General features: G+C 34.8%; 2 protein-coding genes and 1 long non-coding RNA gene across 5 annotated transcripts in view; 1 reads left to right on the top strand and 2 right to left on the bottom strand.

The window, feature by feature from the left end:
- LOC145018186 (uncharacterized) overlaps window positions 1-1,301 on the bottom strand; it is a 3,011-nt gene extending 1,710 nt beyond the window's left edge. Inside the window, exons 1-3 of one of the 3 annotated variants that reach the window (XR_013666934.1) lie at window positions 925-1,301; window positions 309-794; window positions 1-200 (exon numbers count right to left, since the gene is read on the bottom strand). The exon at window positions 1-200 is cut by the window's left edge and continues 1,184 nt beyond it. This is a non-coding gene — a long non-coding RNA (uncharacterized LOC145018186). The remainder of the gene's footprint in view (window positions 201-308; window positions 795-924) is intronic. The other 2 variants (XR_013666890.1, XR_013666916.1) reach the window with 2 other exon arrangements.
- Window positions 1,302-24,778: 23,477 nt separating this feature from the next.
- LOC145002927 (uncharacterized) lies at window positions 24,779-27,757 on the top strand. The gene is made up of 4 exons (XM_078962107.1): window positions 24,779-24,862; window positions 25,374-25,532; window positions 25,639-25,734; window positions 27,161-27,757. The coding sequence occupies exons 1-4, from the start codon at window positions 24,779-24,781 to the stop codon at window positions 27,755-27,757; spliced, it is 936 nt and encodes a 311-aa protein (XP_078818233.1).
- Window positions 27,758-64,170: 36,413 nt separating this feature from the next.
- On the bottom strand, window positions 64,171-66,081 carry AOS (allene oxide synthase). Its single transcript, XM_078976036.1, has one exon. The coding sequence runs from the start codon at window positions 66,025-66,027 to the stop codon at window positions 64,429-64,431; it is 1,599 nt and encodes a 532-aa protein (XP_078832162.1). The 5' UTR covers window positions 66,028-66,081; the 3' UTR covers window positions 64,171-64,428.
- Window positions 66,082-72,089: the final 6,008 nt, after the last annotated feature.

Here is a 72,089-nt window from a genome sequence, read left to right as displayed (position 1 = left end):
CACACACTCTCTCTCTCTCTCACACACGGGCAGAAACACCCACTGCGGAGCTGCACATCGTTCTTGGAAAATAACGGCGACACAACAGAGGAAGAAAGGTGGCGAAGAGCTGAGCGGGAATAGCGACGACAACAGCCTTAGCGTCCGACGGTGGCTTCCTCTTCAACGGGGGCGACGCAACGAGTGTAACCTTTTATAACCTAATGTACTTTATATGTTCAATTAATATTGTGTAATTACTTATAATAAATAAAATGCCCTTAATTGATTAAAAATATAAGTTTGGAAGAATAACATGGAGCAGCTACCTGCTAGTTGTACCCATTCGAACAACAGATGCATTTATACTGCCGAAAGCAGTTCTTAGACAAGGAAAGTGCACTTGGATGTTGTGTCCGTCATAGTCAAGAAAAAATAAAGTTCATTAGAAATCAATATTGCGTAATTACTTTTGAGAGGAGTAAGTGACGAAAAGAGATGAGTAGGGTTCCGAATTGGGGATAAAAGGGTGCCAGCGACAGCGTTTTGATGAGAAAAGCGTATGGTTGTGGCGTTTGAGAAGCAGGCGGCGCCCCAGAGACTACTGCGAGTCTTTGACCGTCAAGAGTACTAATCTGCCCTATTTTACAAAATTAATTCAACGAATCTTTTATTTTTTGGGTCAACAGAAGCATGCACTCGCTAGCATTCCCATTTGGATCCTGATAGTCTGGAATGATGGATCCACCGACAACAACATTCCCTCCTCGATTTCATGGCATCTCACTGATTGACGCATAAGCCACTTGAGTATGCTTCGCAAGGCATGCACAAATGGTGGGTACAACTTCAAAATTCAGATATGGAAGATGCGGTGGAAGCCAATTTACAGTTTTCGTTGAAAATAAAGAGGAAAAAATTAGAAAAAAGAGAAATTTTTTTTACCGGAGGAGCTAAGCTTTCCCAAATAATCGAAGCCATAGAACCCGAACCAGGAACTGTGAATGGAGGTGTATATGTGTTGATTATTAATGGTGGAGACAGTCGTAAGCAACAAAGGCGATGACGGTAGTGAAGGGCAAAAGCAAACGATGCAGAGCAGGAGAGGTAGGTTGGGGAAAATGGTGGCTGAATTGGGGATATGGGGTGAAGGAAAATGTCGGTGACAAAAGCAAAGGCCGATGAGAAGCAAATTCGAGGTGGAGCGCTTATCTAAAGAATCGAGAAGCATTGAATGGAGTTGGTGATGAAAGGTAGATTATTTGAGGCAGTGGACAAGTGAAATTAACCAAAGTCATGTAAAGTAACCAACCCAAGGAACAATACTCTGTTCAGGTATATATATATATATATATATATATATATATATATATATATATATATATATATATATATATATATATATATATATATATATATAAAAGACTAAAAAACCACTATATTTTGTCATTTTTTTCTATTTAATCACTTAATTTTCATTTTGTGCTAAAAAATCACCCACAAATTGTTTTTTGTTGGAAATTATTAAAAATTTATAACATCCGTTTTTGAAATGTTTATAATTCCGGATAGCAACCATAATTTGATAGAGTAAATGCCTTGGGCTTTAAGGTAATAAAGTTTAAACCATATTGGATTTTGATAATGTTGGTTTAATGATTTAAGCCATTGAATTGTGTTTTAGAGCAAAATGTAATAAAATGATGTATTTTTATATAAAAACATTTAAAATTGGATACATTAATATAAGTTTTGGTAGAACATAAAGAATTTATTTTTATAATACACATAATTATTGTTTTTCAATAATAAAGTCATATCATATTAAAAATCATTCGTTCTAATTCATCATTATCACCAACAATTTAGAATAATAATTGTAAACTCCTTTCATCAAAATTAATTATAAAAAACTCCATCGATGTTATTTACAAATAAGTGATAAAAACTAACATAATATATACATAACATAAAATACATGATGAATAATGTTCTCTTGTATACAAAATATATATATTTTTAACATATAAAAAAGAGACAACATAAAGATACATACATATTAACAAAGTTAATTTCTCTAACTTATAAATAGCTTAATGGTTGATTTACCAAAACCTCATGAGAAATAATTATCAATCACACTTCATCATCTTGTGATTATTAAAAGATACATAACACATACACTTAAAAAATGATCTCAAGTATACATTTACAAACATACGTAAATTTGAATATTTATCTAAAACTTTACATGTACCCAATTTGAGTTTACATGAATTTATATTTGGAAAAGTTGGAATTGTTTTCTTACATTCATGGAACCACTCTGTAACATCCCAAAAATTAAGACCAAAAATTTCTTTTAATAAAACATTACTTTAAACCAAAACATCATTCCAAAACATGATCTGAGTATAAGTTTTCAAAACACACGTTTATTATCAGAGTAACATTCCCAGGCTGACTACACTATGGTGTGTGTCATGCGATCACCCCGAGCTCCTCCCTCCGCTACCGGAAGTACCTAAAAACAAAACTGAAACCCGTAAGCACAAAGCTTAGTGAGTTCCCCAATTTACCACATACCATACAAAATCACACACTGCCCATACTGGGCCACGCCCGCTACCATGGGCCTCGCCCTCTACTCCGGGCCTCGCCCGCTATAACGGCCCCGCCGCTCCAGGCCCCACCTGGCTTCGAGCCCCGCTCGGATACAGATCTGTTTCACTTAGGCCTCGCCTGTCATCGGGCCTCGCCCACTAACATATAATAGTACATGAACGTATCGCATAACATTACATAAGCTAAACATATACTAACAATTCTTGCTCTAAGGCCTCGCCTATCTCGGGGACCGCCCGAGTCCTACTACTGATGAGTCATGGAATCTCGTCCATACTCCTGCTGATAGTGAGGTACGGGTCCAGCCCACTCTCACTCCTTTCCTAACTTGGGCCTCGCCCCTACTCTGCTGCTACTGAGATGTGGAACACCATCCACACTCTGCTATTGGTGAGATACGGGTCCTCGCCCTCACTCACCTCCCTACCAAGCACATACAAGTATCACACAGGCAACAAGTATAGACTATCACATAAACCGCTCCTTGGGCACCCGCCCTCTGTCATTGGACCTCGTCCAAATAGCATACTAGCATACTGTGCCTAGGGCTAACCCCCAGGTCTTCTACTCATAACTACATGGGCCGGCATTGTGGCCGTAGACCCATTCATACAAAGGGAAACTCACCTGATACTGCTGAACTGCTGCTGCTAACCCCTTTGACCGCTACCTGACCGCTAACTCCGCACTGCTGCTCCGCTAGCTCCCCGAGCTACCAATAACAACCTCATACTTAGTCTAACTGACCTCCAAAGGTCAACCAAGTCAACTCTGGTCAAAGTCCATGTCCTGGTCAAAGTCAACCTCCCAGGTCAACCCTACTCGCCGAGTCACCCTACTGACTCGCCGAGTTCATAAATCCAGAGTCCTTCCACTCGCGACTCTACTCGCCGAGTCAGCCCCTAACTCGCCGAGTCTACTGATTCCCGATTCCTATCTTGTCCAACTCACTGAGTTCTGGCTCGACTCGCTGACTCGAGTCTTAACTCGAAGGGTTTGGGACCACTCGATCTGACTCGCCGAGTCTAAGAACAAACTCGCCGAGCACACGGCAATCTTCATCCAACTCGCCGAGTTGTTCTTCCAACTCGCCGAGTTCATGCCTATCTTCATCCGACTCGACGAGCTGTCCATCCCACTCGTCGAGTTCCTCCTCATCTTCAAGCTACTCGCCGAGTCCACTCGAAGGACTCGTCGAGTCCACTAAGATCCACTTACATGCAGAGGACTTCCGAGTCATGCATGAGCTCCAAACTGTAGATCTACCCTCCCCAAGCCTATTTCCCACGTAAAGTTGCAAACTTTACGTGTAGAGAGGGAGATCTAGGCAAAATACACCCATAGCTAGGGTTTAGGACCAAGAGGCTCCAATTTCCACCCAATGGCTGATACTTTCTGGGATTCCATACCAAAACAAGCATGGATCTGAGGTAGCAACCTCAGATCTGGACCTCAAGCTCAAGATTGGTCTTAAACATGGCTTAAAAGCCCCAAAACTCATAACCAAGGAAAATCTGGAGGAGAGAAACGAATTGATACCTTCCAATGCTCTGAAATGCTTCCCAAACTTCAGATCCAAAGCCACTCCCTGATGCTTCAAAGATTCCCACTCCTTCTTCTTCCTTAAACCCACCCAAAAATGGCTAAAAGCTTGAATGAGCACAATGGGGGCTTAAGGTGCGGCGTTCTGGGTGTGAGAGGCTGCAAAGGAGCCCTAGGAAGAAGATTGAGATGCTTAAATAGGCTCCAAGCCCCGGATTTATGGTTTTCCTCGCACAGACCAGACTCGCCGAGTCCACTTGGCCGACTCGTCGAGTTGGTCACTTTCTTATCGACCCGGATCCCGCTCCGACTCGCCGAGTCCTTCCTTGGACTCATCGAGTCCCTCTTAAATTTAGGGTTTCCTTTACTTTCTTGGCTTTCAAAATCGTGGGTGTTACAACTCTCCCCCACTTAAACTGAACTTCGTCCTCGAAGTTTACCATGACCCACCGCCTACGATCTACCTCCAATACCCCACACCAGCCACCTACCTGCGTTGGTCTTCCACCAATACTGCACTGAACCCACAGAGGTTCTCCACTTCTTCCTTGCGCAAATCCCTTGCCTTCCCAAGGCAAAGCCTCATAACTGACTTTTCCTTTGACACCGAGAAGGTCCTATCCTTCACTAACTCCAACACCTCCCTGCTATTCCCAGAACGGGTCATCATCGTCAGCACTCACTGACACTCCTTCCTGCCAACACTTGGTGTCGAGCACCCCTCGACTCAACTAACTGAACCCCAACATACGCTGCATACTCGCACTGCCACCGACTGGCAATTCAACTATTCCCCGACTGACTTTCTGATAAACCGGGACCGCCCTGGTCCCTACCCACCTATCAATGACTGGATTACCGGTTCCCTCCGGTAGCTAGTCGCAACACCATCCCTAGTCGCTCTCAGCGACTTCCAAAGAAACCTCGACCATCTATAACTGCTCATTCCATCCTGCCATCCAGGCACTACAAACCTGGGATCCCCGACCCCCTAACTTGACACTAAGATCCCGACCAGGTCCCACCCGCGCTGCTAAAACTCACGGGCCTCGCCCACGGGTCTCACCCAACCTTACTACTGAGCAACCCGGCTCCCAGGTCTCATCTACACTGCCAGTCTCATACGGGCCTCACCCACGGGTCTCACCCAACTATATCCTGGAGCAGCCTCTCCCAAGGCCTCACCTCTCTGGAGCTATACGGGCAACTTCCTATCATTCTCACCCACTACACAATCTGGATCCCTGCCTGATCACTAGGAGATAAGGGCCTCGCCCCGACTCCGCTAACGAAGCTACTAAAGAATGCTACGGCTTACCCGTAGCCTTACAACACCCCTACCACTGACTGCTAATTTGAAGGCACCACATGCCATCGGCTTTTCAAGATCCTTAATCCGACTCCCGCGAGTCCTTCACGCGATCCCCAACCCGAAATCTCAACCATAACTAACCAATACCATCACACGCGCTAGCTGATGTGGAGTTTCTTAAACTCCCAACCCTGAAATCCTCAATCCATCAAACGCTAAACTACTTCTCTTCCCTCTCGGAGGTCACGTACTTATTCTGGGTGCGTGTGCTCCTCTCTGGGCACACCCGGAGGATTCTCCCCCACTTCGATCCTGCTTATCCCTTGTTGCACAATACTCAAGAAATCCCGATCTTTGCTATCATTCCATACCCCATCGATTTAGGAACCCAAGCCCGCCATAGCTAGGGATTTAGCCAATCCATCACATCACTGCACCACTCCGAACTAGCAAAACGTACCAAATCCCTCGTCAGCATGCTACAGTTACTGCATCCTTCGAAACCTTCTTCAATAGAGCACATCCCTTAACTACCATACAAATATCCAAGGTATGCAGATGGCATATAACTCGATCACAATCAACCAATCAAAATAAAATACTCATACCGATAATGATGCAGAACCATAACAATGAAATCATGCACAAAATAAAAGAACTGGGAATGGAAATTGCATACCTGCAACGTCCGGCGATGCTCGCGTCTCCAAGGTCGTCATCTGAAAAGCCCTGCTCCCTGCTGCAGGTGCCTCTACCCGGCCCTGACGGCCATCCGTGATCCTCAAGGTTGCAGGAGCGGGTGCCATTGCCCGTCCTGCCGAAGACAAACTGGGGCACTGAGCCTTCTTGTGACCTCGCTGGTTGCAATGAAAACATATCATGTCAAATCCCTGCGCGGCGGTAACAGTACAATCCCTGCTAAAATGACCAGTCCGACCGCACTTGAAGCAGCCAGACTCACCACCGCTACCGCTCCTGCACGCGCCCCCGTGCGCCCTGCCACACTTTCCGCACCGTCTGCGGTCCTGATGATCCCTCGATCTCGAATCCGATCCCTTGGGCCTTTTGCCCAAACCCGCAGCCACCTGAACCTCATCCGGCTTCCTCTTCCGGATCTGCTCCAAATCAATTTCCCTCTCTCTAGCCCGAGAAATCATATCTTCCAGCGTCTTACAACTGGACCTGCTCACGAACTCCCTGATGTCGTCCCTCAACATCTCATGGTACCGAGCCTTCTTCATCTCCTCATCCGCTACATACTGCGGTACAAGAAGAGCCATCTCCCTGAACTTGGCGGTGATCTCCGCCACAGTCTCAGTAGTCTGCGTCAAATCCTGAAACTCTCGTGCCAGCTGCTGCACCTCAATAATCGGCGAAAACTCCGCCCTGAACCTGGCCGAGAAATCGCTCCAAGTCATCGTGTCCAACGTGGCATCATCCCCCAAAGCATGACCAATCTCCTCCCACCAATCCCTCGCTCTGTCCTTCAGAAGACAGGAGGCGAGTCTAACCTTGTCCCCCTCGGGACACGTGCTCGAACGAAAAGTGTTGGCAACATCAGCCAACCATCTGCTGCTAGCAATGGGGTCCCTAGCCCCATGATAATCTGGTGCCCCACAGGCTCTGAACTCTCGAAATGTCAAGGTACGCGCTCCCACCAATGCCATCATCTCAGTACGGAAGGCTCCCAGCCTCTCCTCCAAGATCTCCAGTATGCCCTCCTTGACCGTGCCAAAGATCACAGGAGTCTGAGCTAGAATACTGCGCGTAACCTCATCTGATATCAACTCTCTCATCCGCTCCTCGAGCTGCTCGGCCCCTGAACCCGAGCCTGATCCCTCTCCGGCGCCTGATCCGCCCGTTGGTCTCTCTCGCAATGTCACCATGCTGAAAATACACCACAACCATTATCAGAACACTCATCACTGATACCAGACCAAACACACCCCTACCAGGTTCCCGGTCTTGTCTCTGCCCTTCCCGAATCGAGTACGGATCCTCTGCTTTCAGTAGTACGGGCCCATACTACCTTCCACATCTATCCGTACTTTCCTCAGGAATTGCTTTGACTCCACCAGGTCCCTCATCCACTAATACTGCTCCCAGCACTATCTCATCCTAGGCTTACCCTAGGGAAACCTCTGACACTACTCAAACCAGTCCTCAGCTGCTGAAGGCTTCCTCGCGATGCCAATTAGCCACCATCTGGATACCATCACATGTGACGAGGCTCAGATAATCCTTCAAGTATAAAACTCGTTCCTACAACGGTTGGACTCAAACAAGAGCTGCGCAATAGGACCAAATTCAACACTCTGAGATTATTCAACCCTGATCACATGTGGCGTGTCGTATCCACCTAATGGCTAACTCCCATCACTCGGAATCCCACAATGCGCAAGGCAAGCAACATTCGGTCAAGGGAAAATCTAACTGTAACATACTCGAGCAATCATATCCACATAGCAAGAACCTGAACTAGCATGCAACACAAACTCATAAACTCCGGCATAACCTAAACAGGCTATCCTACTACTGTCTAATCAGCACTATCATGCAGCTCAAAAGCATAAATAACAGGCACATAAGGCATCATCCCTAGATCCTTAGTCCTATTCTAGCATGCTGTTCTACCAACGGATAATCATAACATAAACTTGTATGGGTACTTTGGGGTACTTACTTGAGCTCGGTTGATTGCATGCACCACACCTCTTTTCTCTTTTCAAAGTTCTTTTCTTTCTGGATTCTTTTTGCTTTTCTAAAACTGTTTTTCATTCTCAAAATTCTTTTTATAAAACTGTCTTTTCTCATTTTGAAAACTTCTCATCCGACCCCTCAGTTTGAGTTCAGGCACACCCGAGAGTATGCCTGAATCCCTCAAACCAAGGCTCTGATACCAATTTGTAACATCCCAAAAATTAAGACCAAAAATTTCTTTTAATAAAACATTACTTTAAACCAAAACATCATTCCAAAACATGATCTGAGTATAAGTTTTCAAAACACACGTTTATTATCAGAGTAACATTCCCAGGCTGACTACACTATGGTGTGTGCCATGCGATCACCCCGAGCTCCTCCCTCCGCTACCGGAAGTACCTAAAAACAAAACTGAAACCCGTAAGCACAAAGCTTAGTGAGTTCCCCAATTTACCACATACCATACAAAATCACACACTGCCCATACTGGGCCACGCCCGCTACCATGGGCCTCGCCCTCTACTCCGGGCCTCGCCCGCTATAACGGCCCCGCCGCTCCAGGCCCCACCTGGCTTCGAGCCCCGCTCGGATACAGATCTGTTTCACTTAGGCCTCGCCTGTCATCGGGCCTCGCCCACTAACATATAATAGTACATGAACGTATCGCATAACATTACATAAGCTAAACATATACTAACAATTCTTTCTCTAAGGCCTCGCCTATCTCGGGGCCCGCCCGAGTCCTACTACTGATGAGTCATGGAATCTCGTCCATACTCCTGCTGATAGTGAGGTACGGGTCCAGCCCACTCTCACTCCTTTCCTAACTTGGGCCTCGCCCCTACTCTGCTGCTACTGAGATGTGGAACACCATCCACACTCTGCTATTGGTGAGATACGGGTCCTCGCCCTCACTCACCTCCCTACCAAGCACATACAAGTATCACACAGGCAACAAGTATAGACTATCACATAAACCGCTCCTTGGGCACCCGCCCTCTGTCATTGGACCTCGTCCAAATAGCATACTAGCATACTGTGCCTAGGGCTAACCCCCAGGTCTTCTACTCATAACTACATGGGCCGGCATTGTGGCCGTAGACCCATTCATACAAAGGGAAACTCACCTGATACTGCTGAACTGCTGCTGCTAACCCCTTTGACCGCTACCTGACCGCTAACTCCGCACTGCTGCTCCGCTAGCTCCCCGAGCTACCAATAACAACCTCATACTTAGTCTAACTGACCTCCAAAGGTCAACCAAGTCAACTCTGGTCAAAGTCCATGTCCTGGTCAAAGTCAACCTCCCAGGTCAACCCTACTCGCCGAGTCACCCTACTGACTCGCCGAGTTCATAAATCCAGAGTCCTTCCACTCGCGACTCTACTCGCCGAGTCAGCCCCTGACTCGCCGAGTCTACTGATTCCCGATTCTTATCCTGTCCAACTCACTGAGTTCTGGCTCGACTCGCTGACTCGAGTCTTAACTCGAAGGGTTTGGGACCACTCGATCTGACTCGCCGAGTCTAAGAACAAACTCGCCGAGCACACGACAATCTTCATCCAACTCGCCGAGTTGTTCTTCCAACTCGCCGAGTTCATGCCTATCTTCATCCGACTCGACGAGCTGTCCATCCCACTCGTCGAGTTCCTCCTCATCTTCAAGCTACTCGCCGAGTCCACTCGAAGGACTCGTCGAGTCCACTAAGATCCACTTACATGCAGAGGACTTCCGAGTCATGCATGAGCTCCAAACTGTAGATCTACCCTCCCCAAGCCTATTTCCCACGTAAAGTTGCAAACTTTACGTGTAGAGAGGGAGATCTAGGCAAAATACACCCATAGCTAGGGTTTAGGACCAAGAGGCTCCAATTTCCACCCAATGGCTGATACTTTCTGGGATTCCATACCAAAACAAGCATGGATCTGAGGTAGCAACCTCAGATCTGGACCTCAAGCTCAAGATTGGTCTTAAACATGGCTTAAAAGCCCCAAAACTCATAACCAAGGAAAATCTGGAGGAGAGAAACGAATTGATACCTTCCAATGCTCTGAAATGCTTCCCAAACTTCAGATCCAAAGCCACTCCCTGATGCTTCAAAGATTCCCACTCCTTCTTCTTCCTTAAACCCACCCAAAAATGGCTAAAAGCTTGAATGAGCACAATGGGGGCTTAAGGTGCGGCGTTCTGGGTGTGAGAGGCTGCAAAGGAGCCCTAGGAAGAAGATTGAGATGCTTAAATAGGCTCCAAGCCCCGGATTTATGGTTTTCCTCTCACAGACCAGACTCGCCGAGTCCACTTGGCCGACTCGTCGAGTTGGTCACTTTCTTATCGACCCGGATCCCGCTCCGACTCGCCGAGTCCTTCCTTGGACTCGTCGAGTCCCTCTTAAATTTAGGGTTTCCTTTACTTTCTTGGCTTTCAAAATCCTGGGTGTTACACACTCATATAACTCTTCAAACCTTACAAATATAATCAATCATTTTGAATTGACATACATGCAATATATAAATTTCTTATATAGCCTATATATTTTATTTAACTCATTAATTAAATAGTATGATTTGAAGAGTTTTAAGAATTACAAATCATAATATTTCAATTAATCATAAATTAATTTGTATAAGTTAAATAATATTGGAAGTTTCAAATGCATGAGTTTCAAGAAAAAATATATATATATATATATATATATATATATATATATATATATATATATATGTATATATATTTATATATATATATATATAGGGAAAGGTTATTTGGAAAACAAAAAAAACCCTAAAAATCATAAAAATGCATAAAAAAAATACCTAGAGATCACAAAACTTTTTTTTGACATTTTTAAGAAAAAATCGTAGCTTTTTAAAGAAAATCGCTGAAAAAAAATTTGAAAAAAAAACATTTTTCAAAAAAAATTCAAAAAAAAGTCTTGTGATTTCTAAGTATTTATTTTATGTATTTTTATGATTTTTAGGGTTTTTTGTTTTCCATAGAACCTAAACCTCTCTCTCTCTCTCTCTCTCTCTCTCTATATATATATATATATATATATATATATATATATATATATATATATATATATATATATATATATATATATATATATATATATATATATATATATATATGCCATGATCAACCTACTTATGAATTATGTAGAAACATATAATGAATGCATGTTGGTGGTGTTGCATATACAACATTCTTAGTCGCCTTAATTTAATTGTTGCTGCCAACACGTGAGAGATTACCATGAGACCAATTTATGTTGATTGATTTCGATTTTGTATAACAAATCTACGTATAGTGACACCATCTACAAATACACAACACAAACAACATATCTTCTCGCTTTATAAAAAAAATATCAATTTCGCATATACCCAATGGTTAAAGAGATAAGATATTAGTCAAGTAAAGATTTAGGTAGTGAGGTCTACATTTTCACGTTAGCTTCACTAGGAAGTACGAAATAAGTGACTACTTTAAGGATTTTTTCGAAAATAATGATCCTTTATTAAAAATATTATTATTATTATTATTTTATTTTTTCTATTTCCCAAAGAACACATTAGAGATTTAATATTAAATTATACTTAATAAAACTACCCCTAAAAGGGTTCGATGCATCTCTATATAATACTCGTAAGAGCAATAGAGCACCACCCACTCAGTAGCCATGTCAAGAGCATCTTCCATAAAACAACACCACTCTCTCACTCAGTCTAAAAACGCCATAGCTACTAACGATTTACAAGAAGACGTATTCATAGAAGACGAAGATGAAGAGGAAGATACTGCTGGTGGTGGTGTGACCAGGCGCCTTTACTTGAAGCCCACACATGCCACCGGCACTCTCAGCAAACAGGTGGTCCTCCGCCGTATCCGCCACCGTAAGCGCATGAATATGGTGAGATCCACCGTCAACTCTCTTTTCGCTTCCATCTCTGCCGCCACTCCGACTCCTACCTCCACCTCCAGCAAGATCAAATGGATCGACGACCCTTTCACTGCCCCCTAGCTAGCTAGCTAAGCGTTAACGTACTTTCACGATGGTGTTTTGTTGAACGGATAACGTAGAAACGAAACCGACCAAGATTAAATTTTAAACCGGATATTGGTTTAAGAGAAACATATATTATAGTTTAATATCTCTATCTTCTTTTTCTGTTGTATAAGAAATTAAACTCATTGATTCTTCAAATAACGAACCTCTTTGATATGGGAAGTTTTTTTAGTGCTTACTTTACAAAAGTAGATGACAAAGAGATAACGACAATATTAATTTATCTTAAACATAATTTTTTGTTTTTATACTTAAATTATTTACCGTACAAATATTTGTCACATATAGTATTTAGGGGATATTCGACTAATTATGTGTTTTGGATAATTTCTATTGTTGAAAATATATTTTTCGAAATAAATGTTTGAAGAGATTGAATGTTATAAGTTTTATTGAAAGCTATTTTATGTAGTTTTTAATTTTGAAGCTTTTTGTTTAATCTAAAAGTTAAACGCTCGTATCGTCAAACGAATCTTTTTCTTTTTAACTAACGTTTTTTTTAAAACAAGAAGCTAGAAGTTCCTAAATACTGTGTGCCGAACAAGCCCGAAATAGAAACAAAAATAATTAGTTGTTCAAGTTCAATTTTTATAGTGACGATGCACACTTATTTAAATATAAATTCATAAAATATATTTCCTTAAATGGCTATTTTAATATTATGTTTTGTAGAATAAATATACGTTTTTTATATTGTTTCCCTTAATATTTTGGGTTAATTGTGCAATTATGAAACAAAGTCTCATATATATATATATATATATATATATATATATATATATATATATATATATATATATATATATATATATATATATATATATATATATATATATATATATATATATATATATATATATATATATATATATATATAAGCAAACAAGGTTGTTTTTTTAACGAACGATGCCGACCATTATTTATTCTGGAACAAACAGTACGAGAATATTAGTTTTTAAGCAACGAATGTTTTGGGGTCGACAACATCATACCGTCTTGTGATCACATGTCATCAACGTATCACGTATATATATATATATATATATATATATATATATATATATATATATATATATATATATATATATATATATATATATATATATATATCATTTTTGTGCAATCGATTTGGATTATTCATTAACAAATATAACGAGTTAAACAAGTTACAGAAAAGAAAATATAAAACAAAATGAACTTATTTATGAATACGCATTTAACTATGATTTTTATATGTTAAAATTCTTCATTCTTTATGGCAATGGCCCCTTCAAAATTAAATATACATTACAAGTTTCTGTTCTATGCAAAGTGAATAGCCCTTCGGGTTTTTATTAGTTTGAAAAGGCATTATAGCTTTGTTTTTTAAAACATTTGCTTATAAATCGTTTTTTTAACGGTTAAAATAAGAAAAATGACTTTTGAAGGTAACTAACTGTTGTATTTGTTTTCGTTTGGTATTTTTCCTCTTTTTGTACTCAATATATCACTTGTTGTTTGTGTTAACATAACTCTTTTGACCGACTTTTGACCTATGATAATCGGTCAAAGGGTTATGCTGAACACAAACAACAAGTTCGATGGTATATTAAGCAGAAGAAGAAAAAAAATGACCAAATGAGAACAAACTCAACACTTGGTTACCTTCTTGAGTCATTTTTCATGAAAAGTTAAATAAAATTAAAGTTTCAAAATTATTAAGGACTGCAACCTTCTTTGGTGATAACGTATATGAAGAGCGTTTCGGAGGGGTAACTTTATTAAAACATGGTCTATACTATACTTATTGTGGCTAGCTGTCAACACCTCTTTGCAAAAAGATATTATTGCATATGACAGATATATTTATCAGCATAAACGTTTACCTCATTGTATATTATGATGATGTGTCTGCAAAAGTTGCATGATATTGTACATTTTGATGTTGTATCTTATCCCATTAATTCGATATTAAAGCTAAGTAAACTAAAAAATCACAACACTTGTGATTCCACTCGTTTGTAGACTTGTCTAGAATCCATGATACGATAAATCATTTAATTGAAAATGTAAATATAGTCATGAAATGCACCTGCTTATGTGAGATTCTCATAATAAATATTCAAGTGCATTACAAAGTTGTACATGTATAAATAATGTTTTTTCGTGGGTTATATTTTGAAGAGAAGAAAGAATTAATCTCTTAAAGTCATTAATATCAGCAGGAGATGACGTGAGATTTACTCTAAATGAGTAAAAGGGGAAATTAATCAGGATGGTAACCAACTGTTATATTTGTTGTTATTTGATCCTTTTTTTACTCAATATACAATCGAATTTGTTGTTTGTGTTCACCATAACTTTTTTAACCGGCTTTTAACCTGTAAAAGGCAGTCAAAAAAGTTATGGTAAACACAAACAAAAAATTTGATAATATATTGAATATAAAAAAAATGATCAAATAATACAAACAAACATAATAGTTACCTTAAAAGTCATTTTCCCGCCAAAATATATTAACAAAAGGAAAAAAAGCACCAAAGCTGGAAACCCCAAATGTATAAAGTAACAAAGATGAAACAAAAATAAATAAATAAAAATAAAAATAAAAATAATATCATTAGTATTACTTTTCTATTTCAAATGTTTTACGTCATCCAATTTCTAAAACATATAAATCATTTAATTTAGTCGCTATAATACTTAAAATATAATATAATAAATATATTCTAAATTTCTAAAACCATTAATTTTTATGGAATAAGTATCTGATTAAAAATTAAAACATTTACATTGATATAATATCATTAGGCTAAGCGGAGTGGCACTCGCCAAAGCCACCCGCTTAGTTCACCATTGACGTAGAACACCACCCCCTAGCTCTCGCTAGGGGGCACGCCAAAGCATAGTCGTCATCCTTATAGCGTGAAGAAAGGGAAAGAAGTGAAGGTTTTGATTGGATGAAATAGTTTGTTTGTGATTGCGATTTCTTTATGATATAATCAATTTTAAAAAACAAAAAAAATATAAAAATCAAAAGAAATCCATCAAGAAAAACTTCATCTTATTGAAGTCAGCGATTTCTTTATGATATAATCAATTTTCAACTTATGATTTCACTCCTATAACAATAAAAAAAAAAAAAAAAACTAAAAACCATAGAAATTTTACTGCTCAAACGCCCGCTAATCAACGAACCACCACAGTATATTAGTTCTCAATCTACTTCCCATGATTGATTTCACCTTATCTGTTTTTTCTTTTGTTGTTTGCGGCTGAGAGAATGGAAAAGAAAAAAGTGTTTTTTGCTTTTGCTTTACTTTTGGGAGCGAGAAGAAGAGAATATATATATATATATATATATATATATATATATATATATATATATATATATATATATATATATATATATATATAGGGTAAAGTGAATATACCTAACAACCTTATATAAGCTTAGGTACCTAACCACATGATACTACGTAATTTTGTATCATATTTGCATTGTAATCACCCAAAGTTCTTAGAATTCAACCTCATAACTTGATTGCTTCCAAAATCTTTGGACTTTCACCATTATCTTCCTTCAAATGACGTTTTTCTATCGGAGACCCCCTGGTGGGCTTCATATACTACCGTTACAAATCAAATGGTGTAGGAAGAATATAATGGTGAATGTCTGAAAATCTTGGAAATAAATCAAGGTAAAGGTTGAAGTTTAAGAACCTTAGACGATTGCAATGGAAATATAATGCAAAACAATGTAGTATAATGTGGTTAGGTACCTAAGCTTATATAAGGTTGTTAGGTATATTCACTTTACCCATATATATATATATATATATATATATATATATATATATATATATATATATATATATATATATATATATATATATATATATATATATATATATATTAAATTAATTTCATTGATGTCGTACTGTTTGTATGAGACTATTGGAAAAAAAAAAAAAGTCAAGAAATTGACTCATTTACATTGACTTTTTTGGGAAAACAAAAAAGTAACATGTTCTTACCCATTTCATTTTTATTTGTTTTTTTATTCTAATCGTCTTTTAATTCCAATTGTTTCACATTTTAATATTCAATTGTTATCTAGCTTTTGTTGAATATATCTTTTTAATTGTTAAATTTAAGATATGTCTAAATGTGCAGTCTTAAAACTGCAAATTATCAAAAAAAAACCAAAAATAAATCATTATTTATTGTCATATAGTGCAATTGGAATTAAAAATATCGATTCATAAACTGCAATATATTTTTTTTACTCGTATCTTTTGTCAAAATAATTATTCTACAAACTTTATTTGTGATTTGTTATCTTATTTTGTGATTATTGCTTTTTTGGAACAAAATCTTATTTGATTGATCCAAATAAAATAAAAAATTATGTGTATTAAAAAATATAATTTAATTAAATTAAAAAAATAAAGTGTTAAGAGTGTTATCATTCTCTTACGAATGCTAAAAATTAGATGCTAAGAAAAAAAATAATGTGACATTCAAGAAGATGATATGGTAAAGTGTTAGGAGTGTTACCATTTCTAGCTTTAGTATTTAAAATGTGTTACCTCATCCAATTATAGCTACATATCTACAGTATCAAAGATTTTTCAAAGTGGACAAAAACTTTTTAATTTTTAACAAATGTCTTAATTAATTATAATTAATGATTACTCGATAATAAATTAACATGAATATAACTAATGTAATTTAAATTAAATAAACTACTAAAATATATAATGATAAAAATATAAAACATGTAAATTTTTAGGTCAATATCGAATCCTCATCAACTATCCACTGACCAAAAAACCTTTTAAGAATAAGGGTAAACAATAATATGTGTCATGTACTTCTATTGGAATTTGGAAATACATTTTATGAAACCCATATTACTGTTGAGGTTGAAGGAAAAAAAACGTGTTTGCTCGTGACATGGATCCCATATATATGGCGTATTGTTACGATCTTTCTTTATTTTTATACCATTTTTGATTTTTGGATGAAAACTGTCTAAACAAACTTCAATTTTGCACTAGCTAAACCTCTTGTTTACTTGTTTGCTTTGAAACGTCGAAGCTTTTTACTAGAAAATGTTTTGTTTATTCGAATTTTTGTAGATCATATTTGATAAAGTTAATAATTTCATATGTCACATATGAAAAGTTAAGAAGTTCGTAGAATCAGCGTAGATCTATGAAATTCTTTACTTACTCTATATTTATGTATTTACTTTATTTTTATAGATTAAAAGTATTATATATATATATATATATATATATATATATATATATATATATATATATATATATATATATATCGGCGGTCGACTGACGATAAACGATTAAACAAAATCGCTCGACGGCAGCTCGGTAGTCGATTGGCGATAAGCAATTAAACAAAATCGGCGGGGATTAATCGGTTACCCTAAATTATTAATAAAATTAATTTAAAAGTTAATATTTCATAAAAGATTAAGTATTTGAAAATTTTAAATTTTAAAATTTTGAATTTTTAAAATTTTAGTATAATATTTTAAAATTTGAAAGCTTAACATTTTAAAATTTTGGTGTAATGTTTGAAAATTAATTTTTTTTTATTTTTTAAATATTTCTTGCCTATAGCCGCCAAGGACCACCAAACCCGAGTTTGACCGATTTTGACCAATTACCGCTAAGCATTCTAATCGTAAACGGTTCGAGGCCGCCAAACGATTAATCGTCGATTAATCGGCCGCCAATGCCGATTTCTGCAACACTGATATATATATATATATATATATATATATATATATATATATATATATATATAGAGAGAGAGAGAGAGAGAGAGAGAGAGAGAGAGATGTTCAAATGTTAAAGTTTAATAGAGAATCATAATTATTAGTTCTTCAAGTAACCAATTTTTTTTTTCAATTTCTAGATCTTATTCTTTATCGAAAAAAATCTAAAAATATCTAAATTCATATATTAACACTGTGAATGTGAAATATTTTTCGGATTCGCGTTGTGAATTTTCAAAAATTCACATTGTGAATTTGACGTAAAAAAAATCGAATTTGATATAATTGGAAAAATGATAAAAAGTTACGAATTTCAGAATTTTTAGTTTTTTTTTTATAAAAAATAAGTTGTAAAAGTTGAAAAAAAGATTGATTCCTTGGTTAATTATGATTCTCTTATGAACCTCATCTTTGTTCATCTTCAAACAACCAATAATATCTGCAACATTCTTGAACCTTCAGTCTTTTTTAGCTTTTATTTTTGCAGAATATGATAGTTTTAGTATTTAATTGTTAATTCTTAAAGAATAACCTACATTACAACCAATAAATAAGGAAATACCATAGATCATGTTTTTGCTATTTGGCACTCTTAAGCAGAGTTCTAAGCCATTTGAATTCCAAGCATTGTAATAACTTTGAAAATATTGAAAAGCTAAATGGATGTTTCATGATAGCATTACCTGATATTTGCAACTTGCTGTAAGAAGATTCTCACAATATCCACCAAATGAAGAACAAAATATTTCTTGAGAAGGACCAACATTTAGACAATACACATGCATTTCATGTGCAATTTATTCATTCATATTAAATAATATATCTTCATCCAAGAACTTATCCCTATAATTTTAAGGTAGATAAAAACGAAAATGCTAAAAATGCACAAAATTGGAATTCAAAATATCAAAAAGCATTAACAGTAAAAATCCATTTCAAGATATCAAAATATCAAAATATCATATACAACTTCATCATCATCTTCATGTTTGTTTCCATCTACCCATCTGTATATTCATCTCCGATAATATCCTTCATTGATGGTTTTGTCTGTCGAATATTTCATTCGATAAATTAAGAAGCCATGAATAGTTAGAATCCATTTCATCCCCAAATTTGCATTTTACACTGTTTTTATTAGAATAGCATCTAATATTCTTTCAGAATGGTTTGCTAAAAACTACAACTAGCAAAAAACAAACAAAATTACAAACAAATGAAGTTGAATACACATTGCCTTGCATTTTTCATATTCTTTGAAAATACAAACAAAATTAAGTAAAATAATAAATTTTTATAGAATGGGTATTATATACAACGACAATACAACCACACGAAAAATCGTGAATATACTTTGCTCTTCAAGAATGTGTAACTAGAACTGTAAACTTCCAAAACAAGTAGTAAATTGTTTATTTTAATATAATAATTCTTGAACAATGGTCGGTTCATACTTGAAAAAAAATGACAAATCACTACTCAAACTTGAAAAAAACTTATTAAATTAAATACCTTAGAAAATAATTGAAGATGATTAATTTGACATTTTTTATAAAACCGTTCATATTGTTGGAGATTATATAAAGCATCAAAAATAAGTACAATTCTAACTATGAGAAGAAAGCATATCCGTCATAGCTTCACTTTCTAATTTACTAAAAAAAATATAAATTAAAATAAATAACATTATTAAAATTTAATGATGATGAAGTGATATACTTTCAGGAAAGAACTAGAATTACTAATATATATGAAGTCAAACTGATTTCACGAGCATAATGAATCCAATTTAGTGTTTCATTCTATTCTTTTTTATAATCTTGTGGCAACACAGACCAATCAGTTGAAATAATTACACATTTGCAAATTCGATAATACCAACAATGTAAAAAACAATAAGCAACTGTGTCTTCTATTTTTTTTATGCATAATTTAAGGGTTTGCATATATAATAAAATTGTTTATCATACAGACTTGAATCTTACTTTACGCTTAAGTTGGAATTAAATCGAAGATGATAATCAAGAACGTAAAATCGAAGATGGTAATCAAGAAGGTGAAATCAAAGACGACAAACCGTAAGCTTAGGGTTCCACAGGCGACAATGAGGGGGATATTAGCAGGTAACATCGACGATAACGATCTAATAACAGCTACGAAGTCCAATAGATATGCCGACTGCGATAGTATGACAACTTAATATTCCACAAACAGCTTAGTTATCGATGATGATGAACCTGGTAATGGGGTTGGTGGACTGTTCTTCGGGTTGAAGATGATGGTCTTATGTTGATACTAGGATGAAACTGATAGGCCTATTTTAAAGGTAATAAATTGATTTAATTTTTTTTATCATAATTAATAATAACAAAATTACTATTATATCCCTATCAAAATGATTGGTCTAGATTTTGTCATATATTCACACAATAATTAAGCTTTTACATTTGAACCTAACATTACTATTATATCCCTATCAAAATGATTGGTCTAGATTTAGTCATACATTCACACAATAATTAATTTTTTACATTTGAAAAAAAAAAATTGGGAATCGAGGAATCATTTTCAGCCACTCATTTATTGTTGCCGCAAAAGCTTCCTTCATACTAGCGAAAATGATAAATTAATAGACATGTGTTTTTCAACAAATCATGTTTTCTTAAATTATGGTAATCATTAGCTTAATATATACAAAAACATAGTTTTTTCGTTTTCTATTTTTTATTTTTAAGAAGCTATTTTTTGCAAAAAATAAATTTAAATATATCAAATTTAATGATTTTTTATTCTCTACAAATATACATCCATATTGATATAGTTTTAAGATAAAATATATTTTTTTATATATTTTCAGCAATCGTTATTCTTAAGTGAATAAAAATGCATCATGTTTTTATTACAGTAAATTCGTTATTCACTTATGAATAAAAAGTATGATTAATTTTTTTTTACAATTTAAGTATTATACATATATGAATATAACATATAATAAACATAATATATTCATATTTAAATATTAGACGATACATTCACTTGTGAATATTAACATAATATATTTACTTGTCAATATTAGATGGTATATTCAGTTATGAATATTAAATGATATTTTCATATGTGAATATTACATAGTATTGCATGATATAATACATGTGAATATTACATATTATATTCACTTGTGAATATTAGATGATATATTCACTTATAAATATTACACAGTATATTCACATATGAATATTAGAATGTATTTTCATAAATATATATAATTTTTATATGTTATTCACATATGAATAACATACAGACTTGCATATTTGTTTTGCGTTTTAAATAATCATATATTGATTTAGATGAGAAAAAAAACATATTCATATGTGAATATAACGAGATAATTTAATTTATGCATTTCAACAAACAGTTGTTGTGCATACAAGTTAGCTATTTTAAAAAAGTTAAAAACATGATACTTCCGATTCAAGTTATCAATTCCAAATCATCATATACTTTTGATTTCAACTTCAGACGCGAGGTCCTATGTTTGATCGATTTCTCATTTTGATTTTGATTTCCGAAAATCCAATTGGTAACATGTGAGTACCGATTCCGAGTCCTTCAATGTCGATTGTGACTGCGAGACCAGAACTTCGATTCCAATTTCATGAACAGCAAATAAATTCTGATTCCAAATGAGTTCATTTGCGAATTTAGGAAATTTCAATTCCAAATCCGTTATGAACTTTAACAAATGCTTTCAAGCTACGAACATTCAGAGTATTCAACAAAGAAAATCGATGAAATTGATGAATTTAGGTTGCAAATCTGTCTTGAACGGCGAACCTCCCAGCCACGAATATCGATGATTGATTAATACTGGATGACATTGATAATGGTTGAGTTGAAGAAATCTAAACGATTGTTGAAGGTTGGAGGAGAAATTTTGATGATGAACGAACTGTTATTGAATTCTCTATAGTTATATATTTGAGATTGAAGGTTATTAACATATTTACAAGTTTGTCACCGTCTCTTTTTATACTTAGATTAAATGAGTGGCTGAGAATGATTCCCATATTCTCAAACTTTTTTATTTTCTCAATTGAACTTATCTCTCTCTCTCTCTCTCTTATATATATATATATATATATATATATATATATATATATATATATATATATATATATATATATATATATATATATATATATGGTTAGGTTAGAATGTAAATGATATATATTGTGAGGATGTAAGGATGAATGTAGATCAAGAGTTTAAGTTATTCAAAAAAAAATTATATTTTTAATTAAAATAAAATATAGAAAATGTCATTTTTATTAAATGAAAAGGCTTAAGAAGAGTAATAACTTTAAATTGCATCACATACAAATTTGGCAACACCCCACTATACATTAAAATTTATATAAATACTATATTAATTAGTTGTAGACCTTAGTGACCTGTACAAGGCAAGAGTATATTCATTCATATAGAGATAATGAATGTTGAATATTTTAAGATAAATATCCCCCAATATTAGCACATGATCAAACCTTCAAAATCGGAATTCTAATTTGTTTCTTATCTTACAAAATCAAACATAATGTCGTACGAACAATGATGATTTTATGAATGGTTTTGTATGAAGAACATGTGATTCTAATAGAATAAAATGATGGCGTTCAAGCTCCAATAATTGATGAAGGTGTTCATATTTTTTGTTCTTAAAGAATGTTGTTAATATGAAAATGTGAATTTATAATTTTATAAGAATGGAATTCTGTTGCAAAAATCTTAAAGAATGTTCTTTTGCTGCAAAACATGGATTAGTAATTCTGTAAGAATGAAATTTCTATTAGAGCGTACAACTTAAAGAATGTTGATTTATGTGGTTATATTTTAAAAGTGTGAAATTTTAAGAATGAATATGAAGTTGAATTTTAATTACAAAGATGGAATGTTGATCATTTTAGTGGTTCGCACATTGAGATGGATTAGGTGTGAATTAAAAATGATTTTCTATTTAAAGGTTATTAATTAATTTAAAATTTTACCATAAATGAAAAAAGAAAATTACTAATATATATATATTTATCTCTTGTTTTTTAATATCTTGGTCCATATTGATCCCTACATCCACACAATCAATGTAGATCCATATTTGAACCTCTCTCTCTCTCTTTCTCTCTCTCTCTCTCTCTCTCTCTCTATATATATATATATATATATATATATATATATATATATATATATATATATATATATATATATATATACTATGGAAGGGTATATGGAAAATAAATAATTAGGGCAACATATTTTGGAACCAATGAAAGCATGACAACTCATCACTTTGGAATAACTACATAAATAACTTTCATAATACATTACTTATAAATATAAAAATGGATACGTGTTACTTGATCATTGGTTCCACCATATGTTGTCCTAATTATTCATTTTCCATTGAACCTACTTCTATATATATATATATATATATATATATATATATATATATATATATATATATATATATATATATATATATATATATATATATATATATATGGAAAAGTGAATATACCCGTAATGATATATAAGCTTAGGTACCCAAATACACAATAATACGTCGTTTTGTTAGATATATTCATCATAATGTTCTTAAACTTCAACCCCTAAGTTGATTTACTTTCAAAATTTTCGAAATTTAACTATTATTTTCCTTTTACTTCATATCTTTATGTTGAACACATACTAGGCTATATATATTATAGTTAAAAAAGAAAATTATGTAAGAGTAAGATAAATGTAAAATTTATAAAAATCTTGGAATGAAATCAAGTTAGAAGAACATTAGACAATTATAATGTATATGTGATACAAAACGACGTAACACGGTGAGTTCGCGTACTTAAACTTATATATATATATATATATATATATATATATATATATATATATATATATATATATATATATATATATATATATATACCCTTAAGGGTATATAATCTTAGGTACCCAAACGCACCATAATACGTCGTTTTGTTTAATATATTTATTATAATGTTCTTAAGGTTCAATACCTAACTTGATTTACATTCAATATTTTAAAATTTTCACTATTATCTACCTCTTACATCACATCTTTTTGCCGAACACCTATTAGGCTATATATATATATATATATATATATATATATATATATATATATATATATATATATATATATATATATATATATATATATATAAAATATTAGAGGTTTCTTGAAATTTAAGAGGTACAAACTCTAATACATCATATACAATCATATTAAGCTTATTTCTTCCTATACATATAAGCATCCGTTAAATTAACTAAAGAAACGTAAATAAAAAAAGTACGTATATGTTTCATTAATTCAATTGATTATATACCATTCTTGAATTTTCCTCTATACTCTAATTTTCCCTCACTAATACCCTTAAACCCTATGAAATAATAGATAATCGTCGTCACTTTCCTCATCCTCATCTCTCCCGCATCAAAATCGCTTTGGACCCCATCTCCACCATCTCTCTTCCTTCGCACCGGAAAATACCCTAGTTCCGCCACCCATCCTCAAAAAACTTGTAATCGCCACCACTCCACCACCCATCCTCATAGAACCTGTAATCGCCGCTGCCCCCACATCCGCCACTAACCCGGGGCTAACCGTCGACGACCACGGTCACAGACGCTGCAATCGTTGCTATCCCCGCATCCGCCACTAGCCAGGGGATAATAGTCGATGACCACCCTCACAGATGCTGCAGTTGCAGCTGCCCCCACATCCGTCGACTATATCTCATCTCTCCTCTCTTCAAACCATAAGGTATAAGTATCATTCTATCTTCAATCAATTCAAAAAAATTGATTCTTTTTCTCACCACTAAGGTAAGCGAACAGATTTCTCACAATATTTTAACTGTTTTCAACATAACTTGAAGAGTAACCAAAAAACAGTGGTTGTTTTCAAGTTGTGATCATATAAAGTTCTTCTTTTGTAGTGAAAAAACAAATAATGTGATTGCAATGTCGATGTAACACAATAAGAACTCAAAATGGTTCAAATGTGCAAAGTACTTTTTCTTTATGATTCATAAATATAAGTTATATATCATGTTTAATGTGCCCTCTAGCTATTCATGTATGGGTGCTATATACCAAATTTTGAAATGCTTTAAAGTTGTATAATAACTAATAAAGAGCAAAACAAAGAAAAGAAAACACAAAATATTTTTCTTTTTATCAAATTAATGACTAAGCTATTAATATAATAACATTTTACAATTTACAAACAAACATTCATTTCAAACCATAATACACACATATTTTACAAGAAGATGAGCCACTTAGAAAAACAACCCACTGCCATCATAGGAGGCTGCTGGAAGGCAAATGGACCTTCTTTTGACAAACTTCCAGCAAACAGATGGAAGATTAAGAACCAAATTGTCAAAGACCTGATCTTTGGTGGTGATGAAAAGAAACATTCATTTCAGGTTTGGATCTTTCATAGCTTTTAAATATCAATGAACTTTTATTACTTTCTATATAATGCAACTGTACATTCATTTAGTAATCATAAATTATGTCTTTTTTATAAAGGTTGGTCTTGTGGGCACTCTGCATATCATCATAGTGAAGCAAGTCTTGTGGGCACATCATTGGCATGGCCCAAAACTTTGTGGACACCCATCACAGGTGATTTTTTTAACAATGCAAATGAACTTCTCAATTAGTTGAGTGAAGATGGTCAATCCATTGAGCCTACTTGTTATATAAATCCCTCTTTTTGTATTCGAACTTAATTGTTTTTTTTTTAAATATTTGTTTTGACATATACCTTCCGGTTATACCCATGGTCTCATCTCATTTTGAGCTTTTTAAAGATTTATATTCACAATTAAACTGGTAACAAGTTTTCACTGATAAATTTACTTATTTAAGATGCCTAGATGACCCAAGCTTTCTGATTATGAGTTGCCACTTTATTTTTATTATTTATATACCTTTAAAAATGTAAGTTATCTTAATTACTACAATAGGCTTCCTTTTTCATTGAACTTCTATTTAGAATTTATTTATAAGTTTCATAATAACCATTGTTTATTATGTCGTGATTAAACATAAAAATATATGCGAATTTTGTTTGCATTTTAATTGTTTTAATATCGATCTAAATCGTTTTACTATACATGTAACGAGAAGCTTACTTGAATAAAACATTTGCAAAAATCTTCTACTTATAAAACAGGAACTCTTTTTTACCATTGTATTGCTTTTAGTTGAAATAAACATTATAAAGGTCATTTAATCAAAAGTATATATGTGTTTTGTGATACATGGAATTTTGGGATTTTTGTTAGTGTGATGCTTTTCATAAACTCATGATTGTTACAATGATGATGTGCTAATTAAAATATGTATTCTTTTAAAAGATTATAGAGTAATTTTATAAACTAATTTAAACCTAATTATAGCTTGAACATTATATAAATCAATGATTGAAATGCAATCTCATTATTTATAATTTACATGGTAGTTGATATTTACGTATTAATATTAATATTCTTTAATATATTCTTGATTATTAGTTTCTTTTCTCAAAGTAACTACAATGAATTATTTTTATTATTATCTTATTTGGGTTTTAATGAGCTAATAATAAAGATTATGTTTTTTATTTTGTAAATAATAGACTTTATAGCTATAATTAAATTACGTATAGTATAATATTGCTATTAAAATATAAAACTATATATTGTATTTATATATAATATAAAAACAAGCATATGTAAAGTTCATAGGAAGCCGGAAGGCCAAGGGACCTTCTTTTGACAAACTTCTGACAAACAGCTGGAAAATTAAAAATACATTGTATTACTATTAAAATTTAAAACCATATATTGTATTTATATATAATATAAAAAATACTAAGCTTACACCCATCACATGTTATGTTAGTTTACAAGATTAAAAATTCTTTTTTCAATCTATTTAAATATGATAATAATATGATTAAGTTTCATATGATTTGAAATATTTTTGGTAAGGATTTGCAACTGTTATTATATTAATTTTTAAATTTTTGAGTATATTGACAACTAAAAATGAAAGTGTTGATTAGATAAATGACCAAATGATCGAGCGGTTTTCAGGAGAGCAAAAAGTTTACTACAGTTATGATGAAGCGGAAGACGATAGTAATAATTTATATCTGACGGAGTTCTTGAACTCGCTGAATGTTAGTGGTCTTCCCCCTCATTATCTTCGGTTAAAAATTGGTTGCCCAATAATACTATTACGAAATATCGATCCATCAAATGGATTATGTAATGGGACCAAATTGATATGTAGAGCTTTCCAACAAAATGTCATTGATGTTGAAATAATTGTTGGTCAACATGCTGGAAAAAGAGTGTTTTTACCTAGAATTCTTCTATGTGCGTCTGATGATGAGATGCTCCCGTTCAAATTGAAGAGAAAGCAATTTCCACTTCGCTTTAGTTTCTCGATGACGATCAATAAAGCTCAAGGACAAACAATTCAAAATGTGGGAGTTTACCTACCAGAATCGGAATTCTCACATGGCCAACTTTATGTGGCCTTATCCAGAGGAATATCACGTGTTAATAGAAAGGTATTAGTAAAGCCAGAAAAAATGTTCGATCATGATGCAATCTACACATCAAACATAGTGTACAAAGAAGTATTGTGTGATTGATAAGGTACAATTAAGAACTCATTATTTTACAATTGTTACAATATGTATCATGTATACTAATTTGATGTTTATTGCCAAACATGTCATTATATTTATGCATCGACTTTCATCTATTGATGATTAAAAAGAACAAACATGCATGATTGCATATTGATATTTATAACGAAGTAACACGTAAATTTATTTATCAACGTTTAATTATTGAAATGAAAGAATTATCAATATTTTGTAGCTTGTTTAATACTTAAGTGTTTTTATGATTTGATCAAATTGCCGCAAAGAAACTATTCAATGAAATGTGTTAATTACCGCCCGAAAATTATTCGTCGCCACCGCTTTGCGCCGGTACACCACCAGTATATATATATATATATATATATATATATATATATATATATATATATATATATATATATATATATATATATATATATGAGAAAAGTGAATATACCCTTAAGGGTATATAAGCTTAGGTACCCAAACTCACCATAGTACGTCGTTTTGTATCATATATATAAATTGTAATTGTCCAATATTCTTATAATTCAACTTCTAACTTCATTTACTTCCAAGATTTTTATAAATTCCACATTTATCTTCTTCTACATAATTTTCATTTTCAACTATAGTATATATATAGCCTAGTAGGTGTTCGGCAAAAAGATATGATTTAAGAGAAAGATAATAGTGAAATTTTGAAAATCTTGGAATCAAATCAAGTTAGGAATTAAAGTTTAAGAACTTTATAATGAATATATCAAACAAAACGATGTATTACGATGGGTTTGTGTACCTAAGTTTATATACCCTTAAGGTGACGTTTGTTTCGCAAAATATTTTTTGAAGGAATGGAATCTGTCAAAAGAATTTGAATTTGAAGGAATTGGAATCTGAATGTACTAAAAGCTGAAATGCGTTTGGAGGACAAGGAATGGAATCTGTTTTCTGTTTAGTTTGCTGGTTTTACAAAGGAATTAGAAAATAAATTTTATAATACGACGACAATAAACGTACATAGCATGTAAAGAAAATTGTTCATACTTCACACAAAGAAACTAGAGATGTAGTAAGCAGCACAAATGTTAAAAAATTATGCTATTTTCTATCAGACAAAGATGAATCACATATTACAAATATATATAAAAAAAATGGTTGAACACAGTTAATTGCAGAAAAATTGAACATGAGATGTTTACCTGTAAACGAAGATGATAGATACATCAGAGCAGTAGAAGAATGATGAGTCGGAGATGAAATACGGCAGCAATTGTAGAAAAAGATATGATCGATAGATGATTTTTTTTGACAAATACCGATTGGAGAAAAATGTAATCGCATATATATGGGAGAACCGCATATATAATCGTAGAAAAGATTTGAAAAATCACATAGTTTATTTTGTTTTACTAGAACCGCATATATATGGGAGAATAATTGTGTAACAAAAAAAAAAAAAAGCTAACAGAATGTGGATTCACTATAAACAGGGAATGAATGGGAAATCTTTCATACACAGAATTAAAAAGTAATTATGGAAATTATATTTCATTCCTTCTCTTAGCCAAACACGTTTTGTATTGGATTTTAGTTTCCAATTCTTTTCAATTCCTTATAAATCAAACAAAACAAACGACCCCTAAGGGTATATTCACTTTTCCCATATATATATATATATATATATATATATATATATATATATATATATATATATATATATATATATATATATATATATATATATATATATATAGTACTTGAAAGTTAAAATTATGTAAGAGGAAGATAAGTATTAAATTTATAAAAACTTGGTATTATATCAGGTTAGAAGTTGAATTATAAGAATATTAGACAATTGCAATATATATATATATATATATATATATATATATATATATATATATATATATATATATATATATATATATATTGTGGAAATGATCTATAAAAGATTTTACCACGAAAAAAAAATCAATTTTTTATAGGTAAAACCTTCATTTTCGTAAATGACAGTTGTGATTTATTCTTAAATAGACAATTTTTGTTGATTCCTCGTATGGCCTACTTAGTTTATAGTGTCATCTACAAAAACGAAAACTATTTTGTCAATTGAACCATCTGTTTTTACTACTTTAGGAAAAATAGTAAATAAAATTAAATATATTATAATTTTTTACGTGAAAATAAGCATAATACACAAATACACAAAAACTTTCAAGGAACAGAAAGAGAAAAAGAAAAGAAAAAACTTAAAAACAAATATTTATGTTCAAAATGACAAAAACAAATCCATCAACCATGTATGATCAACAAAAAAAAATTGTATAAAAACATAATTGTTTTCGACGTGTTTGGAGAGTGCGTTTGGAATCTTCTAAGTTTTATTTTTAATAAAACGTTTGATTTAAACAAAAAATTTCGTTTATCAAAGGTTTATCTTTTAATTTAAATAAACGTTTCAAATCTAAAAATTCTTTCATATAATTTTTAGGAAAAAAAAAGCTATTGAGCTTTTGAATCAATTTCTATAATTACTCCTTTTATTTATTATTTTTTACATTTAACTTTTAGATATGTTTTTTTTATGTATTTTTACACATTTCAAAAGTATTTTATTATTTTTTCCAAAACTTATAAAATTAAAGTTACAACTACCAGCTATCTTACCAAACATTTAAAAAAAATTGATATCTCTTTTTGTTTATATTAATATGAGTTACATGTATCTACGTGTATCATACGTGTATCATGTTACGATATGTTTGTTTTGTATTTATCCGTTTTTGGTTTGTATGTCTACACTTTAAAGTATCTCAAATCCGTTTGTATGTTATTAATGTGTTTTCTAATAAAATAGTAGCAAAGTAGATAAATTAGTAAATTAAGTTAAACGTTATAGAAAAATTATCCTTCTAATTGTAGGAACGATCTAATCTTTTTTTAGCTAAAAGATTAATCGGTTAAGATGAGAATTAATTAAAGAATTAACAAGTACCCTAAATTAAAAAATAACTTTTTAAAATAAATAAATATAACCATATAGCAAAATACGATTCATATTATGTTTAAATACATATCAAAGATTATACAAATAGATAAAAGTTAAAACAAATAATAATGTTTGGTTCATTTTGTGTCTAGACGTGAAGGTTGGTGTTGCCATGAAGGTTGGTGTTGCCATGATAAGAACAAAGAAACGTAGGTGTTATTGTTGGTGATTTAATCATCAAATATATTTTAGTGTAATGGATTTAAGAGATGTTTTAAAAATAATGTTTTAGTTATAATAAAAATTAGGAGGTGTGGGAATACACACTTGTATTTACTAAACATTTTAGAACAGTACGATGACTAATTTGTCATTCTTTAAAGATGCAAATTCAAAGTTTAATTCGTATTTTCTGAAAGTTGAAAACTGTTCTCGTTTTATCCATTGTGTGGATAAGTCCTGGAAATAGTATGACTTCGTTGAAACACAGAAAACAAAAAGACGTTTTCTTGTTCATTCTCTCTCAAAATTGATTCTGTGTTTTGTGCTTAAAATCAGAATCGTTTCTTCAGGAATTATCCTAGTTTGGATTGTGTGATACCCAAGGCAATTAGAATCGAAATATCAAATAAGAAAAGTGTATCACACGATTCCTGTTTGTGATCCAGATTTCCTATAACCAAATTTCGAAATTCCCCAACAGTCATAATCGTGATCAGAAACAAATGTATATGGAGCAGAAGTTAGGAGATTTATTTTATTTTCATTCTTTAGTTTTGGCTTTCATTCTAGTTTTGTTGACTTTTTTTTTTATAATTTTGACCATTTGATATGTTTGATTAATTTTTTACTATCTTGCATCATTAATTACTGAGCTCCCATAACATAACCGTTCAACATTATTTATAGGCAAATGAAGACCACAAAATTGATTAATTGTAGATTAATTAGCCGTCTAGACTATTTTTACAACAATAGAACTACATATCATTTTTTTTGATAAAAATTAAATCGTTTATGATCTTATTAGGAATACATAAAATTAATTAGAACAATTAAAAAAACCTAAGTGAATTATTTTAGAAGAAAAAAAATATATTTCTAATCATATTTACTTTATTTTAGGATCTAATGAAAAAATCTATGAGATTACCAAAATGGTCATTATTTTTGGAGATGACATATTAAAAAGTGTCATTGTGAAATCATCAAACACCACATGGTACATCATCTATGTGAATATGTGGGATACGTTCCCTCCTAACCCGTTGTCATATCAATTTTTATCTTTTCTTTTTCTTCATATTTTCCAACCTACAACACGCGAAAATCCTATATTTCTTAACCCACTCAATTAAAAAAAATACAAAACAACTAAGATATAAGTTTTAAAAAAAAATGGTACAAGAGAAAATAAGAAAGAGAAAGTATAGAGAGATAATGAAGTGAGTTAGTAAAACCAATTAAACAACTCGTTGAAGCGGGAGTGATACCGCTGGTAACTGTATTGCTAATTAAAATTTTACCTTTGATTGTTTTGTATTTTTTTTAATTGAATGAGTTCAAAAAGATATAGTTTATGTGTGTTGTGGATTCAGAAATATTAAAAAGCAAAAAAAAAAAAAAAAAAAAATGATATGATAATGAGTTCAATGAGTTGGGAGGAAATGATTTCCTTCCCCCTGAGAGTTAAATGAAGAACTTGATAACGTCACCAACTACACTTCAGACACAAGTCGAAGACCAACATTAGATGTCATACATAGCCTTAATATAAACACTCCGTGATCATTCTAGCTTCCAAAGTTTTCCAAATCGTCTCCTTTACTATACTATTTTTTTTATCACAAAAACAAATAAGATTGCAACAAATGATTATTATATAGATCAAACGGACAAACACTTTATATTTGATTTTTATGTTTAAAGTTCAACTAGTAAGGGATAAACTATTATTATCATTATTAAAGGGTATTCTTTCGACTTTTCCATTAATATATTCGAATTGATCTCCAAAATGATGTGTTAACAAGCGATGTGATTCCCACGTGAAAAAGATGGAGATTTAATTGATATTGAATTAAATCATTTGCATAACATAAGAATGTAATGTTCTTTTAAACAAGAGATTAAATTAAATAATTTGAATAACAAAAGATATTAATGTTCTTTCAAACAGACAACTATAATTCGTCATAGTTATGTATCCAGACGAGTTTCTTGCTCACATTATCAACTTAAAATTACTTCTTTACCCAAAAAAAAAAAAAAAAAAAAAAAAAAGAAGAGGAAGAACGGTATAAGTATGCTATTGTAGTTCTCCTCATGACTTGTTGGGTAATTTGGAAATTTTGACAAAACTTATAGAATGGTTAAAATATTTTATTATATAGTTTTGCAAATTTATATTAGTTTTTGCGAAAACTGCAATAAAATCCTTACATATTGGCCTCATAATCGATTTAGTCTTTATATTTTTTTTTTTATTCATCTAAGTCCCAAATACCGGTAAGTCATCTAAGTTTCAAAAATTACATTTTTGATCCAGATTTCAAATTTTATTACAAATTTGGTCCAAAATTTACACTTTTAACCCAAATTTTAATTTTTATTACAAATTTGGTCCAAACTTTATCCTTTTTGCCCAAATTTTAGAATTTTATTATGAATTCATCCTAACTTTAGTTTTTTTTTTTTACAATTTTTTTAACAAAGAATTGTTTTTAATATGTTTTTTCTTTATAAAATCATATTTATACAAAAAAAAAACGTATTTTCACTTAAAAAATTTATATGTTCTATATAAAAACTTTTTTTTATGAAAATCTAGTTATAAAAATAAATATTTAATAAGTATGTAAATATATACAAATCCGTTTTTATAAAAAAAAATGTATACAAATACCGATTTTATATATATTATTTTATAAAATCGTGTTTGTTTACATTTTTTTATAAAAACTTATTTTAAAAACTTTTTATATAATACGTGTTCGTATATATTTTATCAAATGTATACAAACACGATTTTATAAAATGTATACAAACACTTATTATATAAAAAAATTATTGAAACACGTTTTTATAAAAAAAAAAACACGATTTTGTAAAAAAATATAGATAGACAACTAATAATATATATAAAGGTGATAGGTGTTTATATACATTTTTTTATAAAAACGAATTTGTATATATTTATATACTTAATAAATATATATTTTTATAATTAGATATTTCATATACAAAAAACTTTTTAAAAAAGTTTTTATATAAAAAATATAAGATTTTTATGTGAAAATACGTTTTTTTTGTATTAATATGATTTTATAAAGAAAAGCCATATTAGAAAAAAAAAATTTGAGTAAAAAAGTTGTAAAAAAAACTAAAGTTGTGATGCATTCATAATAAAATTCTAAAATTTGGGCAAAAAGAGTAATGTTTTGACCAAATTTGTAACAAAATTTAAAATCTGGACTAAAAGTGTAAATTTTGAAACAAATTTGTAAAAAAATTTGAAATCTGGGTCAAAAATGTAAATTTTTGAAAGTTGAATGACCAGACTGGGTCAAATGGTTAAATTGAATACGATTACCGGTTTTTGGGACTTAATTGAATAAAAAATAAATATAGGGACAACATCGATTATAAATCCAATATGTAGGGATTTTATTGCAGTTTTCTCTTAGCTTTATGATAAAAGGTATGAAATTTAATTTCAACTAGTAAAAAAAAACTCGTGCTATGCTGCGGGTTTGAATAGTGTGTGATTATAATAACAAATAATTTATAATCATGATTATAGAACAGATTTCCATAATGTTGGTACGTTGCCCATATTATAAATACATAAACTATGTTGTTATTATGGGCCAAGAATTGCTAATACAGAATATGGTAGTTTCATTTCATGTTTGATTTATAGAAAAGATGTTGATTCAACAGAAGTCCACCAAAAATACAATGTTCTTCATACTAATTTTATTATTTGAATAATGAATCAACAAAAAAGTTGTAAGTATGACTTATCCTTCGTTGATGAAGTTATCATCAATATGCCATTTTTAATCTTTTCTTACACGGAGTCACATGACACCTAACCTTTACATCCGGTTGAGTCAAACGAAAATATAATTACAAAATTGTCAAATTAAATAGTGTTAGACAGGGGCATCCTTCTTGAAGGGTGAATTAGTTTTAAAAAAATAATAATAAAATATAAAAAATAAAAAACTTTTTCTATCTGGATCACCAAGAATACTAATACATAAGCAACTTTAAACAAAAATAGAAAGAAGTTGTACTTGACTAAGGGGATGTTTGGGATTGCGTTTGAAAAATATTTGTTTGTTTATTGTCTTTCTGAAAAGCTAATAAGCCAATAAAAGTGTTTGGCAAACTCAAAAACATTTTTCAGAATAACTTTTTCATAAGCTTCAATAAGATTTTTTTTAATAAATATGTAAAACGTAGCTTTTTGAAACTGTTTATGGTTTTTCAGTAAAAATAACTTCAAAAAATATTTTTTTAATCCAAACATTTTTTAATTTATTGACTTATTGGTTTTTTCATTATAAAAGTTTTTCCAAATATTTTTTAAAAAACTCTTTTTACCACCACTATAAGCAAATAAACATTTTTATCTTAAAAAAAATTAATTAGAAAACGCACTCCAAACCCTCTAAGAAGATAGAGAAGACCAAAACAAAACATAAAATAAAGATAAAAAATAATGATCATTGGTATAAAGGTACAAATGATTATACGGTCATATACGTCACACAAGTCAATAAGACATGTCTTTCTAAAGCCTCTATTCACATCACATAAGAAAACTAATTAAAGTATTTGAAATTAATATAGGAATGTATTTTCAAAATATAATACGTAAATAAAAAAATAGAAGTAAAGGCAAAAGGTAAGTCGAAACTATATCCAAAATATATAAAAACTATTAAAAAATGAAAGGTAAAGAAATGGATATTACCTATTTTTATTCATAGCAAACACAGTTAAATTCTCTTTCCATATATATATATATATATATATATATATATATATATATATATATATATATATATATATATGGAAAAAGGGAATATACATTACAGTTCCACCTAAGCTTAGGTACTAAACCTCTTGAAAATACATTGTTTTACTATATAAAGATTACGGTTAATGGATTCACGATTAATACTTCAAGATGTAAATTCAAGATCGACACAATATGATTTAAAGTTTAGGGTTTAGGGTTTATGCTTAGGGTTTAGGGTTTAGGGTTTAGGGATTAGAGTTTAGGGTTTAGGGTTAGCGTTTAGGGTTTAGTAATGTTCACTTGGATGAAGTAATAAACGATAATGGAGAAAAGAAAACAAAGATGGAAAAACGATAATGAAAGAAAGAAATGTTATGGAGGATGATATATTTACCAAGTGAAACCAAACCGGGTATGTTTAGTAAGTTAAAATGACATATTTTAGAGGTTTAGTACCTAAGCTTAGGTGAGGGTGTAATGTATATTCCGTATCCCCTATATATATATATATATATATATATATATATATATATATATATATATATATATATATATATATATGTATATATATATATATATATAGAGAGAGAGAGAGTTGAATTAAGAGTAAAAAATGTTGAGAGTTGAAAAATCATTCTCAGCCACTCATTTATTTTTGCCGCAAAAGTCTCCTTTGTACTACGGGAAATGGGAAACAATAGACATATGTTTTCCAACAAAACATGTTTCTTTAAACTATATTAATTATTACCTTAATATATACAAAAACATAGTTTTTTTTGTTTTTTTAATTTTTAAGAAACTATTTTTATCGAAAAATAATTTTAAATATACCAAAATTCATAATTTTTTATTCTTTGCAAATAGACATCTATATTGATATATTTTAAGATAAAATATTTTTTTTTATTTTCAGCTATCGTTATTCATAAGTGAATAAAAATGCATCAGGTTTTTATTACAGTACATTCGTTATTCACTTATGAATAAAAAATATAATTCATTTTTATTTACAATTTAAGTATCATTCAGATATGAATATAACATATAATAAACATACTATTCATATTTAAATATTAGACGATGCATTCATTTGTGAATATGAACATACTATATTCACTTGTGAATATTAGATGATATATTCACTTATAAACATTAAATGATATTTTTATATGTAAATATTACACAATATTACATAAATATTACACAATATTACATGATATATCACATGTGAATACTACATATATATTCACTCGTGAATATTAGATAATATATTCACTTATAAATATTACACATTATATTCACATATGAATATGAGAAGGTATTTTCACAAATATATACAATTTTTATATGTTATTCACATATGAATAACATGCAAACTTGCATATTTGTTTTGTGTTTTTAATAATCATATATTGATTCAGGTGAGAAAACATATTCATATGTGAATATAACGTGGTGATTTAGTTTATGCATTTCATCAAATAGTTGGAGTGCATACAAGATAACTATTTTAAAAATGTTAAAAACATGATACTTCCTATTCAATTTATCAATTCCAAATCATCATATACTTCCGATTTCGACTCCAGGATACGACATCCTATGTCTGATCGATTTCTCATTTTGATTTTGATTTTCGAAAATCCGATTGGGAAGCTGTAAGTATCGATTCCGAGTCCTTCAATGTCGACTATGACTGCGAGTCCATAACTCTGATTCCAATTTCATGATCAGTGAAGAAATTCTGATTCCAACTGAGTTCGTTTGCGAATATGGGAAATTCTAATTCCAAATCTATTATTAACTTTAACAAATGCTTGCAAGTTACGAACATTCGGAGTATTCAACAAAGAAATCGATGAATTTAGGTTGCGACTCTGGCTTGAACGGCGAACCTCCCAACCACGAAGATCGATGATTGATTAATACTAGATGACATTGATGATGGTTTAATTGAAGAAATCTAGATGATTGTTAAAGGTTGGAGAAGAAATTTTGATGATGAACGAACTATTATCTAATTCTCTACAGTTAGGTATTTGAGATTGAAGGTTATTATCATATTTACAAGTTTGTCACCGTGTCTTTTTATGCTTAGATTAAATGAGTGGCTGAGAATGATTCCCCCATTATCAACATTTTTTATTTTTCTCAATTGAACTTACTTATATATAACATTGGTGCCCTCTCCATAAATAACCAGTTCTCCCCCACTTGTGGTTCAGACTACCACTTGCAGATCCTCACAGTTGATCAAGGCACTGGAATGGCTCAGCCAATCCATACCGACTATCACGTCGATGTCTCCCATGGGAATAAGAATCAAATCAATCGGGAAAGATACTCCGAAAATCTCCAGAATGCAACCCTGATAAACCGAAACAACAGAAACCCCATGTTCGTTGGTGATAGAAACTCGCAACAGACACTCCAACTCACCTAAGGGAAAAGCAAACTCCCTACTAAAATACTAAGAGACAAAGGGCCGAGTCGCACCCAAGTCGAACAACACAAGAGCAGGCAAAGAGTTCACTAAGAACGTACCTAACAAAGGTATAAACATATGAGCATAAAACAAACATAATCAATAAGATAAGGGATAGAAACATACCAGTCACAACATTTGGTACTGCCCTGGCCTCCTCGATAGTAAGCAGGAAAGCGTAACTCGAGCACTCGGGGGCTCCGCCCTACCCTGACTCCCATTAGTGATCATCAATTATGTTGTAACATCTCGATTCCCAGTTATGAGATTTTTTTGTTAAAAAAAAGGAAATTTTTCCTCGGAACTCTTCGAGTTGATGGCCTCTACTTGACGTGTTAAAAGTGTTTGGGCCGCGAATCTTTTTGGACCAACTCGATGAGTTGGTGAAGAAAACTCGACGAGTTAGTGGTTTGATTAAGAAACCGTAATTTCTTGGGTGTTGCACCCTATTTAAAGGCCTTAAATCTTTTTGGTGGCCTCCTTACCTATCTTCCCTGTCCAGAAAACCCTAACTCGCGTGGTCTCTTCCATATTTGTGTGTGTGACCTTGAAGAGTGTTTTCTTGGTGTTCTTTTAAAGAAGCTTGAAGTTTGAAGTGGTTTGTGTGGAAAGGAGGCTATAAATCCAAAATCGTCTCTCTTGTTGCAGTCATTTGGAGGTATAACATTTACACCTTGCTTATCTATAGCTTAGATCTCATTACTTGAAAGTTTATTATCATATTGGCTCATTTTTTGGGTTTGTTCTTGGTTTGAGCATGTCATGAAGTTATAACTTCTTATCTGGATGTTTTGTGGCCTCCTTGGACTTAAAGTTGCAAGCTTTATTGAGTTCTAGGCCTATTTCATGCTTTAGGTCCCTTATTAATCCTTCTTGGAGTGTTTTAGCATCCTAGTGCCATGCATGGACGTAAAGTTAGCAACTTTACGTGGTTTTCCAGCTCTTGGGTATCATATCTACATTCTTAAGCGTTAGAAGGGATGAAAAATGATTGAATGAGTTAAGCTGGGAAAACTCGACGAGTTGTCCTGACAACTCGGCGAGTTGGCTCGATTTTTCCCGCTTTTCTGGATACTATAGGAACTCGACGAGTTGTCATGAGGATCACGGGAATGCGAAGGCGTGATCGTGCACCTTCTCATGTTTTTTATTTCATGATCTTTGGATTTCTCTTATGTGAATCTTATTTTGGAAACAAGTTTTTAAACACTGATGATTTTGAATGTTTTTACAGTTTAAAATTTTCATGAATTCTATGGGTGTTAGACTCCTTATCAACGAAATTTTTGGGTTCACTGCAAAACCTTTATTGGGGGTTCGACATAAGCCCTACTCCTTAAATGTGACTAGAGAATTTGGATCATATTCATGGAGCATTTGGAGCGCTTGGAACTCAATGGAGCACTTGGGGTTCATGGAGCCTGTGACAAAGGAATAAATCATCTAAGAAGGGAACGGATCGTCTAACAAAGGAATGTATCAAGTGCCAAAGGAACGGATCATATAAAAGGGGGTTCAGAGCACCTGAAAGGGGTTTGGAGAACTTGAGAGTGATATAGAGCAACAAAGGAACTTGTTGCACCAAATGATGAAGTGTTGGGCCAAGAATGATGTTCTTGCTCCAAAGGCATTCCTTCTTGTGCCAAGCATATCCCTCTTGTGCCATGACGAAGCCTTGTTGTGCCAAGTAGGTTCTTGATGCACCAATCATGTCCATGTTGTGACAAGATGGTCCTTGTTGCACCAAGATGATGATGATGTTGCTCCAACCTAGAAGTTCTTCCGCCACTCTTGATGCCTGTTGTGTCATCCTTGCACATGTTGCGTCATCATGGTGCAAGATGGAACATTTTGGTACCTTGATGAGCCATGGTATCCTCATAAGCCAAGTATGCTATGAAGTCCTCTATGATGCTCAAGATCGTTCAAGGATGCTCAAAAGTTGGTATTGCTCAAGGATTACACCATGTTGTGTCACTGTGATGGATGTTGGGCCATTAGTGTTCATGATGTGTCACTTTTACATCTAGATGATCTACTATGGCACAAGGTGTTCCATCATGTGTGTTTCTAATGCTCATAGGTTGTATGAAATTGATGAATGTTTCAGAAGATGTTGCATGGCGGAATATGATTGGTTATCACCACTTATGGGCCTATAGGCTAATGGGTTTGGCCTATTAGGGTTTTAGGTCTGATCCCTCAAGTATAAATAGGGATGCTTGCAGATTCTTTTGAAGTGTCTTGTGTCTTGTATTTTGTATCCTTAGTGAGAAGGTCGAATCCCTATGGAATTATACTTGTAACATCTATTTGAGAACTCTGAAATAAAGAATATTCCCCTCTTGCTTGTGGACGTAGGTCACCTTCACTGAACCACGTAAATATTGTATCTTTGTATGTTTATAATTTTGCTTGTTATACGCATTACTTCCTAATAAGGTTCATCATAACTTGGCAAACGACATGAAATTTGTTCTGAGTCTTCACAAGTATTGCCTATTTTCACTAACACTACTAACTTTTTCCACCGAACAACCTGGTAGCCACCTACGACAAGCTCTTCACAATCCGTTGGAATCCTCCACATCTCACACAATGTGCAACAAACTCTTATAAACATTAAAAGTGGTGGTGGTGATCGGATGATGGTAGTGGTGTTATTATACGTGTAACACCCGCAGATTCGGGTTAGTCAATTTAGAGATAATAAGCGTTAAAAATGATTTTTTGATAAAAAATTATTTAAAATAAATAATCTTAACCAAAGTATAGTATATGTCACAAGGATTCCGTACATATAAAGAACATTGAAATCTGACTTATAACAAAGAAGTTACGACACGTTGAAGTTTTGCGACAAAACCGACATAGCATCGCGTATCGTAAAAAGTGAAATTTTGATAAACTATTTTTTAGCCTTAGCGATCTAAATGAATGTCGTAACGTACGTTAAACCGAAAATCGTGCATATAGAGAACATCCAAATTTGACTTCGTATGATGAAGTTATTATTTTTCTAAGATTTTTGCATGACAGTACACAACCCGAAAATTGAATTTTAGATCGATCGATTTTTAACCGACACAGCCTAAACGAGAATTGAAGATCTCATTAATAGGATCTCAACAATATAAATACAATCGAAAACGGACGTTGGATGACTAAGTTATTGATTGTTAACGGAATTCATCTGTCTAAGCCTGTTAAAATATAACTTTAAAAATAAAGTCAAATTAGTCGATAGAGTCTAAACAAAAGTTGTAGATCCCGTCGCTACCTACGTGTGGATATAAATAATGTCAAAATTTGAGCTCATATGCAAAAGTTACGGAGTTTAGAAGATAATTAATGTTTAGGATTAACTAGCAAGGGACACGTGGCAAGATCTCAGCCCCACCTTCTTCCCCACGACTTTGCATGCGATGCTAACACGTGGTTTGAGTATGCCCCGCGTAGCTCTATGTACACCAAATGCACTAAGTATGCCAACGTACCCTTGTGTACACCCATCGTACGTAAGAGCTGGTAGCCTATAAATAGGTGGTGTTTCTCCTCATTTCTCCACACCAATTCACTCAAACTCTCTCCCAAACATCCACAAACCTTCTATTGTTTCGCCTAGAACCTCCTAGGTGTTAGAAGCGAGTCCCTATGGACCAGAAGACCCCAAGAAGAAGATCTTTGGGCTCAGAAGTTCTGCCCGTGCAGAGCCTAGTTCTTCGCTAAACTCCCTTGTAAGTGAGTTATGCTTACCCTACTTGAAGTATAACTTATTTTTAAGTTCATTATCGTTATTATGAACCTATAAACAAGATTTATAAGTGATTCAATGTCTTTATACTAACTGAGCTACATACGGAGAGCTGTTTAGAATGGTCACATTGGGTTTAGTTGTTGGATTTCAGAAAAGCTATATCCCGAAATAGTCCTACCTCCCAACTGTCCTGTCTGGCTAATCCTTGCTTGATAGATCATGAAATTATACATTGAGTTAATGATGAATCTAGACTAATAATTACTTGCAATAAATATTAGACTAAATCTAGTGATAATAATATTAGGTTTCGTCAACGGAAAAGACGATTATTAGAAGCGAAGTGCAGCCCGAATTAGGAGTCATCACTTTAACAAGTGAGTGCATAGTTACTTTCATCTTACACATAGATATGAAATATTTAATATTAATACATAAAATATGTGCTTATTATCTATGTTTCTGATATCTATGCTAGATAAACGATTTATAAATGTTTTACGTGATTTAAATTGTATATGTATTTTTATACCTATAAACATGTTGAGTAAAGAATGTTAGATGAATGATGAGAGATGAAAGACGAAATAGATGATGAGAGGTGAAAGATGATGAGAATCCTTGACTTTAACGATGACTCGGTCATCTAGCAGAGTATAGATGATGACCACAGACTATTCTAGACAGTCCAGTGGAACGCTAGCAGGCTCGCAACCTGTATGTGTTTTTGAACTACGTATTCGCCAGATGTACTCTAAAAACCCTGACAGCTATAGACTTAGTCCCTTACAAATGAATGTTAGCAGCTATGGATTTTGTGCCCTGTAGATGAACATCGCAACTATGAACTTTGTGCCTTACAGATAATATCGATAGGTATGGACTTGGTGCCTGTTGAATAGATCATGGCGGCGATGAACTTCGTGACTATCCTTAGGAATGAATGAATGAAGAATAGATTATTCTTAGGGTAGATCCTTAAGAATAAAGAAGATAATGATGATGGGAAGTTGAGTTAATTATTTGATGATTAAACATAATATTTATATTATTGTGGGTTGAAAACCCTATGTACTCACCAGGTATCCCGACCTGACTCACTCAGTTTATTTGAATCATGGGTATCGATGCGAAGATACATTACACTGAGAGATTAAAGGAGATGTAAATCATTAGTGTAAATGAATGTAAGGTTTGTTTATACTTTTGTTTCTGTATTGACGATGACATCCCGATGTTTTAAATAAAAATACATTTCTTCGGAAATTCTTTGATAACATCATTATCATGTTTTCTGATACCAAATTCCGCAATACTACTTTTCAAAAAGGATATTCTTATTTTTAAATAAACATAAATAAAAATTTTAAAATGACCGTGAATTTGGGGATATCACAATAGGTGACTACCATCATCATCGGTAGGAAAAAGTTCGAGAGTTTTTATCCAACCTCCGATGAAAATGTTTTGTGGTGATCTCGACGATTTTCGAGGATGAGTGTAACGCCCGTGTTTCTGCACTAAAGCATTAATGATGAAGTATTAGTCTAGGTCAACCATTGTAACTCGTTTTGAAGTAATAAGAATGAATTATATGAATTTATGTGTTTTATACTTAATTATTATGAAATAATAAATAAAGGATAAAAATAAGAGTCAAAAACAAAATCTTATATAAACCCGATATCTATAAAGAAACTCGTAGTGGTCGAAACAATGATTCCAAAGATATAAAGAATACATAAATCTGAGTTATAACTAAGAAGTTATGACATGTCGAAGTTTCACGACAGAACCAGCATGACGTTGTGTGACGTAAAAAGTGAGATTACGATAAAGTGATTTTGAGCCTTAACAATCTAAATAAAAGTCATAGTAGACGTTAAACCGAGAGCGTGAATAAAAAGAATATCCAAATCTGACTTCGTATGAGGAAGTTATAGATTTTTAAGATTTGGCATAGCAGTATCCATCCCGGAACTCGAATTATAGATCGAACGATTTTTAGCCGACACAACCTAAACGAGAATCGAAGATCTTGCCGATAGTAGGTTAACGGTAAAAAGACATACGGAAACGAAAGTCGGATGAAGAAGTTATGAATTTTTAACGGACTTTTCCTGTTCCAGCTTGTTAAAATATAACTTTAAAAATAAAGTCAAAATTAGCCGACGGAGTCTAAACGAAAGTTGTAGAGTATAATTTCATATACGCGTGGATATAAAGAACGTCAAAACGGATCCTGTATGAGAAAGATATGAATTTTTGAAGTTTCAGTCGCAAACTTCGAGGAGGCTGAATCAGCCACGTCGCCTTTCCTTCGCATGCAAACGCGTCCATTGCCACACATCACTCTATGCACAGCGTACTGGGTTTACGCTCACCGTAGAGCGCCATAAGGTAGTACGCCCCACGTACGTTTAGATTACGCCCAACGTAACCTGAGGCTTCGACCACTATAAAAGGGGTGCGAGACCTCCAAAAAATTTTTAGAATTTTTTACACCTTTAAACCCTAAACTCTTTCTCAAACTACATTAACACCCCCAAAAGCCTAAGGAACCACCCTAAACCCCCGAAGCAAGCCCCGAAGCACCCGAAGACCCGAGAAAAGAGTTTTTCGAGTCAAAACTCTGCCCGCACAAAGCCCAGTTTTTTATCAAACCTCTTGGTTACATCAAATAAGATTATTTTAGGAAGCGAAGTGATGTCCGAATCATCACCTTTTCAGGTGAGTGCATAGTTACTTTCATTTTACACATAGATATGAAGTATTTTATTTAATTTACGTGTTATGTGTGTGCATACTATCTATTTAGTTAAGATCTATATTGGATGAAAGATTTAAACTTTTTTTTTTCAGATCTGAATCGAATATGTATTTTCTTTTCATATCTTAACTCTTTCTTCAAGATCTGAATTGTATATGTATTTTATATCCACAAATATGTTGGGTAGAACATCGGTAGATGAAATAGCTAGTGTGTGAAGAAAGATGAGTTGAAGGATGAGATGAAAGGTGATATATAATATGAGATGAGGGTGAGAGGTGAAAAATGAGAGAAGCTCTTACCCAAAAATTGGCCCCATCATCTAGCAATGTATGGATGACAACAATGGACTATTCTAGACGGTTCGTGGAACACTAGCAGGCTCACAACCTGTAGGTGCGTGAACAATATGTTCATCATATGTACTCTAAAAACCCATTGACATGAATTGCAGGTGGACTCCCGCAAATAATATTGTCAATAAATGAGAGCTATGGACTTAACACTTGTTGTATAAACCCTGACAGCTATGGACTCAGTGCATGTTGTATAAACCCTGACAACAATGAACTTAGCATATGTTGTATAAACCCTGACAACTATGGACTTAGTGCCGGTTGTATAAACCTTGGCGAAGATGGACTTCGTGCCTATTCCTTAGGAGGAATCCTTAGGAATGAGTGATAGATAATTCTTAGGGTAGATCCTTAAGAAATAAAGAAGATAATGGGGATGAGTAATTGGGTTAATTGTTTGATGATAAAACATAATAACTTGATTATTGTGGGTTGAAAACCCTATGTACTCACCAGGTTTTCCAACCTGACCCACCCTGTTTATTTGTATCACAAGTGTCGATATAAAATTACACTACACCGAGAGATTTAAAGAGATTTAGATCACTAATGTAAATGAATCTAAGTTCTGTTTATGCATATGTTTTTGCACCGATAATGAAATCCTAAAGTTTTAATATGAACAAAATACATTTATTCGGAAATGCTTTGATAATATATTTATCATGTTTTTCTAGGAACATATTCCGTAATATATTTCTTTAAAGATAAAATTACAAAAATGGTCCATGTGGTTTGCCAAAAGTCACAAAGTTAGTCCCTCCTAATTTTTTTTGATATAAATGGTCCTTATGGTTTGAAAAAGTTGCACTGATGGCCCATTTTACTAACACTGTTAGTATTCAGCCGTTAGGGACTGAATTTGTAAGGTCATTTTCATCTTTTCAAGTATAAAGGGACTGAATCTGTGACATTTAGGAAACCACAAGGACCATTTTTGAAATTTGTTTAAAAAAGACAATTATATGGCTGGGGAGGAGGGTTCGAAGTCATGACCTCCACCTCCTAAAACCGAAGCCTTAACCAATTGAGCTGCATGCGTTCTTCGTTTATTCTTTCCAAAAACTAATTTATATAATAATAGAATCCTTAAAAATAAACAATAAATAAACTACAAAAAACATTTTTAAAATTGTTTTAAAAAAATAAAACAAACGTATTTTAGTTGTATTATGAAAAATATTTTTTTTTACAAACAATTTGTATGTATTTATTTTAGGTAAAACATATTCTTTGTCTTTAAAAAAAATACATTTTTGTATAAAAAATATGTTTTCTTAAAATATTTTTTATGTCTTTAAAATAATAATAATAATTAATACTACTCATGACATAAAAAAATATATAAATTCTTCTGGATCGCTAGTTCTAAAACCGCTTTTTCGTTTATATGTATTAAAAATAACTTAACAACGGTTTTGTTATGTATTTAAACAATTTATATGGTTTTTTTTTATATAAAAAGTAGTTTTAATAATTATTATCTCAAAAAGATATATCACTATGTCTTTTCATCTTAATTTTAAACATTCAATTTGAAACTTTCGATTAGGATGCACTACGTATTTTAAATAAGATATATAATTGAATATGTTTTTTTAAATACATATAATTGAAAACGTATTTTAAATAAGATATATAACCGAACATGTTTTTTTGGTTTGGTATAATATGTTATTCCGTTGTATTGAAAGTCAAAATCTGCCGAATATGTTTTTGGTTTGATCCAATCGGTTTTTTGAAAACCGTTTTTTATGTTTTTTTTTTCTTTTTAAAAATAAACTAATAAACTAATAATCCAACAAAATAATATTTATTATATAAAAAATAATAAATTAAAATAATATTCCAATTAAAAAATTAACTAAAAAAATAAGTTTAAAACATTAACTAAAATAAACTAATAATATGATAATATTATATTTATTAGTATATATATATATATGTGTGTGTGTGTGTGTGTGTTAAAAATAACATTTATTAATATATAATAACTCAATAGAATTAAAAAGATATGTAGAAATGGTCCTTGTAGTTTGTTGTAGAAATGATCCCTGAGTGTAAAATAATCTTTTTTTTAAGTTAACAGTCAAGCTGTTAAAGTTAACGGAAGAATCATCAAAACCACAATTTTAACGTGTTCAAAAGGACGAAATCTACAATTTTTCAAAGATTTAGACCTTTACCATATAAAAAAAAAAAACCAAAAAGACCATATTTAGTAACTACTCAAATTAATATATTATACATTGGATAATTTAATAGGCTTTAACTAAATGATTTTTATTAGTGACTTTTTTATTTATTAAGATATTAAATTAATTTTCACAAGTATGATGCATATTGTTTTATTTTACTTATATTAGTTTAAAACATATGTTATCTTTTTAAGAATTCAAGTAACATAGTTTAAGAATAATAATTATTTTTTACAATACTATTTGACAATATTTATTTCATGGTTAATAACAATGACTTACATATTTTTAATGATTTATTTAATTTAATTTGACAAATATCCACATTATCTTATTTTATGTATATAAGTGTTAAACCTATGTTATTTTATAATAATTAAAACAATATGGTTTAAGAATAATAATTATTTTTTTACAATACTAATTAAAAGATTTTATTTCATAATTAATGAAATTGACTTAAATATTTTTAACGAAATATATATGTTACTAGTTGTCTATATAAATATAATTATGTGTAACGTGATAGGATTCACCTAATGAATTATAAAAGACTTCTTTCTAATATTCTCGAAAGATTCTTTAAAAATAATCATGGGTCTTGCTGATCATTTTCACATAGAGCTACATTGTCAAAATTACAATTCTAAATAAAACATTGACGAAATTATTTATATTTTTAAAAACAAGTTTGTATCACGAGATCCAAAGTGTATGGTTTCCAAGTTAAACAAATTGATATATGTTTGCAAACAGGTGTTTCCAATTCAAATTCAAAGAATCGGGATATTTAAAAACTTGAGAAATTAAATATTTTTTTATTTTTTATTTCTACATATTTTTTATACAATTAAATAGTGATATGTGTAACATTAATTCTTCATTTGATGATATTTTAGAATACTAATGACACATTTCATTAATTAAATAAATATGAGGATTGATAGAAACAAAAAAAACTTAAATACTATAAAACTCAACGAAAAGTTGAAAACAGATTGTTTAGTTGTAATTAAAGTTTATAAACAACACTAAAAACTATATTATAATTTTATATTTTACATATAAAACCTTAGATAAAAAAAATCATATTTACGGTTTTTTGTTGGGTGAGATTTTCTAGTATGTTAAAAAAACGATTTTGTAAATTACTAAATGATTAAAGGTATATATTACAATAAAAAATAAAATAAAAATAAATAAAATATTATCATACATATTCTATTTTATAAACCAAAACCAATTTAAAAACCAAAATAAGAACTAAGTTTTGTTGGAAGCAAATCTAAAATTCTAAATATATGACCAATATAGTTCAATCTAAATTATCTACTTATACGATTCGGTTCTATCAAAATAGTGAACAATGTTAACTACTTTTATTGCTTTTGTGGTTTGTGATGGGTTTTGAGCATTACATCAATCATATGGTGCACATGCAAACCCTAAAGCTTTGGATCTAGGCTTCTTTAATTGTACATGCAAATCATCCAAAGCTTATAAACCCTCATTCTAGCATACAAATTTTGAAAACAATAACTAAATGAAGTCTAGATGATTATCTTTCAATTGTAGCAAAAATCCTCAACCTTTGAGAGCTTTAGTATTACAAATGTAATACCTCTAATTGATCACAAACACCAAGGCAAGTTGGATGATCTTTGAGAGAGGGGAAGGAGCACAAAAATGGCACTATGACTCTAGGGTTCAAGGTGTTAGCCGAAAATGCAATCCATAGGGTCCTTTATATAGGTGACCTGCTAGGGTTTCATCTAAAACCCTAGATAGATAGCTTAGGCCTTAACACATAACAGTAACTTAACTTTTGGTATTAGAGCAGGACAGTAACTTAACTTATAAATAAAACACATTTATTTAATCATCAAATGTTAATTACAACTTGCAATTACAAGTTTCTAAATCTATCTAATCTCTAAAACTAATATTGTCCTTCGGCCCAATGCTCCTAGCGTGTTGCAAGTGTTTAACCCTACTCAGTCCCTTCGTGAGGGGATTTGATGTGTTCTCTTCTGATGATACCCTCTTCACTACGAGGAGTCCCTCTTTTACCCAGTGTCTAATAAAATGATATTTTATTTCGATATGTTTGGATCTGCCATGATCAATTGGTTCCTTGGTTAAGGAAATCGCACCTTCATTATCACAGAAAATTTCCATAGGCTCCTTTATGGTTGGAACAACTCCAAGGTCTCTGGTGAATTTCTTCAATCATATCGCCTCCTTTGACGCTTCAATGGCTGTTATGTACTTTGATTCGCACGTTGAAGCAGCTACAGTCTCCTGCTTGGAACTTTTCTAAGTCACTGGTCCTTCATTAAGGGTAAAGACCCATCCCGACTGAGAGTAGAAGTTGTCTCAGCCGGTCAGAAAACTGGCGTCACTATACCCTTGCACCTTTAAGTTATCACTCTCATCAAGGATAAGAAACCATTGCATGGTCCTTCGTAGGTACATAAGAATATTCTTGACTGCGGTGTAGTGTGCTTTATCGGGGTTCCCTTCATATTTGTTGACCATGCTCAAAGTGAATGCCACATCAGGGTGAGTACAAGTCATACCATACATGATCAACCTAACTGCGGAAGCATAAGGTACTCGACTCATTTCTGCTATCTCAACTTCGATACTCGGGCTTTGATTCTTGCTCACCCTGGTATTGCTTTTGACCGGTAACTCCCCTTTCTTGGAATTTTCCATACTAAAACGCTTTTGTACCTTATCCAAGTAAGTACTTTGACTAAAACGCTTTACTAATTTCAACCATGGAAAACGAAAAAGGGTTTTAAGTTTTAAATGAATTGAAATTCCTAGATCGTTTTGAGCTTCATTGAACTTTTCAATGACATCTTTAAATCTCGATATGCACTTCAAGTTTGTGATTGGGATACCGAAGATCACAAACAAGGTGTAAGTAACCATGCACATGTACTTGGTACTCTCGATGTTACAACTCACCTAATTAATGTGTCGGTTAACAACACACGGTCCATTGATCTATGATAAACATCAAGCTACCCTTTTGTGACACCCCGAATCTCAGGTATTGATTTAAATCAGAATTTTTTTGTTTCCAAGGTCTACTCGGCGAGTTGGCTGCCCTACTCGTCGAGTAGAGGCGGGTTGGTTTGCGAATTTAGTGGCCTACTCATCGAGTCCAAGGAGGGACTCGACGAGTAGGAGCTGGTAGATGAAACCCTAAATCTCGGGGTTTTGGCACCGTATTTAAAGACCACTTATTCTCCATAGCCTCTCTTACTGCCTTTCATGAATCCATAAACCCTAACTCGTGTTTACCCTCTTTTGTGTGGGCTTTCTACATTGAAGGAATATCCTTTGGGAGTTAAGAGCTTGGAGTTCAAGAAGTTGGAGCTAGTGACTATTGTAGATCCGGATTCGTCTTTGGTTTGGCGTCATTTTGAAGGTAACAAGTTATTACCTTGACTCTCCTTTGACAAGAACCCCTCATGGTTGGGTTTAGAGCCCTTTTTAGGGTTTTGGTGGTGATTCTCTATGTTAGGTCAAGATCTGAGGTTGCAACCTCAGATATGGGCTTCTTTAGCCTCTCTTTATCATAAAGTTCAATATTTGCCAAGTTATGATCTATTCCATTGCCTTAAGCCACTCCTTTAGCTTGTTTTGGGTCATATCATCTTGAATGCACGTAAAGTTTGCAACTTTACGTGATAATCATGCCCTAAAAGCTTAGATCTGCAGTCTGGAGCCTTTGCATGACTTAAAAAGCTTTTGTATGGACGAAGGATTTAAAGTACTTGGCGAGTCGGATGAAGATAAGCATTGAACTCGACGAGTTGGATGAACAACTCGGCGAGTCTAATGAAGATTTCTGTAGACTCGACGAATGGGATGAACAACTCAGCGAGTCGGTTAGGTTTCCTTCAAATTTATGTATGCGGGTGTAACCGTCAAGTTGCAAGAAGGAAACTCGACGAGTGGCCTTAGAGTTCAATCGTAAACCAAAGGAGCTCAACAAGTCACTCCGTGACTCGGCGAGTGGGCAAGTACTTCAAGGAACTCGGCAAGTAGCCGAGGGTACTTGGCGAGTTCGGGTCAACATGGACTATTGACCTTGACTGATGACTTTGATTGTGACCAGGGTTTGATTAGTTGGCTTTTGGGGTACCTTGAAAGGTTGGGAACTTATGGGTATAATTATATTATGGTAATAGGTGGTGGAGTTTTTAACAGTGATCCGAGAGTTGGAGTTCATCTACCGAGTCGACATTTCCAAGGTGAGTTATCCTCATTATATCAATAGGGTCTAGGACACCAAGGTCGGACCTTAAGTTGTTATTGTTATGATGCGATACATGTGATTATGATCTGTTAGATCGAAATTAGGATAAATAGTATATTATGCTCTTACGATTCGTAGGGATTGGCATGTTAGTAACCTGCTAGGTCGGTACTCTAGTTACGAGAGATTTCCATGATTGATGATCAGTGAGACAGATATATTTGATCTTTTTACATGCCATTATATGATAGTTATGCGCACATGGTTATTTGCTTGTTGGTTGGGTTGAGGCGGTCCTGCTTTGTGCTGAAGGCCAACATACCCTCTGAGCGGTCTGGGGAGACTGTAGGCCCATGTGACTGTCCATTCATGCCGAAGGCTCGGGATAGGATCAGATAGACTGAAGGCCCTGCAGGGCTGTCCGGTTAGGCCGATGGCCCCGTATGCATGTTATTGATTGTATGTTACTAATATGGTATTATCAACGTGGTATTGGTATTTTGGGGGTAGCTCACTAAGCTCTCAAACTTACAGTTTTCAGTTTATTGTTTCAGATATTTTAGGAGATCATGGCAAGGCGAAGGCGTGACCGTACCGCTCCTCAACCTTGATCTAGTTATTGGGACACTGTGATGAATAATGATTTGAAAATGTTTTGCAAACAAATACTATTTGATTTTATTATGATTGAAAAGTTTGAATTTGGCGTAATATTTTTGGATGTGACAAGTTGGTATCAGAGCCTTGGTTTGAGTGAATTGAAGGAACGCTCATATGAATCTAGTATCAAATCAAGGAGATTTTCGGAATAAAGACTAAAATGGTTTTCAAAATACGGATGGAGGACCCAAAGGGTACTATTAGCCGGTGCCTGTAAGTAAACCTCAAAATACCATACAGTCATTTATATTATGATAGAACAACATGCTAGTGCTAGGCTAGGTGTCTTCAGGAATCACATGATAAGAATTGCCTACTTATATGATGCCTACTAGCCTAGTGTTTCTTGTATATGGAATTGACATCATAATTGTAGATGTTTTGGGTATGCATCACGACTGTGTATAATGAAGATCTTATAGCCTGAGAATGTATGATTCGACCTTAGTGTAGGAATGGATATTCGAAAGTCCATTGGGTCCAGCGTTATGTGTGGCTAGCATACACTAGTGCTGCAGGGTTGGTGAAAGTTTCATGGATGTGTGGGATGTGAGAAGCTGTGAGACCAGTTGCGAGATAGTCGATATTCCCCTAGGAGTGAGGGTTGGGCGTATATTATGTTGATGATAGTGTTAGGGCGTTGTGATGATACTTGAGACAAATATGGGTAGGTATGGAACGTAGTATGGGCCCGTACTACTGAAAGCACAAGACCCATACGCGTAGCAAGGAAGTCACAACCCCTGGGGTTGTGGGAATTGGTCTCCCGATATCATGTCGTTTATCTGACATCTTGGTTATATTTTTCAGTATGGAGGTGACGAGACGTTTTGCTACTGGATCCAGTTCAGGGTCAGGATCAGGATCAGGATCAGGATCGGGGGACGGAGGTGTCGGTAGCACCTGAGCCAGTGGTACAGATAGGGACAGAGGAGTTGGATGCTAGGATCTGGGAAATTCTACACGATGAGATTGTAGCAGCGTTCCGAGCATGGCTGCCAGAGATGTTTGGGTCGATTAAGACCGCGATGGTTTAGAATTTAATGAGCAGTATGCAGCTCTAGTAGAGACAGCTGCCGCTGCAGCCACATCGACTGTAATCGCGGCAGGGGTTAGAGGGGGAGCTAGCAGGGCTTTCCAATACCGGGACTTCGATAACGCAAAGCCACCGACGTTTGGTGGTACACAGGATGCGGTCAGGGCTATGAGGTGGTTGTCTGACGTGGAGGGCTGCTTCTTCACGTGTTCATGTTCTACTGACCAGAAGGTCAGGTGTGCCCTGAACCTCCTGAGGCTTGGGGAAAAGGATTGGTGGAGATTGATGACACGGTCGTACACTGATGATCAGCGACCTGCTGTTATTTGGGAGCAGTTACGGGATATGTTTCGCACCCGCTACATTCCACGCGTTGAGCGGGAGCGGCTTGCTCATGAGTTTTTGACATTGAGGCGTGATGGGGAGTCAAGGATGGAGATCACTCATATGTTCACGGAGAGGGTAATGTTTTTCCCGGAGTTTGCTTCAGAGCAATCCAGATGAATCGTTATCTGAGTATGCTCAAGACTAATATTCAACAGTTTGTTGCGACGCAACGTTGTGAGACTCTTTGGATCTTTAGGAAGCCGCGAGGCGGCGTGAGTTGGAAATAGAGCTACATTTTAAGGAGCAGCATCAGGGTCTGACACAGTCTCAGTCGGCACCTAAGCGGTCCAAGACCGCTGATACTTGGACCGGGGGTAAGTATAGCCGCACTTGTGGAAAGTGTGGCAATGAGGGGCATTATGCCAGGGATTGTCGCCAGTCCGCCCCTCCAACATATATAAGGATTTGTTACCAATATCATTAGGTTGGTCATGTGAAGACCAACTGTCCGCAGCTCGCCGCCAAGCCGACGCAGGGATCCGAATTAGCTACTTTGAGGATTGGGGATGGGAGGCCAGTCAAGGTGGAGCCTCCGAAGGCTCAGGGGCGTGGCTTCCAACTCACGATCGAGGAGGCTAAGGTAGCACCGGATGTGGTTGCTGGTATGTTTCTAATTTATGTTTCAATTATTATATATGTGGTATGCTTATCAGTTATACCTATGATTAGGTACGTTTTTAGTAAACTCTTTTCATGCTTTGGTTCTATTTGACTAGGGGGCGAGTCAGTCTTTTGTATCTCAAACTTTCAGTAGATAATTCAGCGTGTCAGTAGTTTAGCTTGAGTGTCCGTTGCGAGTTTCGATCACCAACGAACACGGGGTTTCTGCTTCTTCGGTCTATCGGTGATGCAAGTTGGAGATTTTCGGGGTATCCTTCCCGATAGACTTGATTCCTATTCCCATGAGGTAAGTATGTGTGATCGTAGGGATGGTTTAGCTCAGTCGGTTTGGCGCTATGATCGACTGTGAGGGACAGCGAGTGGTAGTTCAAACCCCAAGTGGGGGAGAACTGGTGGTGTATTGTGAGGGTACCAGACTGGGAGCAGGGTTTTGTTCGGCCACCAGAGCTCGATAGTTCATCCAGCACGGGTGTGCCGGTTATTTAGCGTATGTGATGGATACGCAGATTGGGGATCATGCTTCAGTTCCATAGGTTCCAGTGGTTAGAGAGTTTGCTGATGTGTTTCCAGAGTAGTTACCTGGAGTGCCTACGGAGAGGCAGGTAGAGTTCAGGATTGATCTAGTGTTGGGTGTGGACCCTATCGCTAAGGCGTCATACCGTTAAGCACCACCAGAGATGCAGGAGTTGGCATCTCAGTTGCAGGAGCTGTTGGGTAAGCAGTTTATTTTCCCGAGTAGTTCTCCTTGGGGAGCACCGATCCTCTTCGTCAGGAAAAAGGACGGTTCGCACAGGATGTGCATTGACTATAGGGAGTTGAACAAGTTAACGGTGAAGAACCGCTATCCACTCCCGAGGATAGATGATCTTTTCGATTAGATGTAGGGTGCATCTTGGTTTTCCAAGATCGATTTGAGATCAAAATATCACCAGGTCAGAGTGAGGGAGGAAGACGTGGAAAAGACCGCGTTTCGGACTCATTATGGTCATTACGAGTTCGTGGTGATGCCATTTGGGCTCACCAACGTGCCAGCAGTGTTCATGGATTTGATGAACCGAGTCTGCATACCGATGCTCGATCGCTCGGTCATTGTGTTCATAGATGATATCTTGGTGTATTCCAACACCCGAGAGCAGCACGAGGAGCACCTCAGGGAGCTGTTGGAGGTTCTGCGGCAAGAACGGTTGCATGCCAAGTTCTCGAAGGGTGAGTTTTGGTTACGAGAGGTCCAGTTCGTCGGACATCTCGTTAACCAGGAGGGGATTTTGGTCGACTCGGCCGAAGTCGAGGCGATTATGCTATAACGTCCCAAAAATACAAACTAAAAATTTCCTTTTTAAAACATTACCTAAATCATAATTGTCAAACCATAAATAAATCCTAACATAATTCAAAGTGTTAATTCCAAAACATATTTCCATTATAAGAGTAAATCATCCCAAACTGACTAATCAATGGTGTGTGCCATGCGATCACCCCGAGCTCTTCCCTCCACAACCGGAAGTACCTGAAACCAAAACTGAAAACCGTAAGAACGAAGCTTAGTGAGTTCTCCAATCTATCACATACTCTACATAATCACATACTGCATATATTGGGCCGTGCCCACTACTTCGGGCCTTGCCCGCTACATCGGCCCCGCCGATCCTAGGCCCCACCTATCTTCGAGCCCCGCTTGGATACACATTTGTTTCTCTTAGACCCTGCATGTCTCTGGGCCCTGCCCGCTGAACACATACTACATATAACAATGACATATAACATATAAATTGAGCATACCCTACTGCATTACTATACTAAGGCCTCGCCTGGCTTGGGCCTCGCCCCTGACCTGCTACTAGTGAGCATGAAACCCCATCCAAGATCCTCCTGTAAGTGAGATACAGGCCCCTGGCCACATTCACTCCACTCCTATCTCGGGCCTCGCCCTTCATATGCTACTAATGAGGTATGGAACACCGTCCACCCTCTGTTATTGGTGAGATACGAGACCTCGCCTATACTTATCTCCCTATCAGGCACATACATGTATCACACAGATAACAAGTATAAACTATCATGTAAACCGATCCTTGGGCACCCGCCCGCTAACACTAGACCTTGGACTTTAATATCATACTAGCATACAGTGCCTAGGGCTAACCCCCGGGTCTTCCTACTCATATCTACATGGGCCGGCATTGTGGCCGTAGACCCATCCACACAAAAGGAAACTCACTTTGCACTGCTGAAGCTTTTACTGATACTCTTCTGACTGCTATTTGACAACTCCCCAACCGTTGCTCCAATAGCTCCCTGAGCTTCAATATCAATATAAAACTTAGTCCCAAACTGACCTCCATAAGTCAAACTAGGTAAACCCTGGTCAAAGTCAACCTTCTAGGTTGACCCTACTCGTCGAGTCAGCCTATTGACTCACCGAGTTCATGAATTCTAAAACCCCCATAATCGCGACTTGACTCGCTGAGTCACCCCGCGACTCGTCAAGTCCTTCAACTTCTGAGTCCTAGTCCTGGTTCTAACCAACCCACTGAGTCACCGCCTTAACTCACTGACTCGACTCGCATCCAGAAGAGGTTAGGGTTTCGACCCGAATCGCCGAGTCCACCTTCATCCTTTTCATTCTTTTGATTTCAGCCAATTCCATTGCTTCCCAACAATAGATTTGAACTCCTAAGGCTAGCATCACACGTAAAGTTACTAACTTTATGTGCATGCAAAGGGTTATGAAGCTAAAACACCAAATCCAAGCAAAAATGGTGGTCTATGACATAGAATGGAGCCATGGATGGAAAAAGCTAACAACTTTGAGCTTCTAGAACCCCAAAAGTACTCAGATCTGAAGTCTTCTTCGTCCTCAAAGGCACAATACTCGGATTGGCCTTGGAAATGACCCAAAAGTGGCAAAATCTAACTATGAAAGGGGATCTAAATGAGTAACAGCCAAGGTATGAGCTTCATACCTTCAAATGATCTGAAATATCACACCAACTCTGGATATACTACCCCTTCTTGAATCACCAAGGTTCCTTTCTTCCTTCTAACTTCAAATCATCCAAAAATAGCAAAGAAAGCTTGAGAGCACTTCAATGGAGGCTTAGGGTTTCGAGAGTAGGTAAAGGGAGTGATGGAGGCTGGGGTGGAGGCCTGAAATGATGCTTAAATAGGGTACCAAGTCTGGAAATTAGGGTTTCCCAACCCAGACCTAACTCGCCGAGTCAGTCCCTCCGACTCGCCGAGTCGGTAACTTAAATCTCAACGCAGAATCCGCTCTGACTCGTCAAGTTCACCCATAGACTCGACGAGTTGACCCCTTTAACTTAGTGTTTTCCTTTCCTTTCTTGGTCTTCTGGATTCCGGGTGTTATAACCCTCCCCTACTTAAACTAGACTTCATCCTCGAAGTCTGCTACGACCAGCTGCCATGCAATTTGTTCTCGACACTCCGTTCCGAAGAACACATCTCCTACCGACCATATCCATTGGCCTTCCGTCCGTTTCTTCCTCAAAATAATCCCCGAAGACAAGAACCTCGAGAACACTCTAATTACAATCAATCCTGAAAACACGGTCTAACCCAACCGATCAACTAACTGCACCATACAAATTCTCTTATCAATACTGCCCCCGACAGAAAATCTTGCCGTCTCTTATCTGCCTTCCGGGTGAAACGAGACCACCCTGTTCCCAACTAATCTTCCAACAACTTGGTTACTGGAGTCTTACCATTTACTAAAACCTCATCTCAATTGCTCAGTCGCTCTTAGTGACTCCCGAAGAAAACTTCGGCTATCTAACTGCTCTATCTACTCTGCAACTCTAACTCTACTAGACTTGGGATCCTGGATCCCCTATCATGACCATAAGGTCTCTACCAGGTCCCAACTGTACTGCCACTCACATACGGGCCTCGCCCACAAGTCTCACCCGACTACATCTTAGAGTGGTTTCCTCCTCTAGTCACACCTGTTTAGCTACTGATGTTCGTGACTCACCCATGGGTCCCACCCAAACCATACTACTAAGCGACCCTACCCCTAGGTCTCACCTATCTAAGGCTAAACAGGTCCAAAACCTTCCTGAAACTCCATGACTACTGTCTATCTACCTCTTGTCATACTAACTAGGACACACGGGCCTCGCCCAACTCTACTCTCTAGAAGATACGGGAACTCGCCCACACACCTATGACTTAGGAGGAGATACAGGCCCTCGCCCACACTCCTCTAACTGGCCTCTACTTAAATTTTATGACTCTCCCGCAGTTCTATTACACTGTCCGTATAGTCTGTGCTACTGAATACTAATCTGAAAACATCCCATGTCGGTCATTCATACACTCTGCGTCTTGACTCATTTGAGTCTTGCTATCAATCCTTCAACCTGGTTTCCCAAACCAGCCATCAACTAATGAATTATATTGTCATCATGCGATCTTACCACACTTCCCATACTTTCTCTCTCTACTGATGAATGCTACGGCCATCCCGTAGTATTATATCCTAGCTATTCTCGCGTTCTGCCAAGAAAATCTCCGACTTAGTTTCCCCAAACCAATCATCTACAAATCACAATTTCATGAACCCAATATTGGGAAGTTTCCCAAACTCCCACTCCTGTACTTCTCTATCCACATAGTCCCTCGGACTGCTTTCCTTTCCTCCTCGAAGGTCACTAATCCCTCCAGATTTCGATATATGCTCCCATTTCCAATCCTTCCTATCATCCGATGTGTAGATCAGTTGTCAGCCACGTGTACTCCTACTGGTGCTCCATCTAACTTTTACCAAATCTGAACCAATCTTGCTAACTAATAGCCACGCGATTTGTGTTTGAGTTACTAGTGGCCCGGTATCAAGCGAGAAATCGCTTGTTTTGTTGAGAGGTATCTGACTTGTAGGATGGTCAAGACCGAGCATCAGAGGCCGCATGGTAAGATGTAGCCTCAGGAGATTCCCACGTGGAAATGGGAGTAGATATCGATGGACTTCATTATGAAGTTGCCGAGGACGGTGAAGGGGTTCAATGCTATATGGGTCATCGTGGATTGGTTGACCAAGAGTGCCCATTTCTTGGCGATACGAGAGAGTTCATCGGCTGAGAAATTGGCCGATATGTACGTCAGCGAGATTATCTCTCGCCATGGAGTTCCAGTCTCCATCGTTTCCGATCGGGATGTCTGGTTTACTTCCCGTTTTTGGAAAAAGTTCAATGAGGAACTGGGTACGCGGATGCACTTTGGTACAACGTTCCATCCGCAGACCGATGGACAGAGTGAGCGAACCATTCATACCCTCAAATATATGTTAAGGGCGTGCGTCATTGACTTCGGTGGGAGTTGGGATTCCCACCTACCGCTTGCAGAGTTCGCCTACAACAACAACTATCATTTCAGTATTGGCGCCCCGCCTTTTGAGCTGTTGTATGGTCGGAGATGTAGAACCCCAGTTTGTTGGGGTGAGGTTGGACATAGAGTGATAGGTCGGACGGAGGTAGTCTTGTAATAGGGTCATTCAGGATCATTGCCAGGGTTGGCAAAGCGGCTTATAGGCTAGAGCTACCGGAGGAGCCCATCCGAATTCACAGCACGTTCCATGTTTCGCAGTTGCGAAAGTGCATTATGGACCAGGAGGCGGTAGTATCACTAGATGATATTCAGGTCGATGAGCGCCAGAACTACGTGCAAAGGACTGTGGCCATCTTGGAGAAGAAAAATAAAATTTTACGGAACAAAGAAATACATTTGGTGAAGGTGCAGTGGGAACATCAGAGGGGATCCGAGAGGACACGGGAGCCGGAGGCGGAAATGTGAGAGCATTACCCGACATTGTTTATTGCACCGGACTTCGAGGGCGAAGTCTAATTCAAGTGGGGGAGAGTTGCAACACCTCGAATCTCAATTATTGATTTAAATCAGAATTCTTTTGTTTTCAAGGTCTACTTGACGAGTTGGTTGCCCCACTCGTCGAGTAGAGGCGAGTTGGTTCGCGAATTTAGTGGCCTACTCGCCGAGTCCAATGGGGGACTCGACGAGTAGGAGTTGGCAGATGAAACCCTAAATCTCGGGGTTTTGGCACCCTATTTAAAGACCACTTATTCTCCCTAGCCCCTCTTACTGCCTTTCATGAATCTAGAAGCCCTAACTCGTGTTTACCCTCTTTTGTGTGGGCTGTCTACCTTAAAGGAAGATCCTTTGGGAGTTAAGAGCTTGAAGTTCAAGAAGTTGGAGCTAGTGATTGTTGTAGATCCAAATTCCTCTTGGTTTGGCATCATTTTGAAGGTAACAAGTTATTACCTTGACTCTCCTTTGACTAGAACCCCTCATGGTTGGGTTTAGAGCCCTTTTAAGGGTTTTGGTGGTGATTCTCTATGTTGGGTCAAGATATGAGGTTGCAACCTCAGATCTGGGCTTCTTTAGCCTCTCTTTATCATAAAGTTTAGTATTTGCCAAGCTATAATCTATCCCATTGCCTTAAGCCACTCCTTTAGCTTGTTTTGGGTCATATAATCCTGCATGCACGTAAAGTTTGCAACTTTACGTGATAATCATGCTCTAGAAGCATAGATATACAGTCTGGAGCCTTTGCATGACTTAAAAAGCTTATGTATAGACGAAGGATTTAAGGTACTCGGCAAGTCGGATGAAGATAAGCATTGAACTCTACGAGTTGGATGAACAACTCAGTGAGTCTGATGAAGATTTCCGTAGACTCGACGAGTAGGATGAACAACTCAGCGATTCGGTTAAGTTTCCCCCACATTTATGTATACGGGTGTAACATCAAGTTGCAAGAAGGAAACTTAACGAGTGGCCTTAGAGTTCAATCGTAAGCCAAAGGAACTCAACGAGTCACTCCGTGACACGGCGAGTGGGCAAGTACTTCAAGGAACTCGGCGAGTAGCTGAGGGTACTCGGCGAGTAGCTGAGGGTACTCGGCGAGTTAGGGTAAACATGGACTATTAACCTTGATTGATGACTTTGATTGTGACCAGGGTATGATTAGTTGGCTTTTGGGGTACCTTGAAAGGTTGGGAACTTATAGGTATAATTATATTATGGTAATAGGTGGTGGAGTTTTTAACAGTGATCTGAGAGTTGGAGTTCATCTACCGAGTTGACATTTGCAAGGTGAGTTATCCTCACTATATCAATAGGGTCTAGGACACCAAGGTCGGACCTTAAGTTGTTATTGTTATGATGCGATACATGTGATTATGATCTGTTAGATCGAAATTAGGATAAATAGTATATTATGCTCTTATGATTCGTAGGGATTGGCATGTTAGTGACCTGCTAGCTCACCATGCTCTCGGGCTTACAGTTTTCAGTTTATTGTTTTAGGTACTTTAGGAGATCATGGCAAGGCGAAGTCGTGATCGTACCGTTGCTCATCCTTGATCTAGTTATTGGGACACTGATGAATAAAGATTTGAAAACATCTTGTAAACAAATACTATTTGATTTTATTATGATTGAAAAAGTTTAAATTTTGCGTGAATTTTTAGGATGTGACACCTTTGCTAGTCCCAAATTAGTGTGTCAGTTATCCACAAATGCTCCACTAACGACTTGGCAATGGTGTAAAGTGTAATTTCATGGAATATCATCATTTTTACATTTTTCCTAAAGTAACTAAGATTAGAGATTTTATAAAAACATTTAGTTACTTTTATACAATCATTATACTTTTAATGAGGAATTAGTTGTCCTATTCTACCCGTTCGGCTAACGACCCTCCACCAATCAAGGAAGCGGTGGGTGAGAGTGAACACCAATTAAACTTTCATTTTATAGGCAACAACCATATACCCCCCCCCCCCCCCCCCCTCTTATAGATCGGTTTCGTGAATGAGACCTACTAACGACTAACTTAATCTTATACATATATATTTATTAATCTTGTAATATTATAACAGTATAATGGTTGAATTTTAAACTTGTAAAATATTAGGGTTTAAAATTTAAATATTTCAAAATTAAACTTTTAATAAAAATTTTAAATTCCAAAACTTGAAGGCAAGTTTTGAAACTTTTCAAAACTTTCTACATCAAATTACAAATAATATAATTAAACAATTAATTAGTGATTATCTAAATTTGATCTAATCCAATTTCATGGCAAGATAATGCAATCAAATAATTAAAATAATTAAGGTTATCATATAAGGTAATAATTATCTAATCAATTAGCAATTATCTTCTATTTTGATAAGGATAATAATATCAATTTATTAAAAATCGGATTTTCTTAATCAAAAACGTTTTTGGTAATCATCCCAATCAAAAATAGGCCAAAATCCCGAAAGATCTGCTCTCTAACTCTTCGACTCGCCAAGTCGCTGACTGGACTCGTCGAGTTCATCTGACTTGTCGACTTCATTTGGTGACTCGACGAGTTCAACTGTCAAAGGGTAGAAAACTCGATTTTGCAAGCAGTGAATGATCAAACAATGCATCACATACAATAGAAAACAGCATAGGCTCTGATGCCACTGATGAGTTTTGAGCATTACATCAATCTTATGGTGCACGTGCAAACCCTAAAGATTTGGATCTAGGTTTCTCTAATTGTACATGCAAATCATCCAAAGCTTATGAACCCTAATTCTAGCATACAAAATTTGAAAACAATAACTAAATCAAGTCTAGATAATTACCCTTAAATTGTAGCAAGAATCTTCAATCTTTGAGAGCTTTAGTATCACAAATGTAAGATCTTTAATCGATCACAAACACCAAGGCAAGTTGGATGATCTTTGAGAGAGGGGAAGTAGCACAAAATCGGCACTATGACTCTAGAGTTCAAGGTGTTAGCGGAAAATGCAATCCCTAGGGTCCTTTATATAGGTGAGCTGCTAGGGTTTCATCCAAAACCTTAATGGATAGCTTAGGCCTTAAGCAGTCTAAAAAACCTTCCAGAATAAGGCCTTAGACGAATTCAAGGTGAGCTTCCCTCCTTGATTTCGTCCATCCCATTCCTTAGGGATCCTCAGTCCAAAATCCAATTATCTTATAATTGGAATTCCAGTCCCCTAAGTTCAATTAATATCTTTTAACCATCAAAATAAATTTCCTAATTAATTCTTAACCAATATTAATTAACTAAATATGATTTCTCTTTTAATATATTATTCATATAATATATTAATAAACCATAATAACCTATTTCTCCATTAATCATCCAATCAAGTTGTTTTGGTTAAGACAACCAAAAAGGACCATGTTATAACCGGATCAAATACATATCAAATATAGTTATTCGTTTAGACACCTAATCCAAGAGTTTGTTGCTCCCATTTTTGTTCATGTGTTTATATTCGAAAATTATAGCTTCAAATTTCAATGAATTATAAAGTTAACCTTACTTACAAAAATCTGTGTTTTTTATCTTTTGATTTTTTGTTTACAACAATCGCACTTTGATAGTATATTCTATACATTTAGATTATATTGTATTTGGTTTATATTAACATACTCGAACTGGTTTGAACCCGAAAAACAAAAAAACCTAAATCCTATGAATTCAAATCAGAAAACCCGAAAAACAAAAAAACCTAAATCCTATGAATTCAAATCAGAAAACGGAGAACCCGATTCCAAAAATCCCAAAACGAGATGGTTTTCAACCCCCAAAAAAACCATACTTTACAGTTTGGGTTCTATCTTACTCCAAACCATCCCAAATGAACCCATGATCACCTGAATATTGCATATGGTTTGATTCACAATGATAACCTACTATTTGATCTCTTTTGTGTAGTGACTTTGGCATATTCTATGCTCAATTTTCAAGAAGCTTCATTTATTTTTATCGTTACAAATTTGTCAAACATCATCATATCAAACTTTCGATTAAAACAACTGTAACGGGTATATTCAGTTCATACCAATTTAAAAACAAATATACCAAAAAAAACAAAGAGAAACAAATTCTAGTAAGTAAATATTTCCTGAAACAAGTATATTCAGTTCATTTCCTATTGGGCTGTAGACTAAACTGAAACGTGGACTTCAAAAATAAATAAATATTTCCAAAATTACCCTCACCGACGGAAATTTGCAGACTAAACACCGGCGATCTCATCGGATGCCATGAAGAAGAAATCACACACGAGCTCTTTTGAGGGACGTTAATGTAATTTTGGCACCTAACGGAGAAGCACCAACCTCGATATCGAAAGAATCATACCGGCGGAAGAGTTCCACGACGAACAATCGAGTAATCAACACCACAAAATCTTTTCCGGCACACTGCTTGTCTCCCACCGTCGGACCCTCCGTCTCCGGTCCGTTTGACCACGTCACGTACTTCAAAAGCTTCTCGCCGTCACCCACAAACCGATCCGGAACAAACTCTTCCGCCCGGTCAAACACTTTGGGATCCTTGGTCGCAAATGGCTGGTATCCGAACAACATTTCCCCTTCTTTCACTTTAAAAATGGCGTCGTGTGATTCGATTGTCAGATCACGTTTAGCTTTCCCGTATTGCAAGGCCACAGGTGGTTCGATTCGAAGGGATTCGTAGACGACGGATTTCATCAAGGGCATCTGCTCCATCGCCGCCATGGTCACCTTCCCTCCGCCGTGGGTTTTGATCGCACCTCTGATCTCCTCCGCCAACTGAGTATGTAAATTAGTTCCGGCGCGGCCGAGCCATTTCAGTGTATTGGGAAACAAAATCTTGATCCCCCCAAACGTATTGAAACAAACTGTGAATAAGATGTTATGAACCGCTTCGTCTTTTGAAATCCCTAAAGCTTCTGCTTGTTCGATGATCGGAGACGAAGATGATTCGAAGAATTCGTAAAGTTTCTGATAGTTTTTCTTAATCAGGGCAGGAGGCAGCCGGAAAGTATGAAGGAGAGGTTCCTCTACGAACCATGGAAGTCCAAGGCGGAGCAAAGGTCCGAGATTGAATAAAACCCAGGACCCGATCAACTTCGGACCATCTTTTCCGATCTTTGTTACTTCCGGGTTGGTTTCCAAATACGCCCGACCAAGAAACCTGAAGGCTGCTTGTTCGCCGGCGTCGTTGAAAAGAGTTTTACCCTTTTGTGCTAACTCTGCTTCAAGCTCATCGAAGAGTTCACTGTATGTCGCTTCGAATTCCGGCATAACTCTGCTTCGGGAAGATTTGAGCATGAAAAATATCAAATTTTTTAGCGGAGCATGCTTGGGCTCCGATGGGTCAAGATACGAGAGGACACGGTGGCCGCCGGTGAGTTCAGTAGACGGCATGTATGTTCCGGTGAACAAATCCTTCTTTTCGACTTTAGATACATCAAACAGCGTCGGAAAACTCTTGGCGTCAAGAAGAACAACGACATTCGGGTTGTTGGCGATGAACGGACCAGGTGGCATGTTGACACGAAACACCGTTGACTGAAATTTATGAATCCGAGACTTGAAGAATTCATCCCGTCCGCCGGCGCCATAAAAGTACTCAAATCGATCTTTAAGGGGTTGAAAGAATGGAATGCCGTAGGAGCCAGGGACTTGCCGGAGAGGGAGATTGGTGGTGGAGTTGCCGCTGACGGTGGGAGCTACATCGGCGGAGGTGGCAGAAAGAGGTGGAACTGGAACAGAGTCTTTGATGGAGGCAGTGATCAATCGGACGGCGGTGGCGCGTCGACGTGGGTTTGTATTGGGTACGTCAAGATTCAGGTTGTGGAGAGAAGGGAAAGCTAAAGATGAAGTCGCCATTTTTGTTTATTGACCAAATCTAAGTTCCAATGTTGAGAATTTGATATTTAAAACTTGGGTAAGGTTGAGGTTATATAGAAAGTTGAGGGTGAAAATTGTCAATTCAACCGACCAAAAGAATACAAGTTAACAAGAAAAACATGTACACGCCTCAAATGGTTGTACGTTTGACTAGGAAGACGTTAAAATTGACGTGGGGACGAGTGGCATTGGCTTTAATAAATAACAATCAGAACATGTGGTACGCATTGGCTATGCAAATATTTTAATTGTTTATTTCCTATTAGTGCTCCATTTATTTTTATAGAAAGTGGCACGTTGAATTCATACATTAATAATTTGAGCTACTTTAAAGGTAGCATTTTGTAATGTTCTAACTTTAACCTCAAATTCTACGCCACCACTTGAAAGAAATCAGCCTACTTTTGGTTATATAAAGTGACGACAAACATTTATAATTTATTTTATGGAACACGTTTTTTATGAGATAGAGTGTACTGTGAGACTGATCTAAACATCATTTAATAGATGAAATTACATGAGAAAGGCTGCATGTTAAAAAGAAACTATGATGCCATGTTATGTTGTATAGAGTTCAGGGAAAATATGTGATATAACACATGGTTTAATTCGATGAGTTATATATATGATTTTTTTTTGTCTATTTAATACAAAGATAAGGATTTAATATATATATATATATATATATATATATATATATATATATATATATATATATATATATATATATATATATATATATATATAAAGAGCTCATCAATTCCATGTAAATTGCCCCTAAATCACAAACCTCATGTCTCGCATCTATAGCCATGGTTAGGCACACATGTAAGCATGGCTCGTCCTTTTAATCCCTACTAAAGTCGACAAGGATCTGGCCGGTCCAATCTGAACCCTGCAAAATACAAAGAGCTCCTTAATTCTATGCAACGTTTAATCACAAACCTCATGTCTTTGCATCCGTAGCCATGGCTTGACTCATCCTTTTAACCCCCACTAAAGTCTTTGAAAGTCAAAGACCAATGATTCCTTATAAACTTACCGAGTTTGGTAAAAGGTTGAGTCAATTTCAGTTAGATTCAGGTTGTTTGATATCACATTTAAAATTTTCTAACTCAGTCGTGACTCCTTTAAAGTATCTGTTACTCGGTCAGATTCATTGTTGAGTCATACTCAGTCTGATACTGACTCAATCAACAACTAACAAACAATCCCTAAACTACATAATAGTATGGAACATGTTGTTTGTTTGAAATAAATATCGCAATTCACAAAATCATTAAATCTAAAATATCGAATCATCCTGTTAAAATTAAAGGGAATATGCCACCAATATTTGCTGACACATAACTACCACGTATGATGTTATTCCATGCCATCTCATACCTTTGTTTGAGAATGGTATGGCCATCCATTTAATTTAAATTTCAAAATAAAAAATAACATAAAAAGAGAGGAGTAGGTAACACATTGAAGATGAGAAAGAATTATACAATTTTTTTGGGAATGACAAATGCATTAAAGAACTAACAAGTAGCTAATAAAGATTACAAAGTGTAAGCATTGAAAGGAAACATACATAGATCAAACCAACAACCATACTTAAACAAAGATTTATGTTTGATCCAATTGAAATCAACTAATTGGATATTATTCACCGTTCTCAAAGAGGAACATCTTATGTTGTTAAACACTAACGGGTTTCTCGCCTTCCAAATGAACCACAAAACCGTATATCAAAAAAAGCTTATTCCGCTTTTTACCAATAGATGGGGCTTTTAAGCACAACAAGAACTCTTCCATGCAACTCGGAATCGGAAGGATCATATCACACCAAGAAGAAAACAAATTCCAAATAAAAGAAGAAAAATAACATGAGAAAAACAAGTGGTCAAGGATGTGATTGTTGTGAGATGGTGCATCGGTGCATGCCAATGACATTCAAAGCTACATCGGATGCCAGTAACATCATTTTGTCCACACCATTTAGCCTAAGGGTGCTCCTCAAAGCCCTCATGCAACAAATAATATTGCAAAATTACTATTAGTTTGTAAGATTATAAAATCAACTTATTTGAGTTTCTGAATATAATAATAATAATAAAAGAATCATAAAAGTTACAACATGTAAGTTTTAATTTTATGGTCGACAAAAACTATAGAATGGAACGAGGGACGGTGAACGTTAGTAGAAATAAAATAAGCTTCCAAAATGGTCAAACGAGCCCACGAGCGTGTTTCATATGATGGTCAAAGTCGATAAATCATAAATCCTGCGACATTTTTTTTTTCATCGTGAGGTTTACGGCATATATTTTAAAAGGTGTAAAAGTATCAAAATCAAAAATATTAAATATCAAAATCAAAAATATTAAATCTTTCTAACTCATTTTCATATTTATCAGATGATAAGATATAAGTATCTCTTTCTTTCTCCTCTTGGATTCCCTCTCTTATTGTAAAAAAATTTGATTGTATGTATAAAATAATTATGGATTCTAAATTAGTAATATTTTAAATAAGATATCCCTTAAATAAAAAATCTTGAATGTCTTTCACTTAAAAATATGCATATATAACATAACAAAGTATTTATTTTGTGTCTATCAATTTAAATGTAATTTTGTTAACACACAACTATTATAACTAGTTTAATTATCAAATAAGAGTATATAACAACAATAAAAAATAATACCCTTATCGGTGGACGAACATTTCAAATATATTTTTATTTTATATGAAAACACAATAATGTCTAACCAGATTAACATGTATACAAAATACACTTATTTTATTACTAACAACTAAGAAGAATATCACTTTAGCTAAATTAAAAATAATTCAAACCTGAATTTAATATATAAAGACTTCCAAATTCAAGTGTTTTGACTTTTGACCATCTTGTTTAACATGAGAACTTGGGGATGAAACTTGAAAGGCTGCTGTGGGCTGGACGGAGATCCATTTGTCGGTGGCTTATCAGTCTTGATTAAGGAAGATTACATCATACCCCCTACAAGTTTCATTATATCGCATATTAAACCCCTAACAAGTTTCAATTATGCAGATACTAACCCCAGTATTAGCTTCAACTAGCGTGTATTCCAAATCTGGTATAGTTGTTCATTGTTATCGTCATTAATTTTCTTTTAATGGAAATTGTAGATAAGACATTTTAATAATAATAATTAACTTTTTTTTTTCTCAAAAATGACCACCTTCTTCCAAATAATGTATTTCGGAGAAGTAATATGCATTCTGACTAATGTGGTAGGTTGAGATTGGATTTCGGTCGTACATTCTAGACTGACATAAGGTTTTCAACCCACAATAATAAAGTTATTAGGTTTCATCAGAAAACAACTAACCCAATTACCCATCTCCATAATATTCTTCATTTCTTAAATATCTACCCTAAGAACTATCTATCATTCACTTATTCATTCCTAAGTATTGTCCTAATAAATAGACAAGAAGTCCATCTGTCATGGTTTATTTAACAAGCACTAAGTTCATAGTTGTTAATGTTATCTATTAGACACTAAGTTCATCGCTGTCAATGTAGGGTACTAAATCCATAGCTCCTAATGTTCATCTCTAGGGTACTAAATCCATAGCTACCAACGTTCATTTGTAAGGCACTAAGTCCATACCTGCCAATGTTAATTTATGAGGCACTAAGTCCATAGTTGCCACGGTTTTTAGAGTACATCTGGTGAACACATCATTCACAACACCTATAGGTTGCGAGCTTGCTAGTGTTCCGTCGGACTGTCTAGAATATCTTATGTTGTCATCTATACCCTGCTAAATGACTGAGCCAACGCTTGGGGTCAAGGATTCTCATCATCTCTCACCTCTCATCATCGTTCTTCATCTCTCCTCATCTATATCATCTTTCATCTCTTATCTTTCATCTACCCATTTTTACCCATTATAAATATAAGTATAAATTACATATACAGTTTAAATCGAATAAAATATCTATGAAAGTAACATAGATATCTAGAACACAGATAATATGCACACATAACACGTAATTTATATTAAATACTTCATATCTATATGTAAGATGAAAATAACTATGCACTCACTTGCTAAAGTGATGATTCCAAACTCGAGTAGCGCTTAGTATCTAACGATTCTATTTTCCTTCGACGAAACCTAGTATCATTACCACTAGATTTTAGTCTAATATTTATCACGACTATTTACGAGCGATATTTTTTTATAAGTGTTAAACAATACTTTTCAACCACTATGTACAGACAGGGGTCAAACATGAAACACCGGAGGGCAGGACCAGTTTAGCATTTAAGCTGTTTTGAAATCCAACAACCATATGCAACCCTTCAAACCAGATTCCCTATATCGCGAGTAGTTAAAAGATATTATAATAACACTTTGTATATTATATTTTATAATATATATATATATATATATATATATATATATATATATATATATATATATATATATATATATATATATATATATATATATATATTGAACTTAAACATAAGCTATACTTAAAGTACGGTAAACATATCTCACTTACCCGGAGGTTTGGCTAGGAACCGGGCTCTGCGGGGGCAAAAATTTTGAGCCAAAAATCTATTTTTCTCGGAGCCTTCGGGCGCTCTGAGGCTTTCCTCTAGCACTTAGAAGTTACTAGGGTTTTGGGAGGGTTTTAGAGAGAAGTTAGAGAGAGACAAAGAGAAAGGTTATGGTATGAGTAAAAAAGGTGAGCTTTGCATGGTATTTATAGGCTGAAAAATGACCCAACTCATCGAGTTTGAGCCTCCAACTCGTCGAGTTGAGTGCCAAGTGTCACCATCTAGTGGCAAGGCTTGCGGAGGAACCAATGGTCCAGATTAAGTCACGTCACCCCTTCACAGCATGTAACAACCCGATATTTCAAGTCAATGTAATGACTTAAAGTTAAATACTGTAACCTATTTTTGAAATAATAAAAATAGCTTCAAAAATGAAATGTTCAAAAATCTCAATTCAAATGTACTAAGTGATAGATGTCGTAACAAGGTTTTCAAAAATATAGAGAACACTAAAATCCGAGTTATAACGAAGAAGTTATTACCAATCGAAGAACCGCAACACAACCGGTAAATCTATGTTAAGCATAAAACACAAAATTTCAATAAAATAATTTTTATCCTTAGGCATCTAAATGAAAGTCGTATATATCATTAAACCATAAACTTACATCAAAATAATGTCCAAATCTAACTTCGTATGAGGAAGTTTTGATTTTTCTAAGTTTCGGACATAACAATAAACAACTAAAAAATCGAAATAGAGGTCGAGCAACTTTTAGATGACGCAACCTAAACGAGAATCGAAGATCTTGACAATAGTAGTGCAATGGTGAAAAGACAGACTAAAACAGACGTCAAATGAAGAACTTATAGATTTTTAACGGACTTTTCCTGTTCCGGCCTGTTAAAAATATAATATTAAAAATAAATTCAAAACTAGCTGACAGAGTCTAAACGAACGTTGTAGAGCATAATCTCACCTACGCATGGATATAAAGAAAGTAAAAATCGAAACTCATATGCGAGAGATATGAATTTTTGAAGATCGGGACACAAAACCCCACACTATCAGGGAACTCACGACGTGAGCTTGTGACTGATGGGTGCCAGAGACGGGCTATTGGACGCCGAGTCTATGGAAGGGATAAGATCAAAGCTCACAATGTGAACCACCCCAAGTTCGCGACGTGAACTCCAAAAATGCCCCCTATAAATAGAAACCGAAGGTCGCGGGTTTAGGCTGCTCAATTCTACTCTCCTTTCCACTTTTACTTTGTGTTAAGCATCCCGAGACTACCCCGATGCCCCAGTTACGTGTCCAAGCCCTGACGGAATCCCAAAGTCCCGAAGTTCCCGAGAAACTTGCTTATTTCCAGTAGAAGTGTTGCCCGCGTGAAGCTCGTTTCTTCACCTAAAACCCGCGGTTACGTCAAGAAAGATCATTCCTAGAAACGAAACACTGCCCGATTCACCACTTATCAAGTG

The sequence above is a fragment of the Lactuca saligna genome, chromosome 1 (genome assembly GCF_052625555.1).
Source record: "Lactuca saligna cultivar CGN05327 chromosome 1, ASM5262555v1, whole genome shotgun sequence".
NCBI classification, from domain to species: Eukaryota; Viridiplantae; Streptophyta; class Magnoliopsida; order Asterales; family Asteraceae; genus Lactuca; species Lactuca saligna.
This window is presented reverse-complemented; position numbering and strand designations above follow the sequence as displayed.

What these genes read in the sequence shown, in the direction of transcription:
- LOC145002927 (XM_078962107.1), top strand. Translation starts at nt 24,779, where the DNA reads ATGACCACCCTCACAGATGCTGCAGTTGCAGCTGCCCCCACATCCGTC. An exon ending in TCCTCTCTTCAAACCATAAG is followed by an intron (nt 24,863 to 25,373) that starts GTATAAGTATCA and finishes TTTTACAAGAAG; the next exon opens with ATGAGCCACTTAGAAAAACA. An exon ending in AAAAGAAACATTCATTTCAG is followed by an intron (nt 25,533 to 25,638) that starts GTTTGGATCTTT and finishes TTTTTTATAAAG; the next exon opens with GTTGGTCTTGTGGGCACTCT.
- AOS (XM_078976036.1), bottom strand. Translation starts at nt 66,027, where the DNA reads ATGGCGACTTCATCTTTAGCTTTCCCTTCTCTCCACAACCTGAATCTT.